Raw genomic sequence first — 72,089 nt, 5'->3', positions numbered from 1 at the left:
CCCTTTCCCTACATGACTGAACCCCTCTTGCATTCTCAAGATGTTCAGCTTTTTTGGAACACATCTAGAAGGCTGATCCACACTTTTTTTTAATCCCCTTTAATCATTGTAGGAGCAATTTTCTTTCTTTTCAAGATTTAGCTAGTATCTCTTCCTTGCTTTTCATCCCAGTTCCCCTGCCTCTTATCTATGTTTGATATTTTCTTCAGGACTAGTCAGGACATCTTGCAGAAGGTAAGCCAGTGTCTTTCTAAAACTCTGCACTGGAGGATTCATACCCAAGGACTTGAAAGTGGCCAATCTAACATCTAATTTTAAAAAGGGATCCATGAAATGATATACCAGTTAGCTTAAACATCTATTCCAGGAAAACTAGTGGAACTCATTACTAAATATAGAATTACCAAGCACATAGGACAGGGATGGGGAACCTTTGGCCCTCCAGATGTTGTTCAACTCGAAATCCCATCAATCCCAAGCAACATAGCACATTGTCAGGGATAATGACAGTTGTTGCCCAGCGACATCTGGAGGGCCATAGGTTCTCCACCCCTGATATAGAAGAACGAGGCTTGCTGAAACAGAGCCAGCATGGCTTCTGGAGTGGCAAGTGCTATCTCACTACAGCCGCATTCAGACGGCCGTTTCTTCCTTTTCCCCAATATTTCCTTACCTGATAATTTCAGCATTTTATCTGATCTTTCACACGATATGAAAATCACTTCTGGAAATCTAGCAGAATATAGTGGAAGTTTAGTGCTCATTTCCACAACCTAACTTAGAGTTCTTCGACCATTTCAACAAGCATACTGACAGAGGTCATCCAGTCGACATTGTGTATTTGGATTTCCAAAAAGCTTTTCATAAAGTACCTCACCAAAGACACTGAATAAACTTAGCAGTCATGGAATAAGAGGAGATGTCGTTTGATGGATCTTTAACTGGTTCAGGAAGCAGAGAATTGAGATAAATGGACAGTTCTCCCAATGGAGAGATGTAGAAAGTGGAATCCCCCTAGGAATGGTAATAGGCCCTGTGTTTTTTAACTTGTTCATAAATGGTGAACAATGATGTAGGCAGGTTTGCTGATGCACAAGGTGGTTAAAACAAAAAGGGATTGTGAGGAGCTCCAAAAGGATCTCTCCAAACTGGGTAAATGTGCAGTAAAATGGATACTGAAGAATGAAGTAATGACAGCAGAAGATTTATATAACTTTAAAGTTGACAACGAGGACATTGAACTTGTCAAGGATGATCAATACCTTGGCACAGTCATTAACTAAAATGGAGACAATAGTCAAGAAATCAAACTAGGACTGGCGAGGACAGCATTGAGAGAACTAGAAAAGGTCCTCAAATGCCAAGATGTATCACTGAACACTAAAGTCAGGACCATTCAGACCATGGTATTCCCGATCTCTGTGTATGGATGTGAAAGTTGGACAGTGAAAAAAGTGGATAAGAGAAAAATCAACTCATTTGAAATGTGGTGTTGGAGGAGAGCTTTGCGCATACCATGGACTGCAAACAAGACCAATAATTGGGTGTTAGATCAAATTAAACCAGAACTATCACCAGAAGCTAAAATGATGAAACTGAGGTTATCATACTTTGGACACATCATGAGAAGACATGATTCACTAGAAAAGACAACAATGCTGGGAAAAACAGAAGGGAGTAGAAAAAGATGAAGACCAAACAAAAGATGGATTGATTCCATAAAGGAATCCACAGAACTGAACTTACAAGATCTGAACAGGGTGGTTCATGACAGATGCTCTGGAGGTTGCTGATTCATAGGGTCACCATAAGACATAATCGATTTGAAGGCACATAACAACAAAACGGATACTGCAATTCACTGTAAGCAAGTATAAAGTGGCACACATTGAGGCAAAAACATCCTAAGTTCACATATACGCTAACAGGGTCTGAACTGGTGGTGACTGATAGGAAACAAGACCTTGGGGTCATAGCTCAATGAAGATGTCAACCCAAAGTGCAGCAGCTGTGCAGCTGTGAAAAAGATAAACTCCATGCTAGAGGTCATTAGGAAAGGTATTACAAATGAAACTGCTGATATAATGCCATTATACAAATCTATGGTTCGACTTCATTTGGAATACTGGGTAGAGTTCTGGTCACCTGGTCGCCTGTAGAGCAGGAGAATGTTTAAATGGGCTTTTTAGTTGGGGGGGGGAAGTGAGTAAGGGGGGGATATGATCGAGGTGTACAAGATTATGCATGACGTGGAGAAAGTGGACAGAGAAAAGTTTTTCTCCCTCTCTCATAATATCAGGGCCATCCAATGAAGCTGAATGCTGGAAGATTCAAGACAGACAAAAGAAAGTACTTTTCACACAGCACATAGATAAATGGTGGGATTCACTCCCACGAGAAGAGTGATGGCCACCAACTTGAATGGCTTTTAAAGAGGATTAGACAAATTTATGGAGGAAAAGCTATCAGTGGCTGCTAGCCACAATGACTATGTTTCCCCATATTCCAGGTAGTGTTTGGGAAAGACATTTTATAGCAGTTTTTAATTAGTCTCAAAATCTTCCTTCAATTTATTGTCATTTGCCTCCTGACAATGGGCCCCCGATTACTACAAATGTGGTCAAAGAACTAAGACATCAGTTAAAACCTGGGAAAGCCCGAGGTCCAGATGGTATCTTTTCAGAATTGTTAGAATGGAGCAGTAATTGGTGGGCCCCTTTGCTAGCTACTCTTTTTTTCCCCCTATTAACAAATCTGGCAAATTCCATCAACATGGTCGAATGCCATCAGAATACTGATCCATGAGAAAGCCCCAAATAGGACCCTAGCAGTTACTGACCTATAAGTTTATTGTCTGTTACAGGAAAACTTTATGCCATCTTTCTGTGCAACAAAGTTAAAACCTGGATTAATGACCACATTGAAATTATAAAAAACTTCCCTGTGCTCAGTTTTTCACAGAAACATCTGTGGTGTGCAATCATCTCCAGTAAAAATATCTAAACTGACAGTTCAATAAACACATGCATAAGATGCACATTCATGTGAGTGTTCATGCAGATCAGAAAGCAGGAACCTGTGGCCCTCCAGAAGCTGTTAGACTCTAGCTCCCATCAGCCCCAGCCAGCATGGCTAATGGTCAGGAATGCTGAGAATTGTAGTCCACAACATCTCGAGGGCCACAGGATACCCACCTCTGGTACAGACACATGAGCAGATCTAGTTAACAGTAGACCCAATGAAATCAGTGGTCTGCCTTAAGCAGGACTGACTCTAGGTACAATAAATTTAAAAAGGGACCGATGTGACTCTGCTCCCAAGAGGTCACTTTATTTGCTATGGGTCAAGACTTTCCTCTTCTCCCAGGCGTTTTAGCATGTGTTTTTAAATTGTTTTTAAATTTTTTAAATTGTGTTTTTAAATTTTTTAAATTGTGTTTTTAAATTTGTGTGTGTTTTAAATTTTGTATATTTGTTTTATTGTTTTTAATTGCTGTTAACCGCCCAGAGAACTTCAGCTATGGGGCGGTATATAAATGTAATAAATAGATAAATAAATAATAAATGGGTCAACCCTGGAGCTGACCCTGGATAAGAGGGAATAAACAAATTTAATCTGGGCAGGATGGAGGTGCTGTTGATAGGTAGTCCCACTAATTGAGCTGAGAGATGGTATACAGTGAATGAGGCTCACTAATCAGGCTTTTGACAAGGGTTACACTTAAGGAAGAAACTTGCAGCTTGGGAGTTCCTCTGGATCCTATGTTGGGTTTGAACATCTAGCTGATAGCCATGGCCAAGGAGAGAATTCTTTCAGACTTGGCTGATCCAACAGCTGAGCTCTGACTTGCCTGCTGTCCTGTGTGCCCTGCTACATTCCCGACTTGATCCCTGTAATGAACTGTTTGTGGATCTGCCTTTGGAAACAATTAAGAAACTTCAGCTGATCCAAATAATGGGATCCAAACCAGGCGTTTAGTTGTGGCACGCTGCATGGTGCATATAACTCTCTTTCTTTACCAGTTTGGATTTCATGCCATGCACATAAAAGTAGTACTTTAGGGATAAGGGCCATAGCTCAGTGGCAGAGTATCTGCTTTGCATGAAGAATGTTCCAGGTTCAACCCCCAGCATCTCCAGGTGGGACTGGGAGAGAACTCTGGAGAGCCACTGCCAGTCAGTGTAGACAATATTGAGCTTGATGGGCCAATGGTCTGACTCAGTATAAGGCAGCTTTGTGTGTCCCCATGCTTTTGACCACAAAAACCATAAACCACTCTTTCAATGTGACTGTCTCCACATGTTAACATCAACTGATAGAGGAAGTACCACATCCACTGGTGAAATTGTCTTCAAGTAAGAGCAGAACAGACTTTGTTGGTTTATAAATCTTACATTTATAGCCTTCCTTTTCTTCCACTGTGGAACCCAAAAGCAGCAAGGATGTGGTTCCCAGCAGGTCTGCCATCCAGGTGCTGACCAGATCCAGACCTGCTTAGCTTCAGCAAGGTGGTGAGCTCCTGTGCCTTCGGACCATATCCTAGGTCTTCATTCCGCATGGGCACTGACATGGCTTGTTTCTTTGCTATTTTAGGCAGTTAGTGAGAATATATGATTTTTTCCACCGAGATTTTTATAGTTCTTGAGCTCATTCTTTTTTACTTTTTAGTGCTTTCTTCTGTAAAAAAGAGTCATTGGATTGCATTCATTTTTAATTTCATTGTGTTAAGCTGCTTTGAGAGTCATTTCTAGCTGCAAAGGGCATGCAAATTGAAATACAATGTGGCAAATAAATAAAAACATTTGCAGCTAGCAACACAGCTGAATTCACAACAGATCTATTAAACAATCCTACCAGCACAACTCATTATACAACATAAAACATCCATATCATAAGAAATAATGCTTCCAGTAATGGCTGAAGGGGAGATGTGGGCAGGGTGTCATTGCTTACCGGGCTTCTCAGTGCTGTGTCACTGCCGGTTACTGAGAGGGGGACAGACAAGGCACACAGAGCTCCATGGGGTGTGGGCTCAGCAACAGGAGTGTCAGATTGGCTCCATCACTCTCCTTGCACTGTGCCAAGATCCCTGCTGCAGCCCCCTCTCCCACTTGGTAGCCAGCAGTGATACATGGCACCGGGAAGCCAAGTAAGCAACACCACCATGCCACCCCCCACGGAATACTTCTTGCTCTATTCTGTGCTAGTTGGCCACATCTAGAGTACATTGCCCAGTTCTGGGGGCCACCATTGAAGAAGGAGGTTGACCAGCTAGAGCACATCCAGAGGAGGATCTAGAAACCAAATCGTGTGAGGCATGGGTGAAAGAGATGGGTATGTTTAGCTTGGAGAAGAGAAGTTTAAAGGGACACATGATAGCCATCTTCAAATAGCTGAAGGGCTGCCAATGCCATGCAGAAAAAGGAGCAGAGTGTTTCCTTTGGCCCGGAGGGCAGAACAAGAGCCAAGGGAAGCAGATATTTCCTATTGGTAAGAGCAGCAGTAGGATAGCCTGCCTTAGATGGGCTCTACTTCATTGTAAGTATTTAAGGAGAGGCTGTGTGGCCATTTGTCGAGGGTGCTGTAACTGTATCCTGCATGGCAGATCCTGCATTGAGCAAGGGGCTGGATATTTATTTATTTATTTATTTATTTATTTATTTTATTTATTAAATTTATATACCGCCCGACTAGCAATAGCTCTCTGGGCGGTGAACATAAAACAGCATAAAAATACAATAAATAACAAAACAATACTAAAATACAAGCAACAATCCAACACAATAAACATTTTTAAAATTAAATCAGTGTAACTTAATATATGAACTCCAGTGGTGGTACAGTTGTTAGAGTGTTGGACTAGGACATAGGAGATGAGAGTTCAAATCCCCATTCAGACATGAAACTCACTGGGTGACCTCGGGGCAGTCACTGTGTGTCAGCCTAACCTACCTCACAGGATTGTTGTGAGGATTAAATGGGGAGGAGGCAAACCACGAACACTACCACAAGTTCCTTGGAAGAAAGGCAGGATATACATGTAATCCAGCTAAATAAATAAATTTCCCAACTCTGTGATTCTACGAAATGTCCATTCTTAAAATTGTCTTAATGCCGGTATTTGGGACCACTCTCAAGAATAAGACGTGAGAGCCCAGTGTGCTCCTACAACCAGTTGTTCTGCAGAAAATAGAACATATAGTTTGCTCTCTCTGTGGGGGGGGGATCAGTTTAAAAGTGAAATGATAGCTATAAATAACCAATTGATTTCTGTTGTAAAACTGAAGTTACAGGTTTTAACTGCCTCTTCTTATAAAACTGTCTCAGGAGAGAGATCTGGTGCCGGTGAAACAGGAGAGTTACATAGCATTTGATGAAGTTTAAAACATTTGCTGTATTTATGAAGGCCAATGCTATGCAATTTGACCACAGCCAAAGCAGAATCTCTAAACTGTGGGTAGTTAACCTAGTGGCCTCTAGATGTTGTTAGACCCCATCAGCCTCAGCCAGCATGCTCAGTGACCAGGGATTTGGGGAGTTATAGTACCCTTAATCAAAATGTCCCCACACAGACATCATGGTGGTATAAAATAGGGGTGTGCACTGACAACAAGATTTAGTTTGGACCCTGATTAGGCATTTCAGAAATGAGCAAGATTTGGTCTGAAGAACTTTGGTGACTGTCCAGTTCATCTTAGGGTGCAAATCTAAATTCCAATGCAGAAAAATAAAACCTCCTTTCCCCCCTCCCTTCACTAATTTGAATGGCTGTAATTTTCTTTCCTAAAGAATTTGATTATTTTTTCGTAAATATTACTCCCTTTGGAGTGGACAAATATATCTGACAAAGAGGTCCAGGGGGTGTTGTGCTGTGCATCTTGAAAGGGTGTGTATGTGTGTGCACGCATGCATGCGTGCACGAGCGCACATGCATTTGAAAAGGAGCTATCTGTGTGCGTATAAAATTGGATAAAGTTTGCCAGCATAGTAGCTCCTTCAGAGCAGATAAATCCTGAATTCCACAAAGATGTCTGCCATGGGTTTCCTGCAAGGGCAGCATTTACGGTTCTAAAAAGACTAACTTAATTGCCCCCATTTGAAAACGGCATACATAACAGAGGTGCTCCTAAAAAAGTAACCTCCAAACATCCACAAAGATGGGTGCTGGGATAAGGGAGTTGAAGGGGGGGGGGAGAACAGCTGCAGGCTTATGTTCTGCTCAGTTGGCACCAAAAGTCACAAAATGCAAAGCTGATTTGACAGGAATTGAGGTATGAGCATGTGGCACAGAGGCAGAAGGATCTGAACGTCCAGCATTTCCCAAGCAAGCACCACCAGCAGAACTTGCAGACAGCACAGAGCAGACAAAAACAAGGTGGTACCTTAATTTAACATCCTTGCCCCAAAGCACTGTGATTGGAGAGCCCTAGTAAAGTCATTCTCTCATTAGAAGCTAGAACTGTCAGTCACAAAAGAGCTCTCACCACCCTCGCATTTTCCTTATACGGCAAGCCTGGGGGAAATTGTTTCAGTTTTTTTCAGACACACTGTGCTTTTAAAAAAAAAACAACTTCCAAAACACTGAAGCACCCAGAAGTGCTTTAGAGGTCCCCACTTCTGTTTAGGGTGATTCAAAGAGATCCTATTTCAGCCCAGACAAGCCCCAAATCTGTCTGAAGTGGCTTGCTTTGATTTGGGATTCATCCAAATCTGATGCATTCCCCTAGCAAAACCATGTCTTTTTAACTGTTACTGCCTTTTTGCTGATGGTATTTATTTTGCTGTTGCAGCAATCTATTTTTTTTAAAAAAAAGAAACAGTTATGTTGCTAATGTGTTGTAGGGTGCAATCCTATACCCACTTACCTGGACGTAAGCCCTACTGAAATCAACGGGCTTTACTTCTGAGTAAACTTGTATGGGGTTGCCCTGTAAATTGTTATTTTACATTTGCAGCATCTATACTCCACACTTTAGCTAAAATGGCTCTCAGAGTGGCTTACAAAAATCAGTTTTGAGACTGTCCCTGCCCCGAATGCCACAATCTAAAAGGACATGACACATGAGAAAAAAGGTATGGGACAGAAAAGGGAAAAGGAAGCTGAAGTTACAGTTTTTGAAGTTACAGTTTTTAAAGTTACAGAGGATGTCAGTGGTGACTCTGCTTGACTTGTCCCTGATAAAGAGCAATTCTCCCCAGGAAGCCCCCCCCAGCCCCCCAAGTCAGATCCAGGAGCAAAGCTTGCAACAATGTCTAGGCCAGGAGGACAGGGCAGCTCTTGCCGCATTGCTCTTCCTTCGGCAGTTAGAATCCTCACAGGAGGGGGCATGCATTGTCTTGCATTCCTTCCTTCTGTGATGGAACCCTGAGACATCACATATATGGTTTAGAATTTTGATTCAGTTCACATTTAATGGCAGACCTACCTAATTCACACTTTCTGGAACAATAAGAAAAAGCAAACACAGCTAATCCTTCCAACATTTACTCTTCTCCAAATTTTGCAAAGCAGTCCTCCAGCAACATATGAAATGCATACACTAGGGTAAAGTGTACATAAAACAAATATATTTGTGGACATAACATCCAGAAAATGCCTTTTAACAGGGGATATTGCTTTGCAAGCATGTGTGTGAGTCAAAATTGCATATAAAAATGAGTTTATTAGGCATTGTTGCACCCAAATGCCGATGAATTTTCATGAGGATTTTTTAAAAAAACAACATTGATGTGGAAATGTGGAGAGCTGAATTTCACACTGGAAAAATGAGAAACAGAAAGGGACCAATTTGCCCATCTCTAATTGCAATATTGGCAGTTTCCTTTCCAATGCCTTTCCTAATGATTCCCAATCTGAAATTACCTTCCCCCGGCTCCACAGCAGCTGCACAATGGATATCTCCTGTGCACAGGGGCTGCTGGATCATTCCAATAATTACACTGAGGACTTCCTTAAATCACAAGAGGCACTGAGAGAATGGGGGTCAGAAGACCCCTTTCTAGGCAGAGAGAGAAAAAGGTTAGTTGCAAAACACAAGAAGAGAGAGAGAGAGAGAGAGACGCACGTACACACAAGCTGGGAGATCAAGTTAATGGCTATCAGAAACAGCTCAGAGATTAGAAGCCCAAATGAGTTCTGGCAGAGATAGATTAGAGAGCAGTTGGCAGGGCAGGTGGTCAAAGGGGCAAATAAATGCAATTTACTGTATCGTTGCTACTGCAATTTATCAGGTCAAGTTGTCATCAGCTTGGCTAACTCTATTGATGTCAGTGGAGTTAAGCCTGCAGAGAATCTGGACTTTGCCTTAAAGACACTATTACCTGACCACATTTTCCCTCGCTGTCCCTGCCCCCCCTCACCTCACCATGATTTCCATCACACATCCCACTTCCTTGCCTTCTGCTGGTGTTATTAGATTGCATGAGCTCATTCAGCAGGAACCGTGTTTGATTTATCTTTGGAACGTGATCGGCACTTCACAAACGCATCTTGAAAGCATCATCTATTCTAGAGGCGGCCACTTCTATTTCTGGTGGGACTCCTGAGGCTTTAGCTGCAGAACAAGCAAAATTTCAGCAGGTGAAACATGCCCCATCACTAGATCTCCACGTGGGGTGAAGTTTCACCTGCAGAATTTCTGCCTGCCGTGCAACTGTTAAATGCATAGGAATCCTGGAAAGAAAAAGAAAGGATGTTAGACATAAGCTGATTTTATTTATTGAACGACATAGGACCAGGATAGTAGAAAGATTGCCTTCCGTTCTACAGACCCAGTTGATCTTTATTATCATCAGGGTTAGTTACAAACACTGCTGTCTGCTGTTTATATTACGGCTGGCGGATTGCCGTCCAGTGCCAATGCAGACACAGGCCTTTTTTGCTGTGGCACCAATTCTCTGGAATACCCTCCCCCATGCAATCCGGGAGGTTTCAATTGTGATATATTTTATTTATTAATTGTATTTGTACCCCACTCTTCAGCCAAAAAGGCTCCCACAGTGGCTAACATACAATCACTTCAAACAAGACTGTCCCTGCCCGCAGGGCATGCAGTCTGAAAAACACATCACACAAGGGGAAAGGGACAGGGAGGGAAGAGGAAATAACCAAACTCAGGCACTAATTCTTAAACAGTAGCTCTTATATTGACCAGCGGTTGTAGAAACAGTTCCGGGGTAGCACCTTGGACAGTGCCTTGATCAGACTAAAACCTGGGGTTGATTGCACCAGCCACCGCTGGAATCAAATGCCATCCTCAAGACAGCCACATAAAGAACGCACCATTTATTGGGCTTTTTACAGAGCAATCCTATGCATGTTTACGCAGAAGCAAACCCCATCGAGTTCAATAGGGCTTACACAGAGTTGAGTATGTATCAGATTGCAGAGTAAATCTCATTATTTCTACACAGCCGTCATGATTTTCCGAGGAACTTCTGCATGATTTCATATACTGGGTATAAGCAATACCAAGCCCCTTATTAAATTTCTTGAACATACGAGGAATTGCTTCCTGAAACTAGTTGTGTTTTGAACAGTAATTACCTTGGGGAGCCAGGTTTCTCAGTGTAAATAAAGGCTCATTTGCCCGGAGAGAGCTTCCTGTGCTGGTCCCAGAAGTCCAGTACTAAAACAGACACACAGGAGAGGCCAAGGAACCATTCTTGGTCCCTTTCTCACAGGTTCACAGCAAACGTTGCCAGAGCATGAGTAGCAACCAGAAATCTAATCCTGGCAACCAGCAGGTAGAGCCTCCAGCAACATTATTGTTGTTGTTGTTGTTGTTGTTGTTGTTGTTGTTGTTGTTATTTGGATTTGTTAGGCACTTATTTATTTATTTATTCGATTTATTATTCGCCCATCTGGCACTTGCTACCCAAAGGCCTCCAAGAGCCTTACAACATTGTTAAAACACAAATAAACATATTGTACCATTAAAAAAAAACCAAAGCAATAAAACAGTAGCAACAACAACCCCTATAACAGCCCCTGGAAGCTTTGACAGCACACCAAGAACAAGTAGTACCGTCTTAGTCTATGAAAAGCCTGTGAAAAAAGATCCGTCCTCATCTGGCACCAAAAATATGGCAATGAAGGTGCCAGACAGAACTCATTGGGGGAAGCATTCTACAGATGAGGAGCCACAACTGAAAAGGCCTTCTCTCTTGTCACCATCCTTTGAGCCTTCCTCACAGGAGGGTGCTGAAGAAGGGCTTACATGCCAAAATGGCTCCTAATCCACTTACATGCCACAGTGGTTTCTAAGCACAATTATAAAATCTATACATCATTAAAATACTCGGTGAGACCATCCCATTGAAGCATTAAAACATACAGTAAGACAAGCCAGTTGAAAAGGGTAACAGCTAGAATAGTTTTAAAAAGCAATTACAACAATTAGATCAGGGAGTTCAAGTTCAGGGGAATGCATGCCTAAATGGGTGTGTCTTCAAGACCCGGCAGAATGCCAGCGCAGATGGGGGCCTCTTGTATTTCAGTATGAAGGGCACTCCACCACACTGGTGCCACCAGTGAAAAAGCCCTACCCTCCGTGTTGCCACAATGGTATCCTCTCATCAAAAGAGTCAGAAATCATTATTAAAGAGCCAACAGCCGTTCAGAGAAGTGGAAGGTGGCTTTTTTGAAAGGTCCTCAGCTGGGCCTTGGGCTCAGATTCAGCATCAGTGCCATTGGGTGAGAAGAAGGGAATGCTGCAAACACACATGCGCAAATGTGTGTGCACATGTACATTAATATGCATGCACACACACACACTTTATTTAAGTCCATTTCTGTACTGCTTAATATATTTTTTCAAAAAACTCTAAGTAGTACACAGACATTAGTCTTCCATTTCTTATTTATTAAATTTATTAAATTTATATCCTGCCCTTCCTCCCAGAAGGAGCCCAGGCCGGCAATTCTTACCGGTAAAACCCTGTTATTGGGCAGTGGGTATTAAAGGGGAGGTGCCCTTACTCAGTGGCTCTCAGAAAGAATTGTTAGCTTCCAAGCCCAACCCAAAAGGGGTAGATTCCTGTCTCCACCCATCAGGAAACAAGATGGATTCAAAGCTGCCTTATACTGACTCAGACCAATTCTCCATCTAGGCCAGTATTGTCTACTCTGAGTGGCAGCTGGTCCCCAGGGTCTCTGGCAAATAAAGGTCTTTTCCATTATCTATGATCTCTAAGATCCTTTTTCCTGCAGATTTATTTATTTATTATTTCTTTAAAAGCATTTCTGAAGTGCTTTTAAACAAAACCTAAGTGGTATATAAAAATAACATAAAAATCTTAAAACATCTTGGGGGACGGGGTTGGGACCTCCAGCATGCAAATCATATGCCCTTCCATTTCAGCACCGACCCCTTGCCAGGGATCTATAGTGTGAGAAACTGGACCTATCTTTGAAAAATCTCTGTGATGAAAAACTGCCTGCCAAGCCTGGCGCCACTAGTTGGCATGGATGGGCAAATGCTGGGACCCTCACTGATGTTCTCAAACACTGAGCTGGGTGAGGACAAAGAAAAAATGATACTGGGTACTCCTACATAGTCTGAAAAAAATGAAATACAACTTTAACCCTGTATATCCATGTCAAAATATAAGGGTATAAATAAAATTGCTAACATTTAATAATAAATAAGCTCTTCCAGCCTAATCAACAAAGTGATGTGACAAATAATGAATAAACATGCCTAAGATCAAACACATTTAAGCACTGTGGGTCTGCCTCAGGGGTTAACATTTGTTTTAACATACAACTTGTCACAGAAAATTTAGCCACTTAGCTTGTCTGTCTGGATGGTGTTGTTAGCTAACCGCTCATAACCATTAAATGTAATCATGATGGTGTGTAAGCTAGGCCACATTCACACCAGAAATTTATTCCACTGTTCTTTCACTTTAAACAGTCATGGCTTCCCCCAGGAAGTGTAATTTGTGAAAGGTGCTGAGAGTAGTTAGGAGACCCCTATTCTCCTCATAGAGCTACAATTTGCCATAGTGATTTAACTTTCATTTCCTCTTCCTAGGAAACTCTTGAGAATTGTAGCTCTGTGAGGGGAACAGGAGCCTTCTAACAACTTTCAACACCTTTCACAAACTGCACTTCCCAGGATTTTTTGAGGGAAGCCATGACTATTTGAAGTGGAATAATAGTGGAAAAAATGTCTGGTACTGTTTTTCTAATAGTGGTTCCTGGTCATATGTACTTTAGGGGCATTTTCCAAAGTACTGGTTTTAGATGTCAGCTACACACCAGAGTGTGTACATTGGTACCTGAGATTTTGGCCCCTCAGTGGCTATGATTGTGGTTGCCATCTATTTCCCAAAATGCAACACAGCAGCAGCTGGCCCTGCTCCCTGCAAGCAGAAAGCTAGCACAACAAAGAATGACCCAAGTTAGACTCTCCATTCCTAATATGCTATTTTTACCTGCAAGGAGTTGCTTTTAGCAAGGACATAATTCAAAACTTGTGTCCATAGTGTCCTACATGCTACATACATATTTTATATAGTTATATGTATTATATGCAGTTATAAGCATTGTTGTATGCAGATATATGCATCTTTATGTGCCAGTTACTTTAGGAAACCTGGAGCGTTTATGAGTGTTTAATAATGAGAATAATGTGTGAGAATTAATCATATTTTAGCAGAACCAGGTGTGGAGGGGGAGGATTCTTTTCTAATTGAGATGGAGTGAGACGAGAATTAGAAAAAATCCATACAGATAAACTCATCATCAAGATTTTCAGAAAATTCCATCTGTTCCTGGCCCCCAGCTCACTATATCCCAGCTCTGACAGAGACAAGCAGGTGGCCCCAACCTGTGCATTGTATTTGTACAAATCACAAACCAAATTAGGCTGATTCAGACCAATCAGGGCTGATTTGTATCCAGATCGGGCTGAAGCAGCTAGAAATCTCTACAAGGCAAATCAGCTAGTCCCGACTTGATTTGTAGAGATTTGTACAGATCTGTAGCTCAAAACTGTCTCTATTGAACCCATACAGGGTGTCTCTGACATTCAGCAATTACAACACCATATAAGGAGAATACCAGAATGGGGAGAGAGGGAGGAAGGCAAGAATGCTATCATCCCACTCAACACTGTCCAATCACGGGGGTTTGAAGGGGTGAAGTCTTAACGTGCAGCAATTTTTTGTAAGTTTTGTCTCATAAATGTTTGATGGGGGATGGGTGGCATTTGTTCAGCTTATGTATGTTTTCTGTTTTTCCCAATCAATCCCAGTCCCATCTTTATTTACATTTTTATTTACATTTTTTTAAAAATAGTTTGTTTTCTATGTTTTCTCATTGCTAAGCATTATTATTAAACCTTGTGGCATATTTAGTCACAGCTTTCATTGTTGTTTGTTGTTGTTGTCGTCGTCAAAGATTGCCCCCTGGGGTCCTTTGACCTCAGCAACCCAAGGGGGCTCTTTGCTTCTGAGAACAGTCCCAACTTCCTGGGCCCCTGCTTCCCGAGCAAACTCTCACCTTCCCAGGGCTAGGTTACACCAACCCTGGAAGGTAGGTAGACTGCCACCACCCCTTTTAACTAGCTTCCACTCTGCGTAAGGGGAAACTCAGAGCACTAACTTAAATCCTACAGCAGACCAAGTGTTAAACTCTTTGCTCTGGAGCATTAACCTAAATTAACCATCAGTAGTCAGTAGCTTCATGGTCAAGAACTGGATTTAGTCATTAACTCCAGGTAATACACACCAAATAGAGAAGGTAGTTTATTTAAAAAGTAAGAAAGATACATGTCGAAAAGAGAAGAGCATTACTTTGCTTTAAAGCCAATTACCCACAACTGGGCTGAGCAAGAGACACATTTACATAACACTGTGAGAGATTCAAACAGACAACGAAAATAAAGCTTACCTATCCTAGCTAATATTCACTTTGTAGTCCAATAGCCTGGTTCCTGAAGGCTTTTACTGAAATCCATAGACGAATGGGGATGGATGAAGTGGGGGAACAAATAACTAAAGGATCACCCTTCATTTCATGGGGTTTAACTGGCAACAGAGAGGGGGCCAATTAGCCATCGTAGGCACCTCTTCCATGATCATCTTCTTTGAAGATAAGGTTAGACAGTTCACATCAAGTGGTCCCTGATCTGCAATACCCAAACTCCTGACTTTGGTCTCAGGAAGCAGATAAGAGATAACAGATAGGACTCAGCTGCATCTTCTGGACATTAGCAATTTGCAGTTGTCTGGCACTAAAACACTTGGGTTTCCCCAGCACAGAGTATCCTGCAACAAAGCCCCCCAGAATAACCTCTGGTTGAGCCATTTTAGCTTGACCAAACTTAGCTATTATTATTATTATTATTATTATTATTATTATTATTATTATTATTATCCAGTTGCTGCCCAAACATTTTATATTGTTGCTGTTGTTAGCCAGCCAACCCTTGTGAGCACATTAGCCAGCATTCTGAATTAAGAATTATTTTTCTTATTGTTATTATTTCCAATTGCAAACCACAGTGAATATTATTAATATTAAATAGTATTTTTATTTTTCCGTCACTCACTACTGCTGTTGGAAGTCCATCCCCTATGTAATAGGGTCTTTAAAAAAAAAAACTTTCTTGGAAAAAGTAGATTTTAAAGGTGGCTATCATAAAAACCCCTGGAGCTACTCACCTGAAATTGTCCCCAAATGTCATGCCTCTATATGCACATTATCCCCATGGTGCTGCCAGCCCATGCCTGCCTACTGCTACATACTTATGTCTAGTATCACAAACCTTTTTATTTTTTAAAAAAAGCCTCAATTTTTTTCAAAATCTTGAAGAAAGGAACAGGAGAAACACAGGAGCATGAGAACTGGCATGACTGAGCGCTCACAGTCCTTTTTAAAAAAAACTAGGGAAAGCACACTTTAAAGGTGGCTAGCATGAAAACCTCTGGAGCAGCCTTTCCCGACCAGTGTGCCTCCAGATGTTGTTGGACCACAACTCCCATCAGCCTCAGGCAGCATTGCCAATGGTCAGGAAGATGGGAGTTGTGGTCCAACAACATCTGGAGGCACACTGGTCGGGAAAGGCTGCCCTGGAGGAACTCATATGAAATTTAGCAGGGTTAATTCCCTCTGGAGGGGCTATCATGTCACCAAAGCTCATTTCCCAGTGTGAAAAAACAAAACAGTTATGTCTGTTTTAATTTTAAAACATTTTAAACTTTAAAGGTGGCTAGCACCCTTGAGCTATCCACCTGCGACCTAGCATGTTTAACCCCCTTCATAGCAGCTACCATGTCTCCAACTTTCATGTCTCTTAGGCCACAGAACAAGAAATATATGGCCATTTCAGTTTTTCATGGTAAATCAATGGGATTAACAAAGATTTATAATATCTGGATTGTGATCTGGATTCAGATTTGAATAGGGCCAAATTGGGTCCAAATATGTCCAGACAAGATTGGGCTTGATCTGCACTTACAAATCAGAGCCACAAATTGGAAAGAGATGTCTGTGCACAGCCCTAACCAATGCCATGCTATGGGTATTGGCCAGAGCAATCAACCTGGAAAGGTTCCTAGTGAGGATGGGAAGTGTGAAACCACACACCCTGCTTTTGAGGAAGCCAAGCTGATTTTTTAATATTTTTTTCCTCTCTGCATGAGATAACATTAGGATATCTGGAGAAGAATTTGGAAACGGAAAGCTTCTGACCATAAATAGCCGTTGCGGTCTGAAGGAGCGGAACAGAGTTTTTAATCAGGAAAGTTGGCATTTAATTTTAACTGTTTTTCATAAAAGTGCTAGGAAAGTGAAATAATTAAAGCCAATGTGAAATGGGTAAAATCTCACTGAGTGCTGGTTTTAATTGTGCCTGCTGGCAGTTTTGTAATAAATCCTTGTTGCTTTAATTTCTGTAGGATGCCAGTCGACCGAATACTGCAGCCTGAATCTCAGGTATATTGCCCATTGCATCTACTGAGCCTTAGTGTTGCAAAGGTGGTAAGTACATTAAAAGCTGCCTTGCAGAAAGAATGGTTCAAGGCTAACAGCAGAGCTTAAGGAACCCTGCCAACACTCACCTGGGGACAAAATGAAGGGAGAAGGCATCAAGGTGATCGCCTTAAACTCATTTCAGCACTGGGAGCTGTTCACAAGGACAGGCAGTGTCTATAACTGTTTAACAGAAAGGAACTTTCACACAGGGACTTAATGAAGGAGAAAATCTCACACACACCAAAACAGGATTGTAATTGGGCTTGGGAAATTGAACAAATCCCATCAAGTCTTGGACAATAGCTTAGTTCATTGCCATTCCAAATGTGACCCTGCGATGACAATGTCATAGCAATGCACCAGACACTGAAGGGAGAAGACTTCCCCTTCTTTCTTGCTTGTGCTGAAGCCAAAGCTAGGAAAATAGGGAGGAGAGAACAGGAGAGGGGGCCTGGAGGGTTGTGCATGGACGAGAAAGGGGCTGAGGGCCAGGTGTGTGGAATTATTCTGCAGTTCAGATTAAAATATGAGTGGGAGACAGACCATGGGTAGGAGATGAACAATGGGGTTGCAGTGCTTGTTTCATATTTGAGGTGTTTTACAAGTCCCCAAGGCTCATATTTCCAAGTCTGTTTATTATTATTATTGCTGGAGCCAAAGGCCATTGCAGATACAAACAAAAGGATTAATAAATTTAAAACACAGCTAATTTAAAATTTTCAAAATGGTACAGACTCTATAAATGTGATCATCAAAGAGTTGCCTAATTGTCAGCGCTTACCTTTTCAAAACTTAGGCACACTTTTATGGCCCTTCATTTCCAAACAATGCCAACAGCTTTGCTTGACAGTAGATACTCCCGGACTCCTTTGTATATGTGGTGCCCCAGAGATTGAAGACTTGCCTCACTACTTGCCGTTTTGTTCATTGCATTCAGAACCTCAGTCTAAATTTCTGGGTTTTATCTTGTCTTGCTGCTTTTTAACTCTGAGTCAGAGAAGATGTTGCCTGATACTGACATTACTCTATAGAGTAATACTCTATATTTATTATAGGGTCTCACTTTTTGTTTTGGCAGCATCAAGAATTCCTGAAAAATTTATCAATAATATTTCCAGGTTAGTGAATACCAGTTTGGGCAACATTGCTTTAAGATTGTATTCATGGGATAGTCCTTCATTCAATGTTTGCATTCAATGTTTGCATAATGTTGGTGATGCTGCATGATGTTGATGAGGTTCTGGACACCGCACTTTAAGAAGGATGCAGATAAACTGGAATGGGTGCAGAGGAGGGCAACAAAGAGGATCAGGGGACTTGAAATAAAGACCTATGAGGAGAAACTGAAATAACTGGCCATGTTTAGCCTTACACAGAGAAGACTGAGGGAAGGTTAGATAGCGCTCTTCAAGTACTTGAAAGGCTGTGTGGCAAATATTCCCATTTCTAACCCAGTTGAACACAGAGTTGATGAAGGATCCAGAGATAATTATACAGCCACAAAAGTGGCTGTATACTATAGCCAGCTTGGATTTTTCACATTCCGCAGTGTTAAATTGAAAATACCCCCATACCATTCTGCCACTTCCCATAAGCTCATTTCACAACAAAACCTTACAAAATTTATAGTCCTGAACTCAAAAATGCTTGCTTAATAACCATCTAAGTTTTCATGGTGATACACAAAACAGAGAGAATTGAGAGTTCAAAGTGTAAAGAGAGAGAGAGAGAAACCAGAGCCCTTCTGGACTTTTCTCTGTCAGAGTTCTCAGAATATGTTGAAATTCATTAAAAATCAATCATGTTCACAGGGTACCTGTAATCCTATTACTGACTTTGACCCATAGTCTGACATTCATCTTCTGCAGTTTAAAAGTTTTAAAAATGCCTGGCTGATTTTTAATTAATTTAAGAAATTTAACATTGAAAATGAGAATGTCAGGCATGCTCAGTAAGAACCAACTCTCAGCGTTCTAAAAGCCAGACTCCCAGCTGCTGGGCTTGCCTAATCAGGGGGCCACACCCACACCAGACCTGTATTTCACTTTAGACAGTCATGGCTTCCCCCAAAGAATCCTGTGAAATGTAATTTGTAAAGGATGCTGAGAGGAGACTCCTATTCCCCTGACAGAGCTCCAGTGGCCAGAGTGGTTTAACAGTCAGTCGCTCTGACTGAAGGTCTATGAGGGGAACAGGGCATCTCCTAGCAACTCTCACACCCTTCACTAACTACACTTCCCAGGATTCTTTGGGAGAAGCCATGACTGTCCAGAGTGAAATAAAGGCCTGGTGTGGATGTGGCCAGGGACAGCTTTGGTTTAAATTTGGATGGGAGACTACATGTGCCTGCTGTAGAATAAAAAGGTGGGGGAAATGCTAAAAAATAATACTGTTCACAAAGTTTTCCTTTTGGAAAGGTAAGGGGCTTCTCCTCTACTCAGTGCCCACCCACCCAATCTCCTCCCCTCCCCCTCCCTCTGTGCCCTCTTCCTCTGTGCCCCTCCCCCAGTCAATGTCACCTATCCTAAGCATGATTGCACAGGAGTAAATCCCATTGAACTCAAAAAGCACGCAAATGATCAAACCTGCCCTCCCCTCCTCCTCCCTTTCCCTCCTATCCCTCCCCTTTCCTTTGACCCTCCCTCCCTCTCCCCTTCCAAACTCCTCCCCACTCCTTCCCCTCCCCTCTCCCCTCCCCCTCCTCTCCCCATGGTCAAGTTTTACCTATCCTAAACGTGATTGCACAGGAGTAAATCCCATTGAACTCAATAAGCATGCAAATGATCAGACCTTCCTTTGCCCTCCTTCTGCTCTCCTCCCCCTTCTTCCTCCCTTCTTCCTCTCCTCCCCCCTCCGCTTCCTTTTTCCTCCTCCCTTGCCCACTCCAGCCCTCCCTCCCGCCCTATCCTCCTCCTTACCCCTCATGGGCAGTTTTACCTATCCTAAGCATGATTACATGGGAATAAATCCCACTGAACTCAATAAACATCCCGTTTCTTACCTCCTGGATTAAAAAGTAGAGAAATTCACTAATAGGCAAAAAAAAAAAAACCCTTGTGATTTAAGAACGTACCTATACCCAACAGATATTTCTGTAAAACTTTAAAAAGAGGGGAAATTGAGCAGCTTTAATGAATGCACCAGGGGAGCAAGAGACCTGACTTGACTATTGTACTGCCCTACAAATTTGTAAAAATGCAAACACAATTTGGGTTGGTCCAATCCACTCCCCGTGTAGCTTGGAAGAATTTGGTGACGTGCCTCTGAGCATATGGTGAGTGGTCGCAACACCTGCAATCAGCCCAAATAACAGAAACAAGACATGTGCTGTGCTGATCTTGTTTTAGCAGGAAGGAAGAAACTGTATTAAGACAGTTGACAGAGTTCAGATAGTCACTTTAAATATGTTTGATTTACTTTGCAATTTAAATGAGGTTTCCTATAGTAAATCATTTTCATTTGCTTCTGTTTCTGTGAATATATGAAGTACAGCAACACTTTGCAACACTAAAAAAAGCTCCAAAAACAATTGTGGAATAATGGCACTGACTGTTCTACAGAATAGTTTCCAATGGACATGAGGCGTGTCTCAGTTTGCACAAGATAAAACAGTGGGAGGTGAAATATATTCTAGCAAATTCTAGGTGTGCTCTATGTTTTTAATTGACCATGCCTACCTTTCCTTAAATGGAGTGGTTTAAGCATAGCAGGCTGAAATCATGCATCTTGGGCAGGCCAAGTTTGTTTTTCCAACAGCTAGAGTCATTCCTGAAGTAGCAACATATTGTAATCAGTCTGATTTTACATCAAACTGCAGTTTCAGTTTCAACTGTTAATGCACCAAAATAGAAATAGAACATAACCTCCAGTTTGAAACACAAAAGGCTGGCTTCACCATCACATGACAATGACCAATAAAAAGGCTTTGAAAGTAATAAAAATAAATTTGACACAGATTGCTAGGATGAATAATGACAGAAATATTAACCTAGAAAGTTATATTTCTCTGTAGAAACAGTAGAACACAGGAAAGAAGCAATGTCAGAAGAACACCAACAAACATACAAAAACGTAATTCTGCATCATTGGAGATGGCAGGTTTCCCCCATTCACCACATGCTCAGAGGCACATGTTACCAAATTCTTCCAAGCTACACAGGTAGTGGATTGGACTGTGAAAGACCAACCCAAATTGTGTTTGCATTTTGACAAATTTGTAGGGCAGTACAATATCTCAGAGAGGTGGTCAGGTCTCCTGCTCCCCTGGTGCATTCTCTATAGCTGCCCAATTTCCCTGCTTTTTAAAGTTTGATAGAAATATCTGTTGGCTATAGGTACCTTCTTAAACTGCAAGGTTTTTTTTCCTATTAGTGAATATTCATACTAATAATTTTCCTCAACCAAATACAGTCCAACTGAATCTAACACACAGTGAATAGATAGCTCTTTGTCTGTTTGTGATAACCTCACTGTCATGGCATTTAACAGTAAACACATTCGCATTCCAAAATTTGTTATCCCTGTCCTAATGTCTTCAGTTAAAAAGCCATAAACTTTAAGCTTATCTCGAAGCCATATAATGTTGGAGTGACCACTATCAATTTTAAGCAATGAAATCTCACTGATAATAAGCCATTGACTTCTATCGTAAATCCTGAATTGGCTTCAATTTGTAGAAATATTGAAAAATATTCCCTAATTGACAGTTTTTAGAATGTACAGATGCATACCAAATAAAGTTCATGTCTAAGAGAATTAATGTATGTTATTATGTAGCTGGAATTTATCGTTTTTCTTTCATGTATTCAGATATATCATGGAATGTATCATCTTGTTATATTTTACAATAGTTAATTTTTCTATGACAATTGCGATGAGCAGCAATTAAGCTAGGAATATCTCATAAATTTTGTGATCTTAAAAGGAAAATTTAGTATAAATATTTCTGCATTTTAGCATCAGTTCAGTCTTCTATAACTTGCAGAATAATGGGAGTTACAGGAATCTTCAAATTATAGGAAGCCAGATTTTGGCTGAACCTAAGAAAAAACTTCCTAACGGTTAAGAGTGGTACGACAATGGAACCAATGACCTTGGGAGGTGGTCGGCTCTCCAACACTGGAGACATTCAAGAGGCAGCTGGACAGCCACCTGTCGAGTATGCTTTCAGTTGGATTCCTGCATTGAGCAGGATGTTGGACTCAATGGCCTTATAGGCCCCTTCCAACTCTATGATTCTCCAGTTTTTAATAACCCAAAGAAGGGATTTTTAGGGCTGTTGCCCAACTGTTGCTACACCCCATTTTTTGCCTCTGACCCCACCCACTTTTGCCTCTGGCCTTGCTCACTCCAGAAGGTTGCCCAATAGGGAATGTGGCCCTTGGGCTGAAAAAAGGTCCTCCAACTCTGGTCTCTACAGATACTCGTTGCTACAACTCTGTCCCTTTTTACAGCTGTGAAACCAGCCACAGAGACTCCAAGGAATGCAAATCAGACGTTGACTTCCAAACTGTGCCACACTAATCTCTTAAGTTCACAATGTTGTCAGTTCAGCACGATGATTTTCAGTGAAGGACCCATGTTGGGCAGAGAAGATTGGCTGCCTGAGAACACTTAGCCGTGAATTCTATTAGATGAGCTGCCTCGGCACCACCTGTAATTTAACCACCTGCCCAGCAGCTAGGAAAGAAGATTAATGAGGGCTGCTTTAATTAACATGAGCAGCTGAAATGGGCTAGGACAACCAAGTCAAGGTGCATTTGCTTCTCATATGAGAGGCAGTGAAAGGTAGCCTAGAGGCAGATTTCAATAGAAGGGAATCTGCACTGACTTTTAGACTGGGGCACATGTTGTGGCTCTTTCTTTCTAACAGCCAGTCTGAGACTGTAGAGGGGGAAAGGCAACACACTGCATTTATTCTGTATATTTGTGAAGAACCTCTGGCCCAGGGGCCCAACATGATCCTCTATCTCTACCCACCCCTCAGGACTCTGCCCAGGCCACATCCCCTCTCTGGCCCTGCTCCCTGCCCTGAGGTGGCTTTGCCTGGCTGGAATGTGCCCTTGAGCTGTCTGTGATGGTGCCTCATCCTTGCCTGGATGGAGAGATGGCTGTGGCTGTGTAGATACCTTGATCTTGTGCATGGCGGCTTAAAGGTGGCCTACTGTACAAAGGCAAGAGTCAACTATACCCACCCACCTTTTGCCTCTGGCTCCACCCAGCACTGGCATGGGCCTCCCCCTCCTCCCACAAAAGGTTGCTGTCCTCTTTTACAGTCCCAGTAAGATGCAACAGCATGTTAGGATCCCTTTAGATTCCCAGATCGACTCGTTTGCAGAGGAGGCTGGGTGAGACTCTTACTCCTTTCTTAGAGGCCGTCCAAGTCTCTTCTCATCTTGCAAGTTTCCTGTGAGGCTCAATAGTACAGTTCTAATTACTATAATATGCTTTACATACCCCTCCCTGCCCCCCACACACCTAGAGTGTACCCAGTATCCAGGGCTGGGCTGTTTCTTAACAATCGGTGGAAAGTGGTAACTCCAATGTGAATCTGCCCCGGGTTTTAGTCCAAAATTGGAGCTGTCCAACATGCTGAAACCTATAGATTACAGCACCTTGGACAGCTCCTTGAAAGTCTAAACTAAAACCCAGAGTGGATTCACTGCCCCACTGACATTGGAGCCATCAGTCTCCACTGCCCACAGAACCCTGTTTTATCCAGTCCCACTTTGAGTCTACGTCATCTAAGCTTCCTCTGGGGCTGTGGTGGTGTTAGCTTCCAAGTTCTTTTTTGTAATACTACTGATTGCACTGCTCTCTCTGTTGCTGCCTCCTCTTCCCCCATTCCAGCCCCCTTCTTATATCAAGTAGCTCAGTCAGCATCTTCAGGCTACAGTGGCAGTCACACCTCACCCTCTCTGGCACAGCAGATCTAGAAAAGTGTGGGAGTCAGAACTGTTTCCAGCTACCTCTCTTCAGCTGCATATGAAAGGATGCAGCCCTTGGGCTGAAGAAGGTTCCCCATCCCTGAAACACAAAGCCACACTCACACTTCTAGTCACCTCCAATCTCCTCTTATTGGCTGCATTCAGACATGTGGTTCCTTGTGTTCGTTGTACCGATTATAATGATAGGCCTTCTGCTTTCTCATGTTCTTTTCACACTGCAGTGTCTGTTGCATTACAGAACTGTGGCTTTTTGACCAATGTAATGCCTTGTCACGCTAAATTTTGTTCACCGCAATGGCTGTGCTGTGACACAATAATGAACGTCATTGGGCATGTCGCTGCTGTCCCACCCTTTTCGCCCATGCACACTTCTGTTCCCCCGTGATTCCCCCCACGAAAACGGCAGGAAAGAACTATATACTGCCCCAAATTTTGTCACTTTGCTCTCACAGTTGCAAACTGGGGTTTTTTCTGGAATCAATTAACATGGAAATGAGCACTAGACTTCCACTATAGGTTTCCAGAAGTGGCTTTTACGTCATGTGAAAGATCTCATAAAATGCGGATGACATTGGGGAAATGGAATAAACTGCTGCCTGAGTTCAGCCAGAGTTACTCAGTTTGTTGCCTGCCTCCTCCTGGTGACCAACCAGAGCAATCAGAGATGTGCAACTGGGGCTCTGTAGGTGCCCATGGAAGCTGCTGTAAAAGAGAGAGCCATGAGTATTTAGTCACTGGGTGCTCGTTTTCTTCTCCCCTTTGCTCACTGCCTCCTTTTGGAGCCATGCCTCCTTGGTCTTAGGCCACATCCACACCACACACTTAAAGCAGTGTTATACCACTTTAAAACAGTCATGGCTTCCTCCCAAAGAATCCTGTGAAGGGTGCTGAGAGTTGTTAGGAGACCCCTATTCCCCTCACACAGAGCTTGGAAAAGTTACTTTTTTGAACTACAACTCCCATCAGCCCCAGCCAGCATGGCCACTGGATTGGGCTGATGGGAGTTGTAGTTGAAAAAAGTAACTTTTCCAAGCTCTGCCCTCACAGAACTATAATTCCCAGAGTGATTTAACAATCAATCCCTCTTCCATGGGAGGTTGGGGTAGTTAGAATCACAGCTTGGGAAAGTTACTTTTTTGAACTACAACTCCCATCAGCCCAATCCAGTGGCCTTGCTGGCTGGGACTGATGGGAGTTGTAGTTCAAAAAAGTAACTTTTCCAAGCTCTGGTTAGAATATGAGCTACAATACAAAGTCCAGGTTCACATCCATTACTCTGTTCACTTTTGCTTCTGGCCATTGCCATGCAGGGCCTACAAGGCTGCCCTGAGGGAATTGGGCCATTCAGCTGGGAAAACATCCCCTACCCCAACCTTAGGGGCAAGCAGAAAAGGAGGAACACAGATCACTTGAGAGACTGTTCCAGGCTGGGAGCGAAGGCACAGTGATCCATGTACAGCAGCAGGAGGCAAGAGATCCTCCCAGCTCTAGCCTTCAGGCTTGAGTATTTGCATGGGGGAAAGGATTGAGCTGATCTGTTGCTAATCTATTTAACCTGTTGCATATAAGTTAATGCAACTATGGATGGTGCTCAATGCTGGTCCTACTCAGAGTAGACCCATTGAAGTTAATAGACACGGCTAACTTAATTTCATTGATCTTAATGGGTCGACTCTGAGTAGGACTTACTTGACTATTATTATCATTAATTTAGTTTATGTCTTGTCCTTCCTCCCAAAGGAACCCGGGTGGCAAAAAGCAACAAAAGTAATTAAACAACAAGAAAAAGAAAAGCGTTCTAAAAACAATTTAAAAATCTTCTAAAACACAGTCAGTTAAAATATTCACTAGGAGGCAAAATGCATCCATACGTGCATGTACATTAGAAAAAATACACACTAAAGTGTTGATGAATTTTCATCAGGACTTTTTTTTTAAAGCAACCCACAAACTGTTTATGAAATGTGGAGAAGATTGGAACAATGAGAAATACAGAAACCAAAATGGACAGATTCACCCATCCCTAATAGGATTGCGTGGTTAGTAGTTGGAGAGTCCCAAATTAACAATGTGGATTGCCACACAGGCAAACAATTTCACTTGCCCAGCACTGGAACTGGCGTCTTAACATGTGCTGACCTACTTCCTGTTTTCCGCTAGTGTTATATTTTCATGAGGATACCTGCAACTCCATCTAGCTACATTGTTTCATGACAACTGGAAAGCCTGTACGCGGTGGAGTGTGTCGGAGTGACCCAGTGACAAGACTCACGGCACTGCATGCAATTTCATTCATAAGCCAGATTTAATTAACTGCACTTTAAATTGCCAGATGTCCCTTCAAGAAGGTTGCCAGGCTGCCTAGACCATGGCACAAAGCTGAGTTGCCATGGTCAGTGCTAACACATCTGAACACTGTAGACAGCTGAACAAGCAGCCAACATTTTGGATGGGTTTTGAACAATCATTACTACTCTCCAAAGAATTCCTGGACAATCCTGAAATTCTGCTAAGGACTTCCCAAACCAGAATCTGGTAATAACAGGCTTTAATTTGCAGCAAAGGGGTACACGTGTGCTCTGGCTCCATTTCATGATTTAGCACCAACTCTAGCAGGCCAGGAGCAACAGTGGTACATTGGGTAAGTTTTGATACTTGCACCAGGCTACATTAAAATGTGTTCCCTCTCTGCTGACATCTGCTCTGATGGTCCTGCCCTGCAGTCCTGTCACTCTTCTAAAGTATGGGTTTCAAGAGTCCTGAGAAAAAGGCTGGGTTGAAGTCTTCGCTGAGAACTTGGCTTATAGAGAAAGGGCCATAGCTCAGTGGTAGAGCATCTGCTTTGCATGAAGAGGGTCCAAGTTCAATCCACAGCATCTCCAGATACGGCTAGAAATGCCCCCTGTCTGAAACCCAGAAAGCCAACATAGACCAGGTGAGAAAACTCAATCTCAGGGGTGAATGTTACCCTACGGAACTCCCAATGTAACTATCCTTCTGTAAAAGCAGCTGCACAGCATCCTGATTTGGACTGGGTTTTGGCGGGGTGGGGGGGAAGAGCATTCTGATCCAAATTGCCTCCCGAGAACTGCTATTAACCATGAAAGGGAGAAATTGCAGGCTTCATTGCAGATTGTGCTTCTCAGTCTTCTACTGTGTACTGCAAAACTGAGAGAGTCAAGAAAGAGAGGGCCTTTTCAGTAGTGGCCCCATACTTGGGCAATTCCTTCACCAGGGAGAAATGTACAAGCCCTATTCTATGTTTTTTAAACAGATCAGGAAAGCCGTTTTACTGTGTGGTGCCCTGTGTTGTTCTAACTGTTTCTGTTTTAATGTTATGATTATTTTTTAGTTTGTTTTATTGATATCTGGTGTTATTACAGTTTTGATGTTAGCTGTCTTGGAGGCAGGAGAGCTTGCTGTGGAAAGCAGCATATAAATCTTTGAAATAAACATTTTGAAAAGCTACTACCACATCAGGGACAGAAGCCAAGTCCTGGTTTTGCTGACTGGCTCTCCTGTGGCTAGAATCCCTTCATAAATCCCCTTTCCTGTTTTATGGGTCATTGACTGTAATGTTTTTGGGAGGTAAGATTTAACTTCATGGTTTTAGTGCCTTTTAATCGTATGGAAAGTTTTAAGCGATTTGTGTGAACTGCTAAGATAGCCTTTTCTGTGTGTGCGTGCGGTAGGGAATGGCATATAAATCAGGAGCTAGGAACCTGTTTCAGCCCAAGAGCTGCATTCTCCTCTGGGCAACCTTATGAGGGCCATATGTGAGTGGTGGGCGGGGCTAGAGGCAGAAGGTGCAACACCAAATGTAAATTTGGTTCAAGGACATGATGGCCAAGCAAAAGCATTCAGGATGCAAAGCAGGGCCTGTGAGGGATGTGGCCTGGGAAGAGTTCCAAAAGCCAGATAGAGAGTTCCGGAGGGCCACATTCATTCCTCGAGCCTGAGGTTCCCCACCGCTGGTATAAATGAACCAAATGTATAAAACAAATACTGCATCTAGCGGGTCTGAAACTGGTTTGAAAAACAGAACAAAGTTCCACTCTCCTTTACAGAATACAAAAAAAAAGACAAGAGTTGTGGTAAAATAATCAACTGTGTGTTTACAATATTCTGCAAGATAAAATATATGCTACATATAACTATTAACAGTGCATGTCTATTTCCTGTTTATAGGCCAATGGCAATTAAAAGAGAGTCCTCCTTAGATGAATTGGTCATTTCAAGAAAGTCCTCTTCAGTGGCCAAACATTGGTAATCTAACACAAAAAAAACCTACAGATAATAGCAATTAACACCTCAAATGCAGAGGGGGGCGGCGGATCACTTTAAAAACATTTATGTAATCTTAGCACTCACCCGTAGGCTTCAGTATAAAAATGCCATAACCTTTGTAGGTATAAAACTTGTGCAAATGCAAGATATGTAAATCTTGCACAGGATATGAAAAAGATAAATTCTTAGAATTGAAAAAAGAACGTACACCAAGATACAAAGCCAATCTTACTCAAGGTGAGATATTACATAGCCATTAGTTTCTAGTTCCAATATAGACATCTGAACGAGGAGGATTAATTTTCAAAAACCATTAAGAAGCCATGAGGTAGCATAGCTGCAGGCCCTTACTATTGTTATGAAAGCTTTATCAGTCACAAGTTATTTATTTATTTATAGAATTTATTAGTCGCCCATCTGGCTGGCTGTCCAGCCACTCTGGGTGACATACAACATAGGCATATAATACCTAGACATTGAAAATCTAAAAATATGAAGATAAAATCTAGCCCACCCCAAAAGCCTGCCTGAAGTTAGCACTAGTGGAGACTGGTAGCACCTATGAATGAATCCTCTCCGGGTGTTTGTCCAGATTTTCAAAGAGTTGTCCAAGGTGCTGTACTGGGTTCATTACCTTGGACAGCTCCTTGAAAATTCAGACTAACACCTGGAGCAGATTCACTGCTCCATTGACATAGGAACCGCCAGTCTCTGCTGGTTAACATAGCTGACAGTTAATTGTGAATACAATGGAAAATCCCCCCACAGCTGTAAAACATCTGTAAAAGTAGGGCGGAAGGCAGTGGTGGCCAGTGCCCATTGGGATGGGTAGGGCTAAAGGCAAAGATGCCCACAGTAAGTGAAGCTACAGCCAATGACAGGCAGAGGCAAGCAATTCTAATTTTGTCCTCTTCCTCTGGGATCCCTGCTGAGTTCTACAAGGGGCAAGACTGAGGCTAAGGCGCCCACAGGCATGTAAGTAAAAAGGCAGGTGGGTGGGAGCTAGCTGAGGTTAGTGGAGCACTGACTCATTCACCCTCATGGGCCAGCCTCCACTGAAGGATCTGTGAGTTTCACTTCTGTCCATTTCTGATTTTTCCAGTCTTAAATTCGGTTCCTCACATTTCTGCAGTAATTTGCTATTTAAAAAAAAAAAAAGCTCATGAAATTTTTTCAGAGTTTTAGTGCACATTTCTCCTAATAAACATTTCTGAATGTCGTTTTGACTGATGTACACATTTTTGCAAGCAATTTGTCCTAATATATTGCATATTTGTTATTTTCACCAATATATTTATTTTTATGCACACTTTCCCCTAATATATGCAATTGTGTAAACATTCTGTGGTGGGAGGACTGATTCACAAAATCCGTATACATGCGAATTTCGAAGGACGGCTGGGTTTCGGTTCTCACATTGTTTCGGAAAGTGCGAATTGTATAGATTTGGCTTTAAATGGGTACTGAATTTAATTTTTCTGCCAAATCTGGGTAAAGGTTAACTGCTTCTGTGATATTTGCCTACTAAATATAGAAACAAATATTAACAACTCCATAATTCAATTATCCACAATGGCCAATGATTAAAATAACTGACAACTCATCACTATACACATATAAAACAATTCACTATTAACTATAATACAGGAGACCAGTTCCATGCATAATTCAATCCACCTGACGTCAAGGTCTTCAGGGTGAAAATCCAAAACAGTTGTCTCCTTCTTAATTTGTTCTCAAGTTGCTTTCCTGATCCTGTGACCTTCTAGGGTCCAAAACCTCAAGTCCTTCTCAGTATGTCCATATTCAGTAAAGTGCTTCACCATAGGGGCATGCGTAATTCCTTATGCAGTTTTTATGTTCACATATTCTCATTTTTTTTATCTGGTGGTCATCCCCACCTACATGAGATTATATGACCACTGAGCCACATATACGATCCCTTTAGTGTTACAGTTGTAAAAATCTTGCTGACATATTCCTTAAGCTGTACACAATTTTCATGGACACTTTCCGTGTGGTCATGTGGTTACATGACCTCCTTATGTAGAATCAAGACTTTGGTATTATCATTGCCTCCCAACTTCTTGAAAGATTCCACCAATGCTGCCTCTGGATGATTCTGCAAATTACTTGGGAAGATAGGCAGACTAATGTTAGTGTATTGGAAGAAGCAAAGACCACCAGTGTTGAAACAATGATCCTCCAACATCAACTTCGCTGGTCCGGCCATGTTGTTCGAATGCCTGATCACCGTCTTCCAAAGCAGCCACTTTACTCCCAATTTAAGGATGGAAAATGGAATATCGGTGGACAGCAAAAGGGGTTTAAAGATGTTCTCAAAGCTAATCTAAAAAAATGTAACATAAGCATCGAGAACTGGGAAGCCTTGGCCCATGAGCATCCCAATTGGAGGTCGGCCATTATCAAAGGTGCTATGGACTTTGAAGAAGCACGAGTGCAGGGCGAAAGGGACAAATGAGCTAAGCGGAAGGCACGTCAAGCAAATCCTCATCGTGACCATCTTCCATCTGGAAACTTATCTCCTCACTGTGGGAGGCTGTGTGGATCCAGAATTGGCCTCCACCGTCACTTACGGACCCACTGTTAAAGACCTTACCCTGGAAGACAATCTTACTCAGCCACAAGTGATCGCCAATGAATGAATGATCATTGCTCTTTCTAAGATTACTATGTACTAATAAATCATTCAGGTTTGTCCCAGCATGGCCATTGGGTGAGGATGGTGGAGGTTCATCAACATCTGGAGGGCCGCAGGTTCCCCATTCCTGCTAAAGCAAAGGACAAGATGGTGCCCCCATTCCACATACAGAAGCCAGATGGACTGGCAGTTGAATCCTACTTCAACACTACACTGGAACACAGGAACGCAGGGAGCTTCCTTCTACTGGGTCTGACCATTAGTCAATCCAGCTTTGTATTGTCTATGCTGACTGGCAGCAGCTCTCCAGGTTTTCAGACAGGGAGTCTCTACCAGTCCTACTTGCCTTGCCAGAGATTGAACCAAGGACTTTCTGCATGCAAAGCAAGTGCTCCACCTTTGAGCTATGGCCCGATAGTTTTCCCCACTGCACCTGAGGCCAGACGACGACGATGATGATGATGATATGGGTGCAGGACAGGCATCATGGCATGCACAACTCTCTTTCTCCTGCAACAAAAGGGGGCTCAGGAGGAAGACCAGAGAGGCTGCCACCACAATTCCCAGGTTCTGCCACCTGAGGTGGTCACTTCACTCTGGTCTGGGAGAATGGGATACTGGACTAGATGGGCCATTGGCCTGATCCAGCAGGGCTCTCCTTATGTCTAAAGTGCCACACTAACTAAGCCTTTGCAGATTGTGGCCTGATTGTCTGTTTTAATGTATTTGAAAAGGAGCTGGGGGAGGGAGGCTGAATTAGATTGGGTCCAAGGCACTAGAGAGAGTGGAGCATAACCCTTTCCCCTATGCCAGAAATATGGGACATTTGGCAATCCAGATGTAGTTTAACTTCAGCTCCCATCATCCCATGTTGTTGGCCATGCAGAGTGAGACTGATGAGAGCTGGAGTCCAACAACAACTGGAGGGCCCTAAGCTCTCCATCCCTCCCCTCTGCCATTTTCTCAGTCCAAAATCCTCACCCTCTTCCAAGTTGTTATTTGCCTTGTAAGGAAAAAAAAAATTCAGGCACCTGTATGGTCCCCCTAATAGAGCTTAGAGGCTCTCTGTGTGTGTGCGTGTGCATGTGTTAGACAGATTTTTGCAAAGCTGACATCAAATGTGATTTAGACAGGAGGTCAGGATAAATGGAAGTCGAGGCCCCTGGGGATTCTAGTGTAGCAACTCAGAAAGCCAGTTTTATTTCCTGTTCTTGGAGTGCTTTTGTTATTTATTTACTAGAGCTGCGATGGCAGCTTTGATAAAAAGGTAAATCACACTTATACATATGAAAAATTGTCAGGAAAACATGAGTGGGAAGTGATAATTCTGTTGCAGACTTTGCCACCAAGTTTTGCTTCTCCAGTTCTATAAGTAGCAAAGCACCATGCTCAAGAAGCTTCACTTCACATGATCACATCACCACCTGTGGCATATTTACACCTGTGTGCATTACAACTTTCATCCCCCCCCCCCAAAAAAAGATATGATGGTTGAAATGTTTTTACTTCAAGCTGGGAAATGACATCATAAGGAAAATGCCAGATTTAATTCCCATGGCTCAGGGGTCGAAATCACACATTACATCCCTTTGACAACAGGAGCAGAGGTTCAGACTTGAAATGTAGAATAATGCCTTGAATGAGCACACCAACTTTTGTTATGATATCTCAGTCTTCAGCAGATATTACTATAGTTGTTGCTGAGACCACATTCGCACCATACATTTATTCCACTATTATTCCACTTTAAACAGTCATGGCTTCCCCCAAAGACTCCTGGAAAGTGTAGTTTGTGAAGGGTGCTGAGAGTTGCAAGGAGAGGCCCTATTCCCCTCACAGAGCTACGATCCCCAGAGTTCTGTGGGAAGAGGGGCTGACTGTTAAAAAGCTCAGGGCAGAAATGGAGAGGGAGGGTGGAAGGTGCGTGGCATGCTGCAGTCCAGCTGTGCTGGTCTCAAGGGTGGAGGTGGGGAGAGAAAGAGCAAAAAAGGCAAAGGGCAGGCGGCACCCTGCGTGACCTAGGGAGCCGCTTTAGGGGAGGCCTCAGTGTTGCTACTGTGAGGCTTTCCTTTCCTCCAGCCTATGTGCTGGGGGGGGGAGGAAGGTGGGTGAGACTGAGTGGAGAGGGATGAGGTGCCTTAGCAATATGAAGCAAGGGGAGGGGGAATGCCTGGGTGACATGGAGCAAGGGGAGGTGCCTTGGTAACCTGGAGCAAAGAAAGGGGGAGAGGTCGGCACATGAAGCATGCAGGGTGAAGTCCCTAGTATGTGTGTATGAATGAATGTATGTATTATGTGTGTACACACACACACACAAACAATAACAGTTTCATGGGAACTAAGCAATACATAAATGAAATCAGTAGCACCCAGTGGGGCTGGATGTGTGGGTGGGGCTGCAGTACTTTCTTGGCTTCCTAAAGTTGCATGTTGCTGCCAGCTATCGAGAGGGGGAGGGCCAAGGCTGTGTTTATCTCCCTCTGTAGAATGCGGTGAGGCAGTAGAGCCAGCCCGACACTCCTAGTGCTGCACCCGCACCATGCCTAGTGACCCACTGCCTTGCCCCTCTCCCTCTGAGTACCCAGCAGCCATGCACAGCGCTGGGAAGTCAGGAGAGCGATGCAGCCCCACCGCACAACTCTGCCAGCCACTACTGCATGAAATGAAATGAAATAAACCTCTTCTGCCTGCTCTCCCTTAGGTTGTCACTTCAAGACCTGCTGTGGGCTTGAATCCTGAGAGTTTATCCCCTGTACACATGGGGGAGGAGTCAAATGATGCTGTGGTGGAAGTCATATGATCAACGTACTTATGGTTCCTGAGGCAATAAGAGCCATGGAAGGATGCAGCCCCAAATGACTTATATGCAGCAGCACATCATGCGTAGCCCACCCTGTTGTGTCAGTTATCAAAGAGTCCTACTACCAAGGGACTGACTTGGGACAGATGAACAGTCAGGCTTCTTTGCAAGGCATGTATTGCTAAGCCAAAGCAGGATGGCAGAATAACAGAGAGAGAGTCATTAGTATTCTTGTTTGCCAAACAAGACAATTTAAGTATGACTAATGCTGCACTTGATGATATAACTGGCATAAGCGGTTAGGGCTTGCTGCCAGTCCCAAATGTTCAAAACTCATGTCAGGCTTGAAAAATCTTAAAACTAAGTTTGTTTTTTAAAAAAGAAAAGATGAATAACAAAAGAAAAGTGGGCTCAACGGCACCTTTTTGAACCACTAGCATATGTGGAATTCAATGTTTTTTTCTCTTAACCATAAGGACCAGCATCTTATTGAATCCTATATATTATATGATTCAGAAAATGGATTCAACACAGGCACACAAGATGCAGCAGTGGGCTGCCAGCATGCTGCTGCACTTGTGAATATATACATTCAGGTTTAGTGGCACTCATCATATTTTTGGAGCTACACAACCCCTGACTGAAAACTGCACACTTGGCCCTGAAGGCTGGATGTCCAGAACTAGCCCCAGTATGTGCATGTGCAACACCGTTTCGTGCATGCTGTTCCCAGTGAAGCCTCCTTCCTCGTGCACATCTGCATGGAGCCACAGCCATGTACCTCTATGTCTGCACAGGATGCAGCTTTTTGCACAAATGAATGTAATATGTGCCATCAAGAGAGGCACACAACTGCCTAGCCATGGGCTGATGCAGCTGGAAGTCAACACAAGCTGGGCTTTTTCAACACCTGCCACAGGTTGAGTCAGTTGCATGAATTGGCATTTATACTAGGATTGGGGGTGCTAGTCAAATATTGTTAATGGGTTGCATAATATTCTCAGCAAAGATCATCTGTGAAGCCAAGAAATGCTCTTGTATGCATGACTATCCTACCCTTTCAAACAGCTAGCTAACAGCAATGGCTGGATGAAGACCTTGTGCTTCCCAACCAAACAGAAGGTCGACTCATGCACACATAGACATACACACACACCTCATTTAGGAACAGATGTCCTCTGCTGCTCAGTGGCCAACTCCAGAACTCTTCTGCCCCCACATCTCCAAAGTAAGCCACATGCCCTAGCTTCTTTCACTGATAATCTATGGTTAAGGGATGTAGCTCAATGGTAGTGCATGTGATTTAAGTGCAGAAGGTCCCAGGTTCAATCTCCACTATCTCCAGTAAGGTCCCTGTCTGAAACCCCAGAGAGCTAATGCTAGCCACTGAAGATAATATTAAGTTAGATGAACCAATTTGTATCTCCGTGCATTTTTGTTTACATATGACTTGTTTTTGTGGTTCTTAGTTCTTTTACTTCAACACATTGTTTAGACATCTTACTTAACATGTGGAATTATTATTATTAGTAGTAGTAGTAGTGTTTGGTTTTGAATGCAGAATTTGAATTTCTTACATTGTTCGCCTTTTTGTTAGGATTTATAAACTGCTTAGATTTCAAATGAAATATGAAGTGATATATAAAAATGGGCATATCTGTCAATTTCCATCTGTCAATCTTCCTCATTTTTCCAATCTGAAGTTCAGTACTCCACATTTCCATATCAGTCTGAGGCTTTTTTTAAAGGAAATTCTTATGAAAATTCATTGGCATTTTAATGTGATTTTCGCCTAAGTTTGCATGCAAATTCCCCTAATGTAATGCATTTTTATATGCCAGTTTCAGAAATATATGCAGTTTTGTACAGATCACTTGCCCAGAGACCTGCACTGCAAAATTTGGAGAAGTGCACATTTTGAAGAGTGGCTGCGTTTCATTTCTCATGTGGTTTCGGAAAGTGCAAGTCAGGTAGATTTGCTTTTTAAATGCAAACTGAATTGAATCTCTCCCCTATCCCTTGTGGTCTATAAATTAAACTAATAAATAAAAGTAAGAAAAGCCAATGATCAAATGGTGGTTTCTTTAAAAAAAAAAAAAAAGATGGGGTTAAAAAATGCCATGGGCCAAATGTCAACCCTATTTATGTGAATGTGCAGAAGTTAGCAGAATGTGGGTTTCAGTTGCCTCAGTGTGTCTCCTGCTCTCCCATTCCTGGTTTTTGCTAGTCTCCTGCAAGCTGGTGCATATCAGCAAGGGCTGCTTGTGTGTTTAATATGGATAACGTGTCATGTTTATGTCAGAGTGCTGGCAGTTAATGATGCTCCAGATAATGGTGCTTTATTTAAAAGCCTACCAACAAAATCATGTGGGACTGGAGGGCATTTTGCAAAGCATAACTGACAGGAAAACTGGTGCTCTTTAACTGTCAGAAAATGGATTCTAACTCTTATTTATTGTCCCTTGCTGGCTTTAGGGCTTTCCCCCCTACTTCAGGTTGGAAACCAGATTGCATCCCCACCAAACTCATCTACATTTCTCCTTCATAACATGCAGTGCCACAAGGACTGCAGGTCATTGATGTAAGCAAACACTATCTGCAAGGGAACGGCAATTCATCATTTTGTACAGTCAAAAAGGCATCTTCCTGGCAAGGGCGCACCACAAAAGGATGACTGAATTCCATTAAGGATTATTTTTAAACCTACCAATAAAAATACCCATTTGCTGGACGGGATTGCTTTGGAAGTAGTCGAGGAAATTGTGTTTGTGTGGTAGGATACCACAGAGGGTGGCCACTGACACACCACTGGGGAAAAAAAAAAGAAATCACATCCCCAGAAGAGGAAGATAAAAAAGAGTGCAGATTTGCATAACATTTGCATATGCTAACATGCATAGCTGCAAATGTATAATTAACCCATTATAATGAATACATTAATAAATGTAACTATTACACTGATAAATGTATAATTACTGTAATTTAAATATAAATAGACCTTACCGCCGCAGCAGAAAAGACTGTGACCAGGTGGCCTTTCTGCCTCCTCAGTCTGCTGTCCAGGTGCTTTGGCTGGGCAACTGGAAGGCCCCTCCTGGTCTCCCTTGTTAGGGTTCTTATTTCTAAACTGGACTTGCACCAGATAGCCCTTCATACAGAAGTTGCTTTCAAGTAGAAGAATGTCCTTTGCAAAGTAGGGCGCATGGTCACCCTAATGCCACATCAAAACATTGTGTGCCTGTAGTAAAATGCCTTTTCCTCCAAGGAAAATAATTGAAAATGTTCCACTTGATTCCACTAGATTTCCAGAAGTGGCTTTTACACCTTGTGAAAGATCACATTAAACATAAAAATTACCATGTAAGAAATGACAGGAAAATGGAATAAAGTGCCATCTGAATTCAGCCTGAGTGGTTTAATGGTCCATCTCTCCTCCCATTGGACTCCATTCCTGATCTTTGTGTGTGTAACACAAAGATCTGAAGGGAATGGAGGGGTCAACTGATCCCTTACTGTGTTCAACAAGTCAAAGGAACAGACAGTTCTCCCAGCGGTCAGTATTGATTCTCACAGTCATTGCAGAACTAATGAGGACAGGAACGGATCTCACAAATACTTCTGATATCACCAGTGAGGTTAGGGTTGCTGGCTCACATTTGCCCTTAACCTTTTCAAGAGTGTGACAATGTCTCAAAGCCACATTGAAGCCTGCAACAAGGTAAGACCCATCCAGTTACCCTGGGAGCAAGATTTCTGGTTTATTGTTATTTTAAAAGAAACAACTTTCCTTTGTTCTTTATCAACCTGTAAAGAGAACATTTTCTGTGCTGTGTGGAACGATTACTAGAACTGGCTTCTCCATAGGAAAGGGCCCCCAAGCTTGCTTGCTTATCTGTTTATTTCATTTATATGCCACCTTTTCCTCCAAGGAGCTCAAGGTGGTGTACATAGTTCTCCACTCCCCATATTATCCTAACAACAAACCTGTGAGGTAAGTTGTGCTGAGAGACATGACTGGCCCAAGGCCACCCAGTGAACTTCATGGCTGAGTGGGGATTTGAACCCTGGTTTCCCAGGTCATAGTCCAACACTCATAACCACTACACCACACTGGCTTACATATCTTCTAACTATCTTATGATAGCTCCTAACTACTCTGCACAACCTTTCCTGGCTAATGTATATATTCAACAATCCTTAAAGAGATAGTGCACTATTTCCACATCTGCCACTTTAGGGTGGCCATGTGTCCTACTTCACAGAGGACAGTCCTCTATTTGGAGGAATCCTATGTTTCAAGAGCTATCCCATCCAACCCTAGTTTAAAGATCAAGAACCATCGCAAGGGAATGCAGGGGCCTTGAAGTTGCTTATCAAGTTAGTCCTGGGCAGAAGACTGAGTAGGCACACAGGTCACAGGGTCACAGACTTCCCTGCTATTGCTGCGATAGTAATTTCTAAAATTGTGTCTATACGTATGTTACCAAATGCAAATTCTATGCAAGTCTGTGTCCTCCTTTTTGGCAATACATAAATGGCCACCTTATGTCACCTCCATGTTGTCTTATTTATCTGAGATGGGAAAGTGTTGGAGAGAATTATAAAGAATGTCAAAAGAAATGTTAAAGCATCCTGCAAATAATGTCAAAAAGCAGAAACCTCATTCACAGGGGGAAGAAATTTTAAAAAATGAAAGGCAAATTTTAGCACAGATCCTCCCCCCAATATCAACCATCTTGAGTCCTACAATCAGGAGGGGAGGCCCTGTTGGTGGTGTCACCACTGGGTGCTGCCCAGTTGGTGGTGACCCATAACTCTGGCAACTTCTCATTTGTGAAATGCCCTCCCTGGTGAGATGTGTCTGTCTCCCTCATTATTAACATTCATGAGAACATTTAAAACATTCCTATCCACCCAGGCATTTGACGGCTGAAAGAGATTGTTCCCAGCATCCTTGAAATTATTAGCTATGAGAATACGTGACTATTTTTTTTAGAAAAAATTAGATGCTCTTGCTGGTTTTTTAAAGCTGTTCTTATGGGTTTTAAAGGTTTTAAATATTTTTTATTTTATTTTAAATTATATTATACTGCTTTCTTTTTTCAACGCACCTAAGAAGTGAGGATCTTTACCCAAGTCTGTATCTGTACTGGATTTGAAATTGTTTTCACATATAAAATATGTTACGCCTGGGACTTTCTGTGAGTGAAGAAGATATAACCCTTCTCCTAAAGCAGGTGTGGGGAAACTTTGGCCCTTCAGATGTTGATGGACTGCATAAGAACAGCCTGCTAGATCAGGCCAACGGCCCATCTAGTCCAGCATCCTGTTTTCATAGTAGCCAACCAGTTGCCCATGGGAAACCCACAAGCAACTTCCTGCAACACCACCAACCATGACCAGGGTTGATGAGAGTTGTAGTTCAGCAACACCTGGAGGGTGAAAGGCTCCCCACGCCTGCCCTAAAGTGTTTCAAGGCACCTCCTGCTCTCCCTTTGTACGGTTCTTTAAACCAGATGTGGACTGTTCAAATAGAGGAGTCCTTCAAAGAAAGGTCTGTAGAATAGAACCCAAGGCCTCCCTATGTTAAGATCATCCTCTGAGGCCTTTCCTTGGGGGCCCTGTTTTCTGAGAGGAGGGGTGATTAAGAAAAGGGCCTTCTCTGCTTTAGCACCCCCATCTCTGGAAAGCTACAAAGTCATTAAAACAAAAAGAGATTGCAAAGAGCTCCAAAAGGACCTCTTCAAACTGATGAATTGGTGGTAAAATGGCAAATGCAATTTAATGTGAGCAAGTGTAAAGTGAAGCATGTTGGTGCAAAAATGATGCACTTGATTTCACATATACACTCATGGGTTCTGAATTGGCAGTGACTGCCCCAGGAACGAGACCTTGAGGTCATAGTGGATAGCTCGATGAAGATGTCAGCCCAGTGTGTGGCAGTTGTGAAAAAGGCAAATTCCATGCTGGGGTCATTAGCAAAGGTATTGAAAATAAAACCAGAGCTTGGAAGATTACTTTTAAAAAGTAATAAATTACAGTTACAGTTACATGGCCCAAAAAAGTAGTAATTACCATTACAATTGCAATTGCTCTGAAAGTAACTGATTACTTTACTTTTTCTCAAAAGTAATCACTACAATTACATTTCAGTTGCTTTTAAAAAAGCCTACAAGGTGCTGGCCTTGGCTTCTGCACAAGTAGCCTAAAACAACATTAAAAATAAACAAACACATACAGAGGTAGTAGAATAATTATTTTTATCCATAAGATAGCAACAATGGTCTCTCCTCTGTTAAGGGAGGTGGGGAGGGAGGCAGAGGCCACTACTCAGATCTTTGCACGTCAAACCAAGTGCAACCCTCCCCCACTCATCCAGCAAGCACAATCTCTCTCACTTAACCACCTCCCAGACCCTGCCCTGCCACCAACTAAGGGACACTCACTCAAGCAAACATTTTCCCCTGAGATGCAAAAAAGTTAAAATACTGCAAATGGAGCACAGTAGCCAGAAAGGGTGGTGGAGGCCACTTTGTGTGCCAAGTGCAAACACAGTATTCTCTCTCTCTCTCTCTCTCTCTCTCTCACACACACACACACACGTTGTCATTTTCACCTCCACAGTTCTTTATCTCCATTCTGCTGCTGCCTCCTCCTCCTTTATCCATGTTCTTCACCTCCGGATCCTTTTTCCCTCCACTCCATTCTTCACCACCATTATCCATTTTTTAAAATAATTGTTTTCTCCACTCCACCCCGTCTCACTCTCCGCCTCCTCCCTCGTTGCCTCCTACCCATCCACAGAGCATGAGGAAAGAGCAACACTGCACAGAAGCCCAGTTAGAGGCACATGATTTTCATCCACAAATCAGAGGAGCAGAAGACTTCCCCTGCTCCCCTCCCAAGTAATGCCCAAAAGTAATTCTGGAAACGTTACAATTACTCCACAAAAGTAGTAAAATTACTCCTAGTTTTATTACAATCAAAATGTAAAGGAATTACCCACTCGTTACTCAAAAAAGTAATGAATTACAAGTAATTTGTTACTTGTAACTAGTTACTTCCAAGCTCTGAATAAAACTGCTGCTATCATAATGCCATTATACAAATCTATAGTGCGACCACATTTGGAATACTGTGTAGAGCTCTAATCACCTCATCTCAAAAAGGATATTGTAGAGCTGGAAAGGGTTAAAAAAAGGCAACCAAGATGATCAGTGGGATGGAGCAACTCCCCTGTGAGGAAATGATTGAAACATTTAAGGCTTTTTAGTTTAGAGAAAAGGCGAGTAAGAGGTGACATCATCGAAATTTACAAAATTATGTATGGCACGGATAGAGTGGATAGACAGAAGCTTTCCTCCCTCTCTCATAACACTAGAACTCATGGACATGCAATGAAGGTGAATGCTAGGAGATTCAGGACAGATCAAATACATTACTTCTTCATGTAGTGCATAGTGAAGCTATGGAATTCACTCCCAGATGAGGCAGTGATGGACACCGCCTTGGAACCAGATGCTGGACTAGCTAGACCATTGGCCTGATCCAGAAGGCTCTTCTTGTGCAGAAAGTCCCAGGTTCAGTCCCCTACATCACCAGGTAGGGCTGGGAATATCCCCAGTGAAACCTTGGAGAGCCACTGCCTATCAGTGTAAACAATACTGAGCTAGATGGACCAATGGTCTGACTTGTTATAATGCAGTTTCCTAGGTTCCTAAGAGTCTTCTATCACCAGGTGAACACTGTTTACCTACATCACCTTTCTTACAATGATTGCTAGATCTGTTTTTGTCACTGCTGATACTCTGTGCCATTCTTTCACCATGTCCTTTGTTTTTAGTACTGTCCTGTACGGTTTTACACAGCTTGGCTGTTTTGTTTTAAATCTAGAGGACTAGATTAACAGGCGACTGATAATAAATAATGCAATCCACTGTAAGAGTTGTAAAATGGACAGGCGGGTTAACAAATGTTTTAAAGAAATAAAATAACTCAATAGAAACAAAGGTCTGACTGTTAGTGACATTGCATATTAAGGACAGGCAACAGCTTGGATCATTAGCGTAAGGAGCTTGACATGCGGCTGTTAGATTGACTTTGCCAGTGAAGAACACAACACATGATTAATTCGTGGAATTCACCCACTAGCTTTGCTTGCTTTAAAAGGGGAACAAGTAATCCATGGAGGACAAGGCTATCTATTGGTCACGACAGCCTTGTGGACGCCCTCATGCTCAATGGTAGCATGGCACTGAATATTAGTTACAGGAGTGGGGGGAGCAGACAGGAGAGGACAATGGCCACCATGTCCTGCTTCAAGGCTTCCCAGAGTCATCTTGAAGCCGAATTTATCAAATTTGCACTTTTTGAAACAATACGAGATCTGAAACGCATCCTTTGAAATCCACACTTCTCTGAATGTTGTGGTGCAGTTCTCCAATGAAACAAGGTTTACAAAAATTCATCTGTTAGGGGAAAATGTGTATCAGAATGAATATATTAGTGAAAATAACATACAAAAATGCTTTACATTAGGAGAAATTACTTGCAAAAATATGTACAGCAGTCAAAACTGCGTATACCCATGTGTTTATTAGGAGAAATTCTCACTGAAATGCTGAAAGATTTTCCTGAGGATTTGTTTTTTTAAAAAAATAGCAAACTGCTGGAAAAAAACTGGAGAGCTGAATATAAGATAGGGAAATGAGAAATGGAGAGAACCAAAATCAACAGATTCTTCCATCCCTAATCACCACCTGTCTAGACTGAAGCCCAGATCCCCCCAAATTGTCCCAGTTTGGTCCAGGCTTTGGCCAAATGCTATGCATAACACTACTAGTGGCAGCCTCTGGAACAACTTCAAGGGCACTCTTACATACGGTGCATGGCAGTAGGATAATTCTCAGGGTGCTGAGAGTTGTTAGGAGACCTCTATTCCCACAACAGGGCTACAGTCCCAGAGTTGTTTAATAATCAGTCCCTCTTCCCAGAGAACTTTGGGTATTGCAGCTCTGTGCTGGGAACCGGGGTATCCTAACAACTGTCAGCAGTGCACCCTTCACATGCCACACTTCCTAGGATTCTTTGGGGGAAGACATGACTATTGAAAGTGGAATAATAGTGGAATAAATGTATGGTGTGAATGTGGCCCAAGTCCCAGCTACTATGAGAAGAGGATGCTGGAGTAAATGGGCCATGGGTCTGATCCAGCAGGGCTTTTCTAATATTCTTCAGTTCTTACTCCAGGGCATTGTGGGACATTTAAATGAAAGGTAGACCCAATTACCTAGCAGTGCTTGGAGTGCCAAATTATTTTTTTAAGGGGAGGAGGGACAAAATAGGTGTCAGTTCAGGGGCCCTGGCAAATAGCCCAGAATACCAGGTGCTGACACCAGCCTGCTGTATTTGACCATCTCTGTATTAGACCAAAAAAAATATTGTTGAACAACTGCCATGATCTGTTTAGGCTGCAAATCCAGTAATGCCACAGGATAATCTGCAGAATTATTGAAAGTAATTGGTTTGAACAGACACCAGGACTTTGGTAATTTAATCAGGGCCATCGCAATCATGACCTCCATGGTTACAGCCTGGTATCAAAATGGGATTCTACATTTAGATATATTATTGTTCTCGCCGCTCTTTTCCTTGATCGTGTTGCCTTGGAAAGTCATCTAAAACCTAATCTGATTTCTTTCTTTCTTTCTTTCTTTCTTTCTTTCTTTCTTTCTTTCTTTCTTTCTTTCTTTCTTTCTTTCTTTCTTTCTTTCTTTCTTTATCGCAGCTGCCGAATATTGTTTTCACTTCCTGGAAACCTATGGTGCTTCTCTGCCACTGTCTTTCTGCCAGTCTATTCTGTATATTTCACTGCTTATGGAGGAGATTAGCTCTCACTGTTATTCAGATGCGTGAGTGTATGGACTCCTTTTGTTGTGTTTGTGTTTGTGTCAGGATCAAATCCTTTAAAACATGAGTCTATTGAGATAAGAGTTTGGAATTGACCCTCCCCCACACTTAAGCTTGATTCACCAAGAAAAGGCTCACCCAAACTGATGGCAGTAAAGCCCAGATTTTGCTTCATATGTGATGGTCAAGGACATGTATAATTTTAAAGCAGAAATGGATCCTTTCCACACTGGAGCTTTCACTGCAGAAGAAAACATTTGTTGTTGTTGTTATTGTTGTTGTTGTTAAGTTAAGAACATAAGACAACCCTCCTGGATCAGGCCAATGGCCAATCTAATCCAGCAACCTTTTCTCACAGTGGCCACCCAGATGTCTAGGGGAAGCCCTCAACGGCTCCTGCGGTTTCCAGAAACTGGTATTCAGAGGCACACTATCTCCAAGCATGGAGGCAGAGCATAGCCATCATGGCTAATAGCCATCATGGCTAATAGCCATTGATGGCCTACCCCACCCCCAAATCTGCTCCTGAGGATTCCCCAACCCCTTGAAGCAGATCTTGAGAGTGTTCAGGGGGCTGCAGAGGAGAAGGGTGGAGTTTTGTTGTGCAAATGGAAGTCTGTTGCACAAGCTGAATGGCTGCTTGGATATATCCTGTGTTAATATCAAGATATATAGGTTGTACCCAAACAGCTGTTCAGCTTGCGCAAAAGACTTCCATTTGCACAACAGATCTTTCCCCTCTTCTACCCTGCAGCCCCTTTGCGCACCTTCAACATCTGCTCCAGAGGATCAGGAGAACCTGGAGGTCGTGGGGGAAGAGGCAGTCCTGTTTCGCTGGTGGAACTCTGTGCATGAATCATTGAGAAAACATGCTATTTATTTATTTAATACCTTTATATTCCACCATTCCTCCAAAGATCTCAAGGTGGGGTGCATGGTTCTCCTGTTTCTTATTTTATCCTCACAACAACCCTGTGTGGTAGGTGAGGCTGACGGATGGTAACTAGCCCATGGTCATCCAATGAGCTTCATGGCTGAGTGGAGATTTGAACCTTGCCTCTCAGGGCCTAGTCCAATACTCTGCCCATTGCACCACACTGTAGAACAGCATGCAATGAATTTATTATTATTATTGTTATTATTATTATTATTATTTATTAGACTTTTATACCGCCCGACTAGCAATAGCTCTCTGGGCGGTGAACACAGAGAATACAATAAAATCACAATATGATACAACAAAACATATAAAAAAAATAAAACAATCTAAAATCAATTAAAATGCAAGGGAAAGATGCTTTGTGGACAGTGTGTGTTAGCCATGCAAGCTTCCATGTTCAGAGACAGTGTGCCTCTGAGTAGCAGATGGTAGCAAGAAGCAATAGGGCACAGATGTTGCCTCTGTGCACGACTTTTAATCTTTCCACCGTCAGAACAGAACGTTGGACTACATGAACCTTTGGCCAAGCCACATATTCTTCTGAATCGTCTCGCTATAGATTCTAGCCCCCTCAAGAAAAGAGAACACATTATGAGCTGTGGGCTGTGCAATACTAAACACCACCAGTATAGCAAGGATAGCCGACATGTTGTCCTCCAGATGTTTTTGCATCTCCTCTCAGCCAATACTAAAACTATTACATGCCATCCATTAAAATACCGAGTAATACTAAATGACATTGTGCATCAGCTATCAAACTGGGTCAAAAAGTGAATATACTGTTGCATGTCAGTTATCAAATGCTCTCCGGTTTTTAAATGCTATTGCATGTCAACCATTAAGTACTGGGAAATATGCATCACTGTTGCAGCTATCAAATACTCTCAGCAACTAAATACTGTGAAATGCAAGCAGCACAACATGTCATTTACTGACAACTGCCAGATGCTGTCCACCATTGCTTTTAGCTATTAAATACTGTGAAATACACATAATAATATGACATGCTAGCAATCAAATACTGTCAAATGTATTGAGAACAAATATCATGGCATGTCAAATGCAAATGTCAAACATCTGGAGATCATTCGGCAAATGTTTGAGCATACAGAAGGTACGTGACCTCAGAAACTGCAGACAATCGTTTTGAAGGGAAGTGTTAGCAGCAAACCCATTTCAGCTCTAAACATGTTGTTGCCATCTCATGGCCTTCAGGAACAGAACTGAACACAGTGATAAGCAAAACGCTGTTTTGTTACCTACATGCCCCTGCTCTTAAAAGAGCCTCCCCCTAGCACGGTAGCAAGCAGCAGCTCAGAGTGTAATTTCTGAACTATGATTTTTGATTAAGCCCCATATGCCTGCAACAGCCGATGAAAAAATGAAGCTTATCAGCTGTGTCGCCCACTTGTCTGTTGCACCCTTCAAGACTTAAATGCTCTTCGTGAAAGCTGCAGTGCTCAGCTGAAAATGAGATGCAGCAGTCATTGAGGAAATCATTTTGTCCTAACATCAACGGACCCGTTCTTATTTCCATGCAGGCCACATCGCACATCACAAGAATTGGGCCTGGACTGTCATTCCATTTATCCTTTTGTATCCTTTATATTTTCTCCAACCTCCTCAAGAAACTGAATTATTTTTCACTTCTCTCTACCAACACTACCCCTCCTTCCTCCTCCCCTCCCCCTCCCAGCCTTCTAATACTCTGCCTATATTATACTGCACTTACAGCAGTGGAGATGCCAAGAGCCAAACTGTGTTGTGTCATTCATTCATTCAAAAAAAAGGGGAGGGAAGCATGCTTAGGAACATAGGAAGCTGGCTTACATTGAGTCAGAATATTGGTCCATATAGCTCAATATTGTCCACTCTGACTGGCAGGGGCTCTCCAGGTTTTCAGGCAAGAGCTCTGCCCAGCCTTACCTGGACACACCAGGGACTAGAGCTGGGACCTTTCGCTTGCAAGGCAGATGCTCCACCATTGAGCAACGGTCCTTCCCCCAAAACTTTGAACATAAGAGACTGCCTTATACCAAGTCAAACCATCTAGCTCAGGATAGTCTAGATTCTTCAGGATTTCAGGCAGGATACTTTCCCAGCCCTACCTGGAGATGCTAGGGACTGAACTCGAGAACTTCGGTGGTCAGAGCAGATGCTCTGTCACTGAGCCTAAGCTAGCCATTTTTATTTTCAAGGATAAGCAGCCATTCAAATGTGTTTTCAATCCAGATTGGATCCCTGTACTGGTTACCTACCAAAACTCTGCACACACATATACAGTTAATACCAGTACATATCTGGGAGCCAACAACAACCCAGAGGGTTTGGGGGGGCAGGAAACTGGCATAGGGCCTCAATCTGGATTGGGAGCATGCTCTAGATTAGGGCACTGAGGGGCTGCTTTTCCTTCAGAATAAAAGTGGACAATTTAAGCACACATTTTTTTAAAAAAATAAGTAATACAACATGTAGTTTGATCCTGACACTGATTAGCCGGTGTCATGGAATGTTAGTAAACATTCCACCTGCTCAGGAAGAGACCAAAATTCTCATTTCTATGCAGCCATTGGGACCTCTGCAACGTTATCAAAAGTCCTTCAGCTACAAGCTGGCACATAAACTGACCGCCTCACATTAGAAGAGCTCTGGTGGATTAAGCCAAAAGTCCATTGTGCCCAATGTGCTATTTCTCACAGTGGTGAACCAGATGCCCCTAGGAAGCCCACAAACAGAACATGGGTTCAATAGCCTTCTCCCAATGAGATGGGCAAATCAGTCAGTTTCAGTTTCTCATTTTCACAATCTTAAATTTGGTTCTCCACATTTCCACATCAGTTTCCAATTTTTTAAAAAAACATTCTCATGAAAATTCATCAGCCCTTTGTGCAAATTTTATTCTATTATACACATTTTTGCACAGCAACTTTCCCTAATACAATGCAGTTCAGCATGCTATGTTTACTAATATATGTATTTCATATGCACACTTTAGTAGATGCATTTTCTTACAGATTACTTGGCTTGAGAACAGCATTGGAAAATTCAGAAAAGTGGAAATTTCAAAGGGTGGCTATCTTATGGTTTGCATATTGTTTTGGAAAGTGTGAATAAGGTGCTTTCAACTTTAAATTTGAACTGAATGTAATTCCTTCCCCATCCCTATCACCTGGATTCAGATGCCCCTGAAAAAGACATTAGAAAAATATTTCTTTGGGCATTTTTTTTTTTAAAAAAGGCAAGCTGAAATTGGCCTACAGAGGTTTTTTTTTCTTTTGTAGGTCCAAATTATAGCTCTACCCCACTGTGGCTACAGTTATTCTGAAGAGTCAGTCATTCAGCCAGTGACTTATTGATCCTTGGCTGCAGGCCGAATCTGGGCAGCAGCTGCTGATGTTGATCATGCTGCAGCGTCTCTGTGCATTGTTTCCATGACTTTCCAGTTTATCACACCTGTCTCATGCTCCAGGGGGACATCAGATTCCTGTGAGTTGGATCACTTCATGGCGTTCTGAAAATGTCATTTGTTTAAAGTTCCACTGTTTCACCTTTCTCTCTCATGAGCACAAAAAGAAGAGGAAGGGAAGGGCAGCAAACCTGTCGGCACAATGTATTTCCAGTCTACAATTAAATACAGCACAGGTTTGGCACTGTGTACATTCCAGTGCAAGATGTGGATAATTTCAGTTTAATGTGCTGAGACAAACAGAAACATCATCTGAACACACTGCAACAGTCTGAGTAGCTAAAAAGGAACTCAAGGCAGTCTGTTCTGCAATAACTAGCAAGAGTGGCGAGTGCACCATAAATTAATTTCACCCATGTCAGCCCAAAGAGTACTACAGATACCGCAAAGACACAATGACATTTGTATAGGTAACCAACCACCTAGCTAAAGTTTACAAAACTCCAAGGATATCTCCCATCTAGGGTTGCCAGGTCCATGGCCTGAGACTGATATTGTATATTTAGGAGAAGAGAAGGTCAGCCAAGTGCAGGTGTTCTTGCTACTCTGTAATGGGAAAAACCACAAGGTGGAATTCTCCCTTCCCCCTGCACAACTTTTAAAGATACAGAAGACCTCTTGGAGGCTGGGCCTGGCAACCCTACTCCCATCCCACCCATCCTGTCCCATTTTTTCAGAACTACAGCAAGGGCATTTCCCAGAGCCAATAGACAGCACTGTAAGGGCATTTCCCAGAGACATCTGGACTATACAGCACTAAGATGCTACTTCAAGAGCCATGGCTTCCCCCAAAGAATCTTGGCAACCGTAGTTTGTGAAGGGCCCAGAGAGTCGTTAGGAGAGTCCCCTCTTCCCCTTACAGAGCTACAATTCCCAGAGTTCCCTGGGAAGAGGGATTAGTTGTTAAACCCCTGGGAATTATAGCTCTGTGAGGGGAAGAGGGGGTCTCCTACAAACTCTCAGCACCCTTAACAAACAACAGTTCCCAGGATTCTTTGGGGGGGGAAGCCATTTTAAAATACTGCTTTAAATATGTGATGAGGATGTGACCAGAGAGAGCACTGCTGCCAGCCAGGGGCCCACTGACATGGAGAGTGCCCACTAGAGGGAACGTGCCTATGAGGCTTATGCATCATCAGAAAAAATACAACAGAAGAGGATGACAATTTGCATATACTAATTTACAAGTATAGAGGCAACTTTTGGAAGAATTCCTTTAACTTAAACAGATAAACATCTCATCACAGCAGAGAAGACTGACCAGATAGCCTGTGTGTGTCTATCCATATGCCAACTGCTGAAAAGCAAATTCTCCCTCCTAAGGTATCTTTATCTTTAAACCAGCATTGGACCAGACAGCCCTTGAAATAGAGTACTGTCCTCTGTAAAGTAGGGCACGTGGACTCTAGCTGGACCAAACCTGGGTAAAGGTGAGGGCAGGCTTTTAAAAAGATTTACAGCACAGACTTATGCATTTCTACCTGGAGAGAAGTTAATAGTCCATGCAAAAGCAGACATAAAAAGAACCAACGGGCAATTTGGATGTGGACTGGACAGCCCTTCCAGCAGAGGACACCTTCAAACAGAGGACAGTCCTCTAAAGAAGGACACATGGCCATCCTAAGGGGCACTTGCTGAGGACCTCCTCAAACCTGGAGTCAGACCTAGGTGGGGCTTGCAGATTCCAGTAAAAAGTTCCATACCTCTCAAGACCATGTTGGTATGAACTAGGGTTGGGATCTGCTTGTTGTCTCCAATGCGAACACATTCTGTCAAACTGGAAGGCGGTTCCATCTCATGTTCATTTGTTGTCTGCTATCTTCTCCTTTTACTGTTTTAATTTATTTCCTCCTGAAAAATAACAATACGTATATCATTTTTTTCCTTAACAACGTGAAGGAAAGTGGCTTTCTCTCTGCCTCCCCAGTGCACACCCAATCCCCCTCTTCTCCTGTTCCTCCTGCTCCTCACCCTGAGTCATATTGGATCCTCCCCCAACTCCCAGCCATGGGAGAAAGTGAGAGAAGTGGAGAGAGATTGCCTGTTCAGTTTCACATTAGCAAAGCAAAGAGCAGGCTGGTCAGTTTCACCTATGCTATGCTAGCTCCTTATGTGTCAACCGGCTGCCATCCCAGGAGTTTGGAAAGGGCTGCCTCTGCTTCGTGGAGAGAGCTGGGACTATGAGCTGAGAAGAACCGCTTGCTTGCCTGTTGTTTGTTTCCCACCAGCTGTGGGCTTCAGGGTGGACTTTTTGCATGTGTCTGTGTGTGTCTGTGTGTGTGCTATTGATACTGCCATCACCAAGTGTGCAAAATAAAAACTGCAGTATTGGCTCAGCAAGCACTTTAAATCTTTCCTCCCCCAGCATTGTCAGTATCAATATCAACATCATTATATTCAACAAGGAAAAAGCCAGTGTCAGTAAAAGTTTTTAAAAAAAATCACAGTGTATAAGGTCAGTCTGCATGATGACAAATGTCCAGGCTGTAGGAAAAATCCAGTGCCAAATTCAAAATGAGTGAAATCCTTGCTCATCCTTAGTATGAACTGAGCCCATCCCAGAAGATGATGCAGAATTCCCTGCAAAATGCTGTGCTTCCATGGCAAAGTGTTCCCTGGACATTTGAAGGGGGGGGGGACACATTGCTTTTTGGCAATGCCATCTAATGACTGAAGGTCATTCAGTTCATGGTTGTTTAGAATGCTGGGCCAACCCACTGGGGTGCAATTCATTATGTTTACACTTATTACACTTTGGGTACATGTGCAAAGGTATCCCCAGAAGGGCATATCCCCAGATCACTGCTTGCCCTCAGGCAGTCATGTGTTGCTTTAGGCACACTGCTAAACCATCCAGCCATTCAAATGACTATGGAAACCTTCCATCCCTCAAATATGAGCATCCAGTGATCTTATTCCCTCCAGCAATCTGGCATGCAGGTTGTTCATGTGCTATATCACAGATATGCAACCTGTGTCCCGGGGCCCACATGTGGCCCTCAACCTCATTTTATGTGGCCCCTGATGCCTCCTGGTATGGCGCAGTCCTTCCACCCCATCAGAGTTCTTTCCTCCCTGTTTATTTCTTCCTTATATTTCCCGGCTTTTCAAAATGTGTTTTCCCACTTTCTATGTAGTCTAGGTGGAGAGAAAAAGAAATCCAATTAGACAGTTCAATCAGCGAGCTCAATAATGTACAATAACATGCAGAAGCTTTCTTTAAAACAGATTATTCCTTAGTAAGATTGTCTTCCTGCCACTCAAATGAATACAAATGAGTTCACAGCAAATGGTAAATGATATGTTGGCACTGTTGCAGTGAGTAATAATGTTTTTTTTCCCATAACAGTGTTCTAATCTTCTTTCCCAATAATTAGCTGATCATTAGCTACGATCAGTCCCAGTTCAGGCCTAGCAAAAGTGTGATGCAATCAATCTGTCAGTCAAGTCTGTCAGTCTATATTTCCTTTATTGCAAAGCAAAACAAAAAACAAAAACAAACATTTTCTTGCAATGGATTCAGCATAAGTTAATGTGGTGCAGTAGTTGATGCGGAGTGATGGACTAGGGCCTGGGAGATGAGGGTTCAGATGCTCATTTAGCCAGGAAGCTCACTGGGTGACCTTGGGTCAGTAACCGTCTCTCAACCTCACCTATCACACCAGTGAAAAGAACAGGAATTTAACAAACATATGTTGGGGGCACTCCCTGTGCAACCAGAACCCCTGCTTTTTCAGGGTGCCCAACTGTGTGCTTCATGATTGCCACAAGAGCAGTTGTACCGTCGCAGGGACTACACAGACCTTTAAAATGAACAGGCATGGGTTGGGAGAGGAGAATGCTACTGCAGTCTCACTCACTCTCCCATTCACGCTCACTGAACTTCTGAGAGAGATCAGAGACAGAGAGAGATTCTTGTGGACTTTTCTGTCTTCCCTGATATGCCACGCCTTGGCTCTCTCCTACTGTCAGAGACAGCCATTCCATCAGGCTGCACAGCAGAGGGAGAGGACAGGAGCAGGGCCATTCCATCGGCTCTGCCCCAGCTGCCACTAGCAGTAGAGTAGCGGCAAATTCAGAAGTGCAGGGTCCCTTCATGATAGTCATGCCACACACCCTCATAGCCACGCCTCCTTTTCTGCTTTCCCTCATCTCCTTTGCTCTTCCTGTCGTCTCCACATTCCACCACAGCAGATGTCCCTAGAAGCCAATCAGCATGAAAAGGGAGGCTGTGTGTTAGCTACTGAGAAGAGTCTTCTCAGTGACTGACTCACCTCCTTTCACTCTTGATTGGTTCCAGTCAGCACAAAAGGACAAGGACTCTTCTTAGTGGCTAACACGCTCCCTTTTCATGCTGATTGGCTCATACATAGGGACTTGGCTGGGACCCTGCTCCTAAAACAGTACTGGCTCTACAACCCCCCATGACCCTGGATGACTGCACCCCTGGTCACTAGCAACAGCCGTTCTATCAGGCTGCACAGCAGAGGGAGAAGAGAAAAGCAGAGCCATTCCATCGCCTCTGCTGAGACCAGCTGCCTTTGGCCTTCTCTAGTAACAGCCATTCCATCAGGCTGCCTGAACCGCTCCCTGTTAGCCATTATAAGCACTGTAGAACTTGAGCGTGAGCTTGCATGCCCACTCCTCTGTTGGTTGGCTAGTGCTGGACTTTCTACCATATTCTCTGAGGTTGCATCTGACCATACATTTAAAGCACTTTCATACCACTTTAACAGTCAATGTTCCCTCCAAAGAATCCTGGGACCTGCCACATTTCCCAGCACTCTTAACAAACTACAGTTCCCAGGATTCTCCATGACAAATTGGTATAAGAGGACTTTAAATGTGTGGTGTGGATGAGTCCTACATCATTTTGAATGATGTAGGACTGTTTCATACACAACTTGCTTCCTCTGTTTCATATACAACTTGCTCATCACTGTAGGGAAAGGCAGGGGGAGCAACAACGTTCTGTAACAAACAGGTTCTTAAGAGGGGGGAATAAAAAGAGATCACACTCGGAGAACGCCCTTATGATTAGTACTTTCTAAATGCCATAATAAAGTGCTTCCCAAAATACTTTAAGAGGTAATTATGCACAGAGTAATCATTAAAGTAGTCTCATTTTATTTACAGGACTTATCTATTTACTCACAAATGAAGCTTGACTTCTGCAAGCGTGCATTTGCCCTCATGCTCCACATTCCTGGATCATCCATGCAGGCGACAAGTAGATCCCTGGGAACGTCAGGCTCAAGGGCCACCATCTCTGGGAATACATATGCAGGGTTTTTTGAAGGACAGGCTCAGGCCCAGTGTCAGGGCCCGAGTCTGGGTTTAGTCCTCCCAGTGACCTTTGCTGTCAGGAACATCAGTGCTAGAACATCTTCCATGCCTGCAGAAGATCCCGGTTTCAGTGCCAAGCATCTCCAGGTAGGGCTGGCAACTGCCGTGTCGACAATACTGAGCTAGATTGACCAATGCTCTGGCTCAGTATAAGGCAGCTACCCGTGTTTCTATGTTCCCTTCTGATCTGGCTGGTCATCCCCATCTGGATCAGAGTCCAACTGTGATGAAGCCACAGATATTGTATGTTCCTGAGTGCTGCCGGAAGCTCCTTCTCCCAAATTCAGGAATGAAGAAGGAATTCCCAATGCCCAAAATTTCACCACAGGCTTGGCTTGGCTTGCTTTGTGCTACCTCCAGTTATGAGAAAAATGGCACATCCTATGTTCTGGCTGCTGTCTCATTTTCACACTTCTCTAGTTTTCAGTTATCATCATCATTATTGCACAGATGGGCAACCTTCAGCCCGCAGGCATAATTAGGCCCACCAGAGGTCTGAAGTTGGCCCATAAGGGCATTTTTTCCCCAAGCCACCCACCCATCTACCTACACCTGACATCACATGGCATCAGGTGTGGGGCAGGTACAACTAAGCAGAGCTTGCAAAGTTACTTTTTTGAACTACAACTCCCATCAGCCCAATCGGGTGGCCACGCTGGCTGGGGCTCATGGGAGTTGTAGTTTAAAAAAGTAACTTTTCCAAGCTCTGCAAGTAAGACTGCAAAGGAACAAATGGGAGCATTACAGTGGGCTCCTGATTGTTGCTCTGCAAGCAGGGCTTGCAATTTATGCCTTTTAAATTTGACACCAAATACAAGCCCAGCTGGAATTTATTCAGCTAAGGAGCTCCTGAGCCCCGCAAGCAGGGTTTGCTTTCGTTGCTGAATTCAAATTCAGCTCTGAATGCAAACCCTGCTGGGGTCAACTGCACTCAAGGCTCCTGAATGGAGTTTCCAAGTGCAGCCAATCCCTGGTACAAGCAGGCATTGCTTTCGGTGCTGAATTCAGCCCCAAATGCAAGCCCTACTCCTGGCAGAGAAAGTGGTGCAATATTCTTCTGTAGTAGCCAGGGCTTGCAGCTGTAAAGGAAGAATCTTCCTCTGCAGGCTTGGATTTCAATTAAAGGGCTGGAAAGGAAGGAAGGGAGACTCAGGAGCACACTCTACCTGCCCTCTTGATTCATCCTTTGAAGTGTCACTACCTGCAATAATATAATGATATGTAGCTGACAAGTTGGGGAGCCCTGACCACTTGTCAACAATAGCTCATCAGGGAGTGGGCCAGTCCTGAACCAGTCCACCAACCAGATCTGGCTCCCCCTTGCTGATTTATTATATTCCACAGGCAGGTCTCAAGGCAGATTACTGATTATTAAAACCCAATACAATTAAAACAGCAATATATGACAACCCTGCCTATAATCCCAAAACAATAATTTCATATGCAGTGCATCACATACAGGCAGGTACCAAGCTTCAGCTTTGTGAGTGACTTGGAAGTAAATAGGGATGTGGAGAAGTTTGATTTCATTTGCATTTAAAGCCAAATCTATCAAATTTGCCTTTTCTGAAACAACGGAGAACTGAAACGCAGTTTTATTGAAATTCACAATAATCTAAATTTTGCAGAGCAGTTCTACAACCAACCAGTGTTTTAAAAATGCATGTATTAGTGGAAAGTGTGCATAAAAATGAACCCACTGCCTGCAAGGGGAAGAGGACCATCACTGCCCAGGGAGGAAGAGCCATCTGCCTGCCTGTGCTGCTGCTGGATAACATCTCTGCTCTCTCCTTCTTGGGCTCCTGCTCTGCACGTGGCACCTTGCAGGACCAGGCCCCAGGTACTCAGCCAGCTGTGGCTGATACTGTTCCATCTGTCCCTTCTTTGGAGGGGATATATAAGCCGGCTGACTGCCTGCAAGGGGAAGAGAACCATCGCTGCCCAGGGAGGGAGAGCCATCAGCCTGCCTGTGCTGCTGCTGCTGGCTGCTGCTGGCTGCTGCTGGCTGCTGCTGGCTGCTGCTGGCTGCTGCTGGCTGCTGCTGGCTGCTGCTGGCTGCTGCTGGCTGCTGCTGGCTGCTGCTGGCTGCTGCTGGCTGCTGCTGGCTGCTGCTGGCTGCTGCTGGCTGCTGCTCGTTGCTGCTCATTGCTTCTGAGCCCCTGACGTTACAGCTGCCACTGTTGCGATTCGTGGCTATTGGGACCCTGCTGTTGTTGCTGTGCTATTTGTGCTATTTGGGTGTATGAATGATTGTATGAATGAGTGTGTGATTGTGTATGGAGTATGAGTTTTTTTATTTATTTTATTTTTATTATGTGCCTGGGGGAGAGGATAGGGTGTTGGGAGGGAGGACCAGAGGGGGCCCCAATCAGCGCAGTGACGGGTAATGGGAGGTATGGCGCTGTGAGGAGGACTTGCCAGTTAAGGGGAACTCGGCCCAGACAACTGGTGGCTGTGCCGTGTTCCGGTCCTCCTCACATCCACAGGATTGCTGGTAGTTCTACCAGCCAACTCTCGGATCTCCAGTTGCTGCTCTTTAATGCCAGATCGGTAAATAATAAAACCTCCCTCATCTATGATTTAATCATGGATGAGGCGGCCGATCTGGCATGCATTACCGAAACCTGGGTGAGTGATCTGGGAGGTATTAATCTCTCCCAGTTGTGCCCACCTGGGTATTTGGTTCAGCATCTGGGTAGATCCGAGAGTCGGGGAGGGGGAATTGCTGTGGTCTATAGAAGTTCCATCTCTCTTGTTAGGCACCCCATCCAAGTGGCTAATGGCCTGGAGTGTCTGCACATTACGTTGGGCCAGCGAGACAGACTGGGAATACTGTTGGTGTACCGTCCACCCTGCTGCCCAACAGCTTCCCTAACTGAGCTGACAGAGGTGGTCTCGGACTTGGTGTTGCGATCTCCCAAACTTTTGGTATTGGGGGATCTCAACATTCATGCCGAGGCTGCCTCTGGAGCGGCTCAGGACTTCATGACCTCCATGACAGCCATGGGGCTGTCTCAATTTGTTGCTGGCCCGATGCATGTGTCAGGACATACTCTAGACTTGATTTTTGCCACTGGAATGGGGGAAGGTGATCTGGGAGTGAGGAATCTTACATCTATTCCTTTGTCATGGACAGATCATCGCCTCTTGAGATTTAGACTCACATCATCTTCTCCCCTCTGCAAGGGTGGAGGACCAATTAAGATGGTCCGTCCCCGGAGACTAATGAATCCTGAAGGATTTCAGAGGGCTCTGGGGGATTTTCCGGCTGATAAAACTGACGATCCTGTCGAAACCCTGGTCACTCTGTGGAATACGGAAATGACCCGGGCAGTTGACACAATCGCCCCGGTGCGCCCTCTCCATTGCAGAGCTCAATTGGCCCCTTGGTTTACCGAGGAGCTAAGAGTGATGAAGCAAGAAAGGAGATGGTTGGAGGGTAAATGGAGACGAACTCCTGACGGCTGTAATTATGCACTTGTGAAGGCCTCCACGAAACGCTATGTGAAGGCGGTGAGGATGGCGAAGAAGCAATACTTCGCTACCTCCATTCAGTCATCTTGTAACCGCCCAGCGGAACTTTATAAGGTTGTCCGGAGACTTTTACACTCTGGTTCTCCGGACGCAATATTACCATCAATAGCCCGCTGTAATGAGTTTGCGAGGCACTTCCAAGACAAGATCATAAACATCCGACGGGACCTTGACTCCAATATTGTAAGTTGAATCTAATGAGGTGTCCAGAACACAGTCTTGTCCTGTTTTATTGGATGAGTTTCAGTTGGTACAGCTCGAGGATGTGGACAAGGTGCTTGGACAGATACGGGCGACTACTTCCGCTCTGGACCCTTGCCCCTCGTGGCCAATAAAAGCTAGCAGAAATGGAACGGCCGGCTGGGCCAAGGAGGTAATTAATGCCTCGTTACGAGAGGGAGTGGTCCCACCTTGCCTGAAACAGGCGGTAGTGCGACCGCTCCTAAAAAAGTCCTCCTTGGACCCTGATAACTTTAACAACTATAGGCCGGTAGCAAATGTTCCATTTCTGGGCAAGGTTCCAGAGCGCGTGGTCGCTCGCCAACTCCAGGCCCTCTTGGATGAAACTGATTATCTGGATCCATTTCAATCCGGCTTTCGGACGGGGTTTGGTACAGAAACAGCCTTGGTCACCCTGTATGATGACCTCTGTCGGGAGAAAGACAGAGGGAGTGTAACTCTGTTGGTTCTCCTTGATCTCTTGGCGGCTTTTGATACCATCGACCATGGTATCCTTCTGGAGCGACTCGCGGAGTTAGGAGTTGGAGGCATTGCTTGGCGGTGGCTGTGCTCCTATCTTGAGAATCGTATGGGGTCCCGCAGGGCTCAGTTCTGTCCCCCATGCTTTTTAATATCTATATGAAGCCGCTGGGTGAGGTCATCAGGAGTTATGGAGTGCATTTCCAGCAATATGCTGATGATACGCAGCTCTATTTCTCCTTTTCATCTTCTTCAGGTGAGGCTGTTGCTGTACTGAACCGCTGCCTGGCCACGATAATGGACTGGATGAGAGCAAACAAACTGAAGCTCAATCCTGACAAGACTGAGATGCTGCTAGTTGGGGGGCCCTCTGCTCAGATGGTTGATGTCAGACCTGTCCTAGATGGGGTTACACTCCCCCTAAAGGAACAGGTCTATAGTTTGGGGATCTTATTAGATCCGCTTCTGTCACTTGAGGCCCAGGTAGCCTCGGTGGCACGAAATGTGTTCTACCAGCTTCGGCTGGTAGCCCAACTCCACGAGCTAGAGGGAGCCCCAGCTGAGGAAGCGTCAAGGCCCCAGCTGACAAAGCGTCAAGGCGAGTTAAGCAGCAGAGCGAGTTCGGCAGCAGGGCGAGGAGGCCAGGGCCCTCCACTCTGCCCGTCTGTTCCCTGACCTCAACTAAACCGCAGTCTCCAACCCATTGACGTAATAAACCTTAAGCAAAACTATGCAGGTAAGAAGCCAGCAGGGGTGTGGGGGCTTTCCAGTGTTTTGCACTGCCTGCAGCATGTACGACTATCTGCCTGTTGGACAGAAGTCGTGGGTGTGCTCTCGGTGCAATGAGCTCCTGGCTCTCCGGGAACGACTTCATTTCCTTGAGGCCAAGGTGGCGGACCTGGAAAAGCTGAGAGAGGCAGAGAGGTGTGTGGAGGAGGCCTTCAGGGACGTTATAGCTGTGTCCCACTCCAGCGATGATAGCTCTCCTGCTATCATGGAGAACGATGGTCTCGGGGAAGGAGAGCATCCAGCTGAGGAAGAGGGAAACGATCCCTTAGAAGGGACCCATTCCTTGGGGGATGAGCAGCTATCCTCTCGTGCCGAGGATATATCTCCAGGGGGTGGAGGGATCCTTGTAGTGGGTGATTCGATCATTAGGAGCATAGACAGTGGGGTGTGTGATGGGCGTGTAGACCGCAAGGTGTTTTGCCTGCCTGGTGCGAAGGTTGCGGATATCGCCCGTCGTTTAGATAGTTTGGTAGACAGTGCTGGGGAGGAGTCAGTGGTCGTGGTGCACGTTGGCACCAACGACATGGGGAAATGCAGCCGTGAGGTCCTGGAAGCAAAATTTAGGTTGCTAGGTAGGATGCTGAAAGCCAGGACCTCCAAGGTGGCTACCGGTTCCACGCGCAGGACCAGCCAGACAGGCCCAGCTTCGCAGTCTCAATGCATGGATGAGACGATGGTGTCGGGTGGAAGGGTTCGGATTTGTTAGGCACTGGGGAACATTTTGGGACAAGCCGGGCCTGTACAAAAGGGATGGGCTCCACTTGAACCAGAATGGAACCAGACTACTGGCACTTAAAATTAAAAAGGTAGCAGAGCAGCTTTTAAACTGACTGAGGGGGGAAACCCGACAGGAGCTGAGAAAGGTCCGGTTCGGAATAAACCTCCCCCTGGGATAAAAACCAAAGAAATGATGAAATTTTAAAAGGGGTAGGCCTAGAAGTAGGCATTGTGAGAGCAGCGGCACAGGATATAAATTCAGAAGAGCAAAATTACCACAGGCCTAACCACAAGTGCCAAAGACACTTGAAGAGAGACACTGCTTACAAGTGCCTGTACGCTAATTCTAGGAGCCTGCGAACCAAGATGGGAGAACTGGAGTGCTTGGTCTTAGAGAAGAGCATTGATATAATGAGCATAACCGAGACCTGGTGGAATGGAGAAAACCAGTGGGATACGGTTATCCCTGGATATAAACTATATCGGAAGGACAGGGAAGGACGTATTGGTGGCGGAGTCGTTCTATACGTGAAAGAAGGCATTGAATCCAGCAAGCTCGAAACCCCAAAAGAGGCAGACTCCTCCACAGAATCGTTGTGGGTGGTGATACCGTGCCCCAGGAGGGACTTAATACTGGGAACGATCTATCGTCCCCCTGATCCAAATGCTCAGGGAGACCTTGAAATGAGATATGAAATTGAGGAAGCATCCAAACTAGGAAATGTGGTAGTAATGGGTGACTTCAACTACCCGGACATAGACTGGCTGCATATGTGTTCCAGTCATGACAAAGAAGCAAAGTTTCTAGATATTCTAAATGACTATTCCCTAGATCAGTTGGTCATGGAACCAACCAGAGGGACGGCAACCCTGGACTTAATCCTCAGTGGGGACCGGGACCTGGTGCGAGATGTAAGTGTTGTTGAACCGATTGGGAGCAGTGACCACAGTGCTATTAAATTAAACATACATGTAACTGGCCAATTGCCAAGAAAATCCAACACGGTCACATTTGACTTCAAAAGAGGAAACTTCACAAAAATGAGGGGATTGGTAAAAAGAAAGCTAAAAAACAAAGTCCAGAGGGTCACATCACTCGAAAATGCTTGGAAGTTGTTTAAAAACACTATAATAGAAGCTCAACTGGAGTGCATACCGCAGATCAGAAAAGGTACCGCCAGGGCCAAGAAGATGCCAGCATGGTTAACAAGCAAAGTCAAGGAAGCTCTTAGAGGCAAAAAGTGTTCTTTCAGAAAATGGAAGTCTTGTCCGAATGAAGAAAATAAAAAAGAACACAAACTCTGGCAAAAGAAATGCAAGAAGACAATAAGGGATGCTAAAAAAGAATTTGAGGAGCACATTGCTAAGAACATAAAAACCAACAACAACAAATTCTATAAATACATTCAAAGCAGGAGACCATCTAGGGAGACAATTGGACCCTTGGATGATAAGGGAGTCAAAGGTGTACTAAAGAACGATAAGGAGATTGCCGAGAAGCTAAATGAATTCTTTGCATCTGTCTCCACAGTGGAAGATATAGGGCAGATCCCTGAACCTGAACTAACATTTGCAGGAAGGGATTCTGAGGAAGACAAATAGTGGTAACGAGAGAGGAAGTTCTAAGCTTAATGGACAATATAAAAACTGACAAATCACCGGGCCCGGATGGCATCCACCTGAGAGTTCTCAAAGAACTCAAAGGTGAAATTGCTGATCTGCTAACTAAAATATGTAACTTGTCCCTCAGGTCCTCCTCCGTGCCTGAGGACTGGAAAGTGGCAAATGTAACACCAATCTTCAAAAAGAGATCCAGAGGGGATCCCGGAAATTACAGGCCAGTTAGCTTAACTTCTGTCCCTGGAAAACTGGTAGAAAGTATTATTAAAGCTAGATTAACCAAGCACATAGAAGAACAAGCCTTGCTGAAGCAGAGCCAGCATGGCTTCTGCAAGGGAAAGTCCTGTCTCAGTAACCTATTAGAATTCTTTGAGAGTGTCAACAAGCATATAGATAGAGGTGATCCAGTGGACATAGTGTACTTAGACTTTCAAAAAGCGTTTGACAAGGTACCTCACCAAAGGCTTATGAGGAAGCTTAGCAGTCATGGAATAAGAGGAGAGGTCCTCTTGTGGATAAGGAATTGGTTAAGAAGCAGAAAGCAGAGAGTAGGAATAAACGGACAGTTCTCCCAATGGAGGGCTGTAGAAAGTGAAGTCCCTCAAGGATCGGTATTGGGACCTGTACTTTTCAACTTGTTCATTAATGACCTAGAATTAGGAGTGAGCAGTGAAGTGGCCAAGTTTGCTGACGACACTAAATTGTTCAGGGTTGTTAAAACAAAAAGGGATTGCGAAGAGCTCCAAAAAGATCTCTCCAAACTGAGTGAATGGGCGGAAAAATGGCAAATGCAATTCAATATAAACAAGTGTAAAATTATGCATATTGGAGCAAAAAATCTTCATTTCACATATACGCTCATGGGGTCTGAACTGGCGGTGACCGACCAGGAGAGAGACCTCGGGGTTGTAGTGGACAGCATGATGAAAATGTCGACCCAGTGTGCGGCAGCTGTGAAAAAGGCAAATTCCATGCTAGCGATAATTAGGAAAGGTATTGAAAATAAAACAGCCGATATCATAATGCCGTTGTATAAATCTATGGTGCGGCCGCATTTGGAATACTGTGTACAGTTCTGGTCGCCTCATCTCAAAAAGGATATTCTAGAGTTGGAAAAGGTTCAGAAGAGGGCAACCAGAATGATCAAGGGGATGGAGCGACTCCCTTACGAGGAAAGGTTGCAGCATTTGGGGCTTTTTAGTTTAGAGAAAAGGCGGGTCAGAGGAGACATGATAGAAGTGTATAAAATTATGCATGGCCTTGAGAAAGTGGACAGAGAAAAGTTCTTCTCCCTCTCTCATAATACTAGAACTCGTGGACATTCAAAGAAGCTGAATGTTGGAAGATTCAGGACAGACAAAAGGAAGTACTTCTTTACTCAGCGCATTGTTAAACTATGGAATTTGCTCCCACAAGATGCAGTAATGGCCACCAGCTTGGATGGCTTTAAAAGAAGATTAGACAAATTCATGGAGGACAGGGCTATCAATGGCTACTAGCCGTGATGGCTGTGCTCTGCCAGCCTAGTCAGAGGCAGCATGCTTCTGAAAACCAGTTGCCGGAAGCCTCAGGAGGGGAGAGTGTTCTTGCACTCGGGTCCTGCTTGCGGGCTTCCCCCAGGCACCTGGTTGGCCACTGTGAGAACAGGATGCTGGACTAGATGGGCCACTGGCCTGATCCAGCAGGCTCTTCTTATGTTCTTATGTTAACTACGACCCTATCTGGACAGGGAGAACCTAGCTTCAGTTATTCACGCTCTGGTAACCTCTAGATTGGATTACTGTAATGCTCTCTACGTAGGGTTACCTTTGAAAACGATTTGGAAACTTCAGCTAGTGCAGAATGCTGCGGCCAGAGTTCCTACTGGGACGAAGAAATTCGACCACATAACACCTATTCTGGCCCAACTGCACTGGCTTCCAATATGTTTCCGGGCCAGATTCAAAGTGTTGGTCCTTACCTATAAAGCCCTTAATGGCACTGGACCGCAATATCTGATGGAACGCCTCTCCCGCTATGTTCCTACCCGTTCACTCCGCTCGACGTCTAAGGCCCTTCTCCGGGTCCCAACCCATACAGAGGCCCGGAGAACAGTAACAAGATCTAGGGCCTTTTCGGTGGTGGCCCCCGAATTATGGAATGCCCTCCCAGATGAGATACGCCTGGTGCCTTCTCTGTCATCTTTTCGGCGCCAGGTAAAAACCCACCTCTACACCCAGGCATTTTAAAGTATTTAAGCTTTTAATCTTATTTTTTTTAGTTTTCTTTCACTTTGTTTATATAATGTTTATATTGTCTGTGCAATACACACTTGCTGTATTTTAAATATTGTGGTTTTATCATGTTGTACACCGCCCTGGGAGCTGCTAGCTATAGGGCGGTTTAGAAATGCAACTAAATAAATAAAATAAATAAATAAATAAATATATCTCTGAAAACAACATACAAAAATGCATTATATTAAGAGACATTGCTTGCAATAATGTGTTCATTAGTCAAAACTGCACACAATGTGCTTATTAGGATAAATGAAGAATCTTCATGAGTTTTTTTTTTAAAAAACACCAATTCCTGCAGAACGTAAAGAACTGAATTGACAGAACACGGAATAATGGGCTCAAGTTGCAGGAAGCCAGATTTCAAATGAACACCAGGAAAAACCTCGTAACTGTTAGAGCGGTACGACAATGGAACCAATGACCTAGGGAGGTGGTGGGCTCTCCAACACTGGAGACGTTCAACAGGCAGCTGAACAGCCACCTCTCAGGTATGTTTTAATTTGGATTCCTGCATTGAGCAGGGGGTTTATAGGCCGCTTCCAACTCTACGATTCTATGATTCTATGAAATGATATCCTCCCATCCCTAGAAGTAGCTAAACTACAGAGGGTATGTCTCTTGTCCCCATTTATAGGGACAGATTTTGATAGAACTCCCTTTCATGCTGTTATAGTCATCATGTGCCTGTTCAGATGATGGAATCATCTTGCTTTTTGCAGGATCTCTTGGTGCACAGCTGTAACCACATGTATCAGAGGGAAATAGCTTCATGTTAGAGCACATGCTTTGCATGCCAAAGTTCCAGGTTTGATCCTTGGTATCCCCAGGTAGGGTTGGAAAGGACCTCTGCCTGAAACCCTGGAGAGCTGCTGCCAGTCAGTGTAGACAACAGCAAGCTAAATAGACAATAATGACTAATGGACTCCATTATAAACCAGCTTCCTATTTTCTTGTCAGAGAGGGAAAAGATACTTTCATCCAACCCACCACCGCCATGACCACCACCCAAGAAAGCAGTAGGAAAAATAATGGGCAGTTGGACAGAGTGTTTGGGAGAGATGGTTTGGAGGGAGGGTTTTTTAAATTCTTCTGTGGCTCAGATTTTAACTCAAGTCAGAGAAGAATTCTCAAGGCCATAGTGCTTGTCCCATATTATGAGTCCTCCTTGATTTGTGTTTCTGAGTAATTACACATTTTTTCGATGCAGTCATTCCTTATGGCATTGATGAGGATGGACTGCCTTCAAGTCGATCCCGACTTATGGAGACCCTACAAATAGGGTTTTCATGGTAAGCAGTATTCAGAGGGTGTTTACCATTCCCTGTCTCTGAGGCTGAGAGGCAGCGACTGGCCCAAGGTCACCCAGTGAGCTTCATGGCTGTGTGGGGATTCAAACCCTGGTCTCCCAGGTCCTAGTCCAACACCTTAACCACTACACCACACTGGCTCTCATAATGCCATATGGCATTATTGCTTTGTATTTTATATTAAAATTTAAAATGTGAAAAAATGGAGGATGGAATGTAATTCAGCCCAAGTTATATATTCTGAGTAGTAGCTTAATACTGGAGGGAGGCGGAATTGGGGGGAGATGACGCAGATTAAGCCAACAAGCAAGAATAATCTGTGCCTCCTGGGAAAGAGCACAATTAAAGTCTAGGGCATCTGTCACAGCCAATGATATCTCTTCCTGGTCCTTTTACTTGCAGGTGGAAAAAGTCACTGTGGCACTCAAGATGTATTAAAGCAGCTCTGAAAAGCTGAGGGGGCAAAACACCTCTTAGTTTATCACTGTCAGCTCCCCTCACTGGAAATCTCTGCTAATAAAAAGAATATTTAACTTTGAAAAAGAATTGGATTCAGTCTTCCAGGCCCCCACTGGCAATTATTTAAAAAAGAAACTAGAGCATCAATATTTGTAATTTACAGTCTCTTACATGCATACAATGAAACCTTTTTTATTGTTTTGAGTATATGTGATGCCTTAAGTGGGGAAAAGACCATTTAAATTATTCAAATACAATTTGTCTTGTAAGCAAAATACAAATGGCACTTGCATTAATTTTCAGCTGTTAAGCATTATAGCTTTGGGGCTTGGCTGGAATGAGTAATATAAGCTGTATATCACACTGTAAGAGATGGAAGGCCACGTTTGTCAGGGTGATGCTCTTGTATTCTGTGCATTGTAGCTCCACAAGAAGACACTGGGAAAAGTCAACCCACCATCCATTGTTAGGTGATAAACTGGTTTGGATAGTAACCAACCCACAAAATCCAAATGAAGAACCACTGTCCAGAATTGAGAGCTTTGGGGGTGTTTTCCAGGCCAAAGAAGAGAAAGCACAAAAATAGGTCATTGGGGGAGGCTGTTATACAGGAGAAAAAAATTAAAAACAGGATCTATGACCAAGTACATATCTAACATGCATCACATCATTTTTTTAAAGCTAAAGTCCATCATAATGTCCATAAATGTGTTGTTGTTGTTGTTGTTGTTGTTATGTGCCTTCACATCAATTATGACTTATGACGAACCTATGAATCAGCGACCTCCAACAGCATCTATCATGAACCACCCTGTTCAGATCTTGTATATTCATGTCTGTGGCTTTCTTTATGGAATCAATCCATCTCTTGTTTGGCATTCCTCTTTTTCTACTCCCTTCTGTTTTTCCCAGCATTATTGTCTTTTCTAGTGAATCATGTCTTCTCATTATGTGTCCAAAGTATGATAACCTTAGTTTCATCATTTTAGCTTCTAGTGATTGTTCTGGTTTAATTTGTTCTAACACCAAATTATTTGTCTTTTTCGCAGTCCATAGTATGCGCAAAGCTCTCCTCCAGCACCACATTTCAAATGAGTTGATTTTTATCTTATCCGCCTTTTTCACTGTCCAGCTTTCACATCCATACACTCTAGGATGCACGCCTTAATGTGGTGAGGGGGTTTGAAGTGCTGAAGAAGCTGAGAGCAATGCCGTCAGGAGTCTAGACCAAAAGCCTAGACTCCTAGCAGGAGGACTCAAGGTGGAATGATCAAAGCTGAGACACCAGACTAAGATGCATCCAAACTCAGAGGAAGGCAATGGTAAACCACCTCTGAATACCTCTTACCACAAAAACCCTAGAAATGTATTGTGGACTTACAATTCACTGGAGAAAATAAACATAGGAGGCTGCCTTATCCTGAGTCAGACCTTTGGTTCATCTAGCACAGTATTGTCTACACAGACTGGCAGGGGCTCTTCATACTGGGGACAATCCCAGCCTTACCTAGAGATGCTGGTGATTGAACCTGGGACCTTCTGCATGCAGAGCAGATACTCTACTGCTGGACCATGGACCTTCCATCACTTGATTTCTTGATTCTTATATAATTATGAAGCAAACTGGCAAATGTCATTAAATCCATTGAGTTAAATGACTCTTATTCCCAGGTAAGTACATAAAATTGCAGCCTTGGTCATTAGCATGTTCAGTATGTCTAAGGCTGAAAACCAATAGCCTGACCACTGTTGTCCATGCACTGGTAACCTTCAGGGTGGATTACTGTAATGCGCTCTATGGGGCTCTCCTTGAGGTTGGTCTGGAAGCTGCAGCTCGTGCAAAATGCGGTGGTGTGACTGCTCACTGCAACAGGGTATCTCCATTATGTCACCCTGCTGCTGAAAGAATTGCACTGGCTGCCCATTTGCTACCGTGCCAAGTTCAAGGTTCTGATTTTTGTGTACAAAGCTCTATACAGCTTGGGACCAGGATGCCCCTTATATACCCAGTTGATCACTGTGCTCTGCAAGTGAGGGGCTCCTGCAGATATCATCTTATCAGGAGGTCCATTCTGCACAACATAGAAAGTGGACCTTTAATGTTGTGGCACCTTCCCTTTGGAATTCTCTCCCCTCAATATTAGACAAGTGCCATCTCTGTTATCTTTTTGGCGCCTACTGAAGACCTTCATCTTTCAACAAGCCTTTTAAGTAGTGACCTTATCCCAGTCTGTGTCTGTGTTAGAATGGCTTTTTAAGATGTTTTTTAACTTGTGTGTGTGTGTGTGTGTGTGTGTGTGTGTGTGTGTGTGTGTGTGTTTTTAAAGATGTTTTTAATATATTTTTAACTATTTTTGTTTTAATATATTTTAAAGTCTTGTTTTTTTAGTGTTTTAGTGTTTTTGTAATAATGATGATGATTATGATGATATTGATATTGATATTACTAAGACACACTTATGTGGGAATAAGTCCCATTAAACCCAATGGGGCTTATTTCTGAGTAGACATGTATTGGATTGCAGCCTAAGCCTGTAATCCTATACACCAGGTGTGGGGAACCTTTGGTCCTCCAGATGTTGCTGGACTGCAACTGCCATCAGCACTGGCAAACATGGCCAATGGGCAGGGGTCATGGTAGTTTTAGTTCAGCAACATCTAGAGAACCAAAGGTCCCCTACACCTGCTGTACACATGTACCTGAGGAGTACATCTAGGACTGCACTCTAAGATCCTAAGGCAGCCTTTCCCAACCAGTGTGCCTCCAGATGTTGTTGGACCACAATTTCCATCTTTCCTGACCATTGCAATGCTGGCTGAGGCTGATGGGAGTTGTGGTCCAACAACATCTGGAGGCACACTGGTTGGGAAAGGCTGTCCTAAGGTCTATATGTTATGTCCAAAGCCTGCTGTGAATTGATGCAACTGCAGTAGTAAAAAGACACTCACAAGAGGTCATTACATCTTCGTAACTATGGAAGTTACCCAAAGGCTTGAAAAGTGTGGCAGAATCCACTGGATCCCAATGTTCAAGAAATTTTAAGGCACCGCTTCCCTTCTGTTGGAGGGCCTTTTGGTGCTGCCACTTAACTGTGCGGGGGACTGTGCTGTGGCTTGCCCTGCGCCCCAAGCGGACTGTCTTGCGGTCCGAGACAACAGACTTGGGACCCCATGTTTAGTGGGTTTCCTTTGGACGAAAACGCTTTCTATCAGAGTATAGCAGCTGTATGGGTGGGGGGGCCGCCTGATTGGTGGACAAGAAGTGGGGCATGTGCAGACCGGAGGGGGATACCGGGGGGTGGGGAGCCATAACATTAAAAGGCTAGGCGGCAGATCCTGGAAAGGTACGGGTGGCAGGCCATGCCAGTTTAGGGGAACAAGGGATAGATGCATAATATCCATCCCCTGTTCCGGGCCTGTCCATAACCAGAAGACAACTGGGGGACGCAGGACTCCATCCGACCTTCGACTGCTGTTATGTAACGCCAGGTCTGTGGTGGAGAAAACAACGCTCATCCATGACTTGATCTTGGATGAGAACGCAGACCTGGTGTGTATTACGGAGACCTGGCTGGATGAGGCCTCATCTCCTACGCTTGAGGCCATGTGTCCAGTCGGTTTCCAATACGCACAGCAGCCGAGGGTTGGTAGGCGGAGAGGGGGAGTGGCAGTCATCTATCGAGGGTCCTTGGTTTATGCCAGGCCCCCTCTCCATGAGACCAAGTTTGTTGACTGCATGTACTGGAGGTTGGGCCCAAAGGGCAGTTTAGGGATTCTGCTTGTGTACCGCCCACCCCGCTGCACAGCAGACTCGCTGGCCGAGGTGCTCGAGGTGGTCTCTGGTGTACGGATGCTCTCCCCCAACCTATTAGTTTTGGGGGACTTCAACATGCACGCCGAGACTGTCCTCACTGGAGCCCCTTGGGATTTCATGGAAACCATGACTTCCTGGGAACTGCACCTTAGTAATATAGGGCCCACCCATGTAGCCGGTCATGCTCTTGACCTTGTGTTTGTCTCAGGAGGGGAGGGAAGTGCTCTGAAAATGGGGGCTGTTCTTTCTAACCCCATGTCATGGTCAGATCACTACCTGGTGAATATGGACCTCTCAATGCCACACACCCTCCGCAGGGGACAAGGACCTATTAAGATGGTCCGCCCCAGGCGCCTGATGGATCCTAAAGGATTCCTGAATGCGCTGGGAGAATTGGAGCCGGCTGAAGGCCTCCCGGTCGAAGCCTTGGTGATGGAGTAGAATAAGGAGATCACTAGGGCAGTAGACCGGGTGGCACCGAAACATCCTCTCCCCCTGAATAGAGCTCAGATAGCACCCTGGTATACACCACAGCTCCAGGGTCTGAGACAGGAGGTGAGATGACTAGAGCGCCGGTGGCGGAAATCTCGCTCTGAAGATGATCGGACACTGGTTAGAGCAGCAATTGCTGCCTACCAGGTGGCAACAAAGGCAACAAAAAGGGAATTCTTTGCTGCCTCTATTGCGTCTCCAGAGTGCTGTCCCAGGAGGTTGTTCCAAGTGGTCCGAAATCTGGTCGGTCCAGTTGCTCAGGAGCCCATGGAGCATTCTAAAGCCTCCTGTGACACATTTGTTAAACACTTTGCCAATAAAATTGAGCATCTGAAGAGCATGATTCCGTGCGCCGTGGACACAGGAAGTGAGCCAGAGCCGGCCAGTTGCATTCCGGTCCAGTGGGATCAGTTTCAGCCTCTTCCCTCTGAGGAAGTGGACAAGGTGCTCTCTACTGTGAAGCCAACCACCTGTCTGCTGGATCCTTGCCCCTCATGGCTCATTATGAGCTGCAAAGAGAGACTGAGCGAAGGGATCAAGGCAATAGTAAATGCATCATTGGAAGAGGGTGCAATGCCATTAGCCCTCAAGGAGGCAGTTATAAAGCCCATCTTGAAAAAGTTCTCCCTGGATCCCCAAGAGTTGAATAACTTCCGCCCAGTCTCTAATTTACCATTTCTGGGCAAGGTGATTGAGTGAGTGGTGGCCAAACAGTTACAGACACACTTGGATGAAGTGGATTATCTAGATCCATTCCAATTGGGCTTCAGGACTGGTCATGGAACTGAAACAGCCTTGGTCGCCCTGGTGGATGATATGAGGAGGGTGTTGGATAGGGGAGAATATACCTTCCTCGTCCTCCTGGATCTCTCAGTGGCCTTCGATACCGTCGACCACGGTATCCTGTTGGATCTCCTGGAAGGATTAGGAATAGGGGGTACTGTTTTATGGTGGCTCCGTTCCTATCTCTCAGACAGATTCCAACGGGTGGCATTGGGGGATGAGGTCTCAGACCCTTGGCCTCTCAATTGTGGAGTGCCACAGGGTTCTATCCTCTCCCCCATGCTATTCAACATCTATGTAAAGCTGCTGGGGGCCATCATCAGGAGATTTGGGCTGCGGTGCCACCAATATGCGAATGACACTCAGCTCTATCTCTCGTTTAAGTCCTCACCAGAGTTGGCTGTGGATACCATGTCCAAGTGCCTGGAATCCGTAAGTGAATGGATGGGAAGGAATAGGCTGAAACTAAATCCCGACAAGACCGAGGTGTTGCTCGTGGGAGATAGGGGCAGGTTGGGGGATATAGACCTGGTGTTCAATGGGGTAAGATTACCCTTAAAAGACCAGGTCCGCAGCCTCGGGGTCATTCTTGACTCCCAGCTGTCCATGGAGGCTCAGGTCTTGGCAGTGAGCCGGGCAGCTTGGTATCAATTACATCTGATAAGGAGGCTGCAACCCTACCTTCCTGTCCATCTGCTCCCACGGGTGATACATGCCCTGGTCTTCTCCCGCTTAGACTACTGTAATGCGCTCTACGTGGGGTTACCCCTGAAAATGGTCCGGAAATTACAACTGATACAGAATGCGGCGGCACGTTTGATTAAGAACAGCCGTTGCCGTGATCATATCACTCCGGTGTTAGTAGATCTACACTGGCTACCAGTTGTTTACCGGGCCCAATTCAAGGTGTTGGTGCTGACCTTCAAAGCCCTATACGGTTTCGGCCCAGTTTATCTGAAGGAGCGCCTTCAGCATCACCAATTATGCCGCCTAACAAGATCAGCCACACAAGACCTTCTCTCGGTCCCACCAGTTAAGATAGCGAGGCTGGTGCGGACCAGAGAGAGGGCATTTTCAATTGTGGCCCCCACCCTCTGGAACTCCCTTCCTTTTGACCTCCGCCATGCCCCTTCCTTGATAGGTTTCTGCCGGGCCTTAAAGACCTGGCTGTTCAGGCAGTCCTACAGGACCTCTGGGGTGGGTTAGTTTTTAATATGGTAATATTACTATTGTTGTGGTCCTCATTGGCTTTTATTGTATTTTTACTGTGAAGTTGTACATCGCCTAGAGTGGCCGTTAATTCAGCCAGATAGGCGACTCACAAATAAAATTTTATTATTATTATTATTATTATTATTGTGTATGTTGTTGGTTCCTGAAGCAAGTGGTTTTGCATTGCACAACAGTGCGGTGGTTAGGTCATTTTAAGATTCAGACTTAATGTTCTTACAGGCTAGGCAGTTTAGATCAGGGGTGGTGAACCGCAGGTCTGGAGGTAGGCGGGGGAGGCTGCTCCATTAGAGCAAGTGGGGCATTGTCCCACCAACCTCAGCCTGCGCTCAACCAGACCCCACCCACCTGCCTTCTTATTACTAGTCCAGGTGGAGGCACTGGCTACCAGCTTCTTCCTCTTTAATGTTGCCTTTGTAGAACTCAGCAGGGCAGAGGAAGATGGGGGCAAAACTAGAATTAGATGGATCTGCCTATCATTGACTCTAGCTCCACCTACAGCCGGTCTCTATGCCTTCTGCCCCACCAAACCCAATGGGCACCGGCTTCCACTGCCACAAGGTCTTTCTTTCCAAACCTCAGGACTCTCACATGGACACACCCTCTCTCCCCAGGCCACAGCCCCCACCTAATCCATACCCTCCTTGAGAGCTTTTGCTTGGCTGGATTGTTGCAATGCACTCTACATGGGGCTGCCCCTGAAGACTATTCAGAAGCTTCAGCTGGTCCAAAATGCAGTGGCCAGATTGCTGGTCAGGTTTCTATTTAGATCTCATGAAACCTCTGTTTTCAAACAGCTGCATCGGTTGCCAGTTCTTTTCCAGGCCCAATTCAAGGTGGTGACACTAATGACTCCCTTCCCTTAAATATTAGCCAGGTGCCATCTCTGTCTTCTTTTCGGTGCCTGTTGAAGACCTTCCTCTTCAACAAGCCTTTTAAGTTGAGACCTTATCCCAGTCTGCTTCTGTGTTGGAATTGCTTTTTAATATGCTTTTAACCCTTTTTTCCCAAACAATATATTTTTA

Source organism: Rhineura floridana, chromosome 16, assembly GCF_030035675.1.
Source record: "Rhineura floridana isolate rRhiFlo1 chromosome 16, rRhiFlo1.hap2, whole genome shotgun sequence".
Classification (NCBI taxonomy): domain Eukaryota; kingdom Metazoa; phylum Chordata; class Lepidosauria; order Squamata; family Rhineuridae; genus Rhineura; species Rhineura floridana.
The sequence above is the reverse complement of the archived record's forward strand: the minus strand, read 5'-3'. Positions refer to the sequence as shown.